Source organism: Moschus berezovskii, chromosome 22 (assembly GCF_049115385.1).
Source record: "Moschus berezovskii isolate FMDL1 chromosome 22, NW_MosBer_1.0, whole genome shotgun sequence".
NCBI lineage: Eukaryota > Metazoa > Chordata > Mammalia > Artiodactyla > Moschidae > Moschus > Moschus berezovskii.
This window is the reverse complement of record NC_142481.1, coordinates 2,279,606-2,340,726: the sequence shown is the minus strand read 5'-3', so window position 1 is coordinate 2,340,726 and position 61,121 is coordinate 2,279,606. Positions and strand designations below refer to the sequence as shown.

Genomic DNA, 61,121 nt, shown 5'->3' with positions numbered 1-61,121 from the left:
CGTGCAGCAACTAAGCCAGGGAGCTGAAAACAACAAAAAAAATGAAGTGTGACTCAACTTTTTTAAGGAGTTTAGTCCATTAATAGAGTAAAGCAAAGGGAATTTCTCTGCGACTTATACTAGGATGGGCCTGGGCTCAGATTGGGCGTCTAGAGGGTGGTTTCCTCAATGCTGCCTCCCCAGTTATCATCCTAGGGCCTTGAGAAGTTGTGCGATGTGCAGGTGGCTCCCTGTGCAACCTGCCCCGGACAGACTTTGCTCTGGTGTTTTCCAGCCACCCTGCTTGCAGGACCTCAGCTCCAGACCAGAGACTGAGCCCCAGGCTCTTGGCAGTGAAAGCGCGGAGTCCTACTCCTGGACCAGCTGGGAGTTCCCCAGACTATGGGCTTTTTGCGGTTCTAGCCATCTAGCCCAGGACTCCCCTGGGGGCCCAGTGGTAAGGAATCAACCTGCTAGTGCAGGAGACGAGGGTTTGATCCCTGGGTGGGGAAGATCCCCTGGAGAAGGGAATGGCAACCCACTCCAATATCCTTGCCTGGAGAATCCCACAGACAGAGGAGCCTGGCGGGCTACAGTCTCTGGAGTTGGACACGAGGAAGCGTAGTACAGCAAACACGGCTAACTAGCACACAACTAGTTAAAAGTTAGGACAGCATTTAGAACTCAAAGACCTCGAAAGCAGTCGTACAGTCATTTTCTTTCTGTTAGCAAGAGTTCATGTGCCCAACACACAGTGACGTGAAGCAAACTGAAATGTCACAGTTTGGTGCAGAGAAAGGTTTACTGCAGGGCCGGCAAGGGGACGAGTGGCTCATGCCCTAAAAAACCCTGAGGTCCCCAAAGGGTTTCGGCAAGACATTGTTAAAAGCTAGGTGGAAGACGATACTTTAAGTCAGAAAAACACCGTGTACTAACACATATCCCCCGATGCTGGGAAGGATTGAGGGCAGGAGGAGAAGGGGGCAGCAGAGGATGAGACGGTTGCATGGCGTCACTGACTCGATGGTCATGAGTTTGAGTGAACTCCGGGAGTTGGTGATGGACAGGGAGGCCTGGCGTGCTGCAGCCCACGGGGTCGCAGAGAGTCGGACACGACTGAGCGACTGAACAACAACGCATATATATGGAATCTAGAAAAGTGGTACAAGTGAGCCTACTTGCAGGGCAGCAGTAGACGCAGGCAAAGAACAGACTCGTGACACAGCAGGAGGAGGGCTGGGAAGAGCTGAGAGCTGCATGAAGACATACGCCCACCGCCGTGAGCACAACAGGACCAGTGGGAGGGCCGCGTGACGCGCCGTGACGGCCCAGAGGGTGGGACGCGGTGGGCGGGGGCGAGGCTCCTGGGGGGACACGTGCATACCTGCGGCTGCTTCATGTGGGTGTGTGGCAGAGACAACACAGCACTGTGAAGCAACTATCCTCCAAGATAAACAGAAGCAAGGTTGGGGGGTGGCCACATGTCTGAGGCCAGTTCACGCACAGTTCTCTGGCTGCGTGACGATAAGGGAAGCGGGGTTCACTTTATCAGTCCTTAGGCTCCACGCGGCCTGGGGCTATGAGCTCAAGGTCATTCAGTTGTTAACATCTTCTGTTTGGCGGGGGAAGGGGGGTTCACATCTGCAAAGCAACTCAGGAAATGTATGTCCAGTACGGCTGTCTGGGTTCTTCAGAGCGGAGCTGCAGCAGAGGCTGTGGGGAAGGCCTGTCCCCTCCCCACACAAGACCCCCGAGGGGTCCTGCCGTCTTACATTTTTTTTGTAAATATGAAATGTAAATGCACATGATTCTATAACATGCATACATGAATAAATAAATGTGGGAGAATAGCCAAGTCTTCCACACAGAATTCCAAATAACTTATATAAACACTCTTCTGTCAAAAGAAGGGTGAACCCCCCCGACTCCTTAAGTGTGTGCCATGCGTAGTGAGCCCCACCCGAAAAGTGAAGGATGGAAAGGTAGGGAAGAGCAGGGTAGATTTACAGCAGAGAAACCCGACAGTTACGTCAGCCAACTAACCAAGATTAACATCAACGCTGATAAATTGTGCTGTATTGATATTTATTCTTGATGTGATGTGATTAAAAATGGCACTTTGCTGCTGCTGCTGCTGTTGTTGCTAAGTTGCTTCAGTCGTGTCCAACTCTGTGCAACCCCATAGACGGCAGCCCACCAGGCTCCTCCGTCCCTGGGATTCTCCAGACAAGAACACTGGAGTGGGTTGCCATTTTTACCCCTCCCCAAATCTCAAAACTGTATTTTAATTATGAAAAACACATCAAGGCAAATATCAATAGAAGGGTATCCTACAAAAACGCCTGTGTGTTCGTGGCTTCAATCATGTCCAACTCTTGTGACCTGTAGCCCGCCAGGTTCCTCTGTCCATGGGATTCTCCAGGAAGATTACTGGAGTGGGTTGCCATGCCCTCCTCCGGGGGACCTTCCCGACCCAGGGACCAAACCCGAATCTCCTGCATTGCAGGCGGACTCTTTACCATCTGAGCCACCAGAGAAACTCTGACAAATACTCAAAAATCATCAAGGTCATCAGAGCCAAGTAAAATCTAAGAACTATCAGAGCCTGCTTGGTTACATTCTGGAACAGTCATCTTATTCTACATAAAGTGACAACCAGGTATGACCTGCATCAGCTTCTCTACCCTATAAAGGGGCTCTGTTGCAAAAGTCAGAGCAGTCGGGACCCTCACCCCCACGCCCAACCCCTGCTCCACTCTTAGAGTCAGACAGAAATAAAGGTCCATCCAAAATCAGACTCTAAAGTGAAAACTGGCTTTAACTTGTTCTCCAAAGCCCAGAGTTTGACACGTCACTGCTGAGAGGATTCACTGTGAATGAGGAGTGGCTGCCCCCAAAATGCTTTCCCTGGGGTCAGCAGGCTGGGAGGTGGGCAACTTAAATCCAGAGAACACCCCCCCTGCACTGACACACTCCCTAAGAGAACCTCAGAGACCCCCACTCTCAAGGAGGGACAACGCCTTGAGGTGAGCCATCTTTGGGGCACATTGTATTACACGGACTCCTTAAAGATACTGTAGAGGGCTTCCCAGGTGGCTCAGTGGTAAAGAACCTGCCTGCCAATGCAGGAGACGCGGGCTTGATTCCTGGGTCGGGAAGGTCCCCTGCAGAAGGGAATGCAACCCACTCCAGTATTCTTGCCTGGAGAATCTCATGGACAGAGGAGTCTGGCATCCTGCAGTCCATGGGGTCGCAAAAGAGTCAGACCCAACCTAGCGACTAAACAACACAACAGCCCAGCCCCAGACATCCTGTCTTAAATGAAATGGGTGTGGCCTGAGGCTCAGGGATTTTAAAAGTTCCTCCAAGTGATTCCAACCTGAAGAGAAATTTGGGAATTACTGGAGTAGGACAATTCACCACTGTGGTAAACGTTTTGCAATATATGTGCATGAAATGAACACATTATATACCTTAAACCTACGCAGGGTTGATGATTCTCTTAATAAAGCTGGGGAAAATAAGAAAGAAATGCTTTGGGTGAGAACCATTCACATGGAGATTCCAGGCATGAAATAGATGGTCTTACTATTAACTGAGATGGGCATTTTTTTTTATTTTAATTTTTTACACAATTTTCAAAGGTCCCACTTCATTTACAGTTATTACAAAACATTGGCTGTAAATTCCCTGTGTTGTGCACAACATCCCTGTAACCCAATAGTTGATATCTCCCCCACCCCTGAGTCACCCCTCTACACCTGCTGCTGGTAACCAGTACCTGACCCGCTACGTGTGTCTGCTTCTCTTCTGTTATATTCACTAGTTTGTTGCCCTTTTAGACTCCAGATATCAGTGGTAAAATACAGTGTTTGTCTTTCTCTGTCTGACCTATTTCACTTTAGCGTGTGTGATGCTTAGTTGCTCAGTCATGTCCGACTCTTTGTGACTCAGTGGAGCCCGCCAGGCTCCTCTCTCCATGGGATTCTCCAGGCAAGAATACTGAAGGGGGTTGCCATGCCCTCCTCCAGGGGATCTTCCCGACCCAGGGATTAAACCCAGGTCTCCCACATTGCAGGTTTCTTTACTGTCTGAGCCACCAGGGAAGCCCAAGAATACCAGAGTGGGTAGCCTATCCCTTCTCCAGTGGAACTTTCCAGGAATTGAACCAGGGTCTCCAGGATTGCAGGCGGATCCTTTTACCAGCTGAGCTACCAGGGAAGCCCTCACTTCAACATAATACCCTCCAATTCTAACCATGTTGCTGCAAATGGCCAATGTTTGCTCTTTTTTATCCCTGAGTAATACTCCATTGTATAAACACAGCACATTTTTATCCATTCCTCTGTTGGTGGAGACGTAGGTTGTTTCCATACCTTGGCTATGGTCACAGAGGTGCAGGTATCTTTCCAAATGAAAGCTTCTGTGTTTACCCAGATATATACCCAAGAGTGGGCTTGTTGGGTCACATGGTAGTTTTATTTTATGTACTTGTTCCTTTTTTCTCTTGCTCATTTTTTAAATTATGAAAGTGCAATAACACATTTATAGGAGACTTGGAGAATATAGAACAAACTTACATACGTTTCCACTACACAATTATTTTTAAGTAGATACATTAATATCTTTGGAGTTTCAGTGTCAAAGGAGTTTTATTTTTAGTTTTTGAGAAACCTCCATAATGCCTTCCACGGCGACTGCACCAATTGACATTCCCATCAACAGTGTACGAGGCCTTCCTTTCTCCACATTCTCATCAACATGTCACATCTGTGTTCTTCCTGATGACGGCTGTTCTGACAGGCGTCAGGTGAGACCTCCCTGTGGTTTTGATTTGCATTTCCTTCATTAGCGATGTTGAAGGGAGCTCACCTTAGAACACCGGAGAAGATTCATTTGATAACAAACAGGTGTATATACTACGGGGCTTCCTAAGTGGTGCGAGGGGTCAGGAACCCGCCTGCCAATGCAGTAAACACAGAAGTCGTGGGTTTGATCCTTGGTTCGGGAGGATTCCCTGGAGGAGGGCACGGCACCGCACTCCAGTATTCGGCCTGGAGAATCCCATGGACAGAGGAGCCTGGAGGGCTAGAGTCCACCGGGTCGCACAGAGAGACACGACTCAGACACAGAGCACGTAAATACTATGAATTCACAGGAGTCCAGACAAGAGGGTGTTATGGAGAAAGCCGATTGAACAAGCAACAGCAGCCTCCTTAGAGTGGTCAGTAAGTGCCAACACACACACACCCGTTGCTCTGGGCCACCCAGGTGAGAGCTGTACTGACCCGTGGGTCATCAGCACAGGTGAACTAAGGCCGACAGAGCATCCGCACCTGACAGGTGGGAAGGGGTGGGGCAAGCAGGTGCAGGAAGCCGCTGCTCCCCGGCTACCCTGGGTGTGCCCACGCGGAGCGTAGCAGCCAATAGACGGCAAGAACGTCACCGCGCGGATCCCCCAAAGGCCCGTCACCACGTGCTTGCCAGTCGGGACCCGTCCTAGAGGTGAGGAGTCCGGGTGGTGGGCTTGCCAGTCGGGACCCGTCCTAGAGGGAGGAGTCCGGGTGGTGGGCTTGCCAGTCGGGTCCCCTCCTAGAGGTGAGGAGTCCGGGTGGTGGGCTTGCCAGTCGGGTCCCCTCCTAGAGGGAGGAGTCCGGGTGGTGGGCGTTTCCTCCTGCCTTCTCCCTGGAATCTTTCTCTTCCTGTTTTTCTCCCTTCCTGGCTGGAACCTGCTCGCTGAGCCCTACTCTCTGCTCCCAGCCTCTCCAGTTAGACTCGTTAGAGCCCAGGGACCAAAGAAACCCTCAGTTAGAAGGAGGTATCCCATTGCTCTGCTTTGATGAAAAAAGTCCACCCACAAAACACATCTGTTTGGGCTATTTTGGTACATCTCTCAGCTCTTCCCAACCTCTAGGTCTGAAGTTGCTGTTTAGCCACTAATTTGTATCTGACTCTTTGCGAACCCCATGGACTGTAGCCTGCCAGCCTCCTCTGTCCATGGGATTCTCCAGACAAGAGTACTGGAGTGGGTTGCGTTTCCTCTTCCAGGGGATCTTCCCGACTCAGGGATCAAACCCAGGTCTCCTGCATTGGCAGGCAGATTCTTTACCACTGCGCCACGTGGGAGGCCCCTTGGTCTAAAGCAGAGGATGAAATTGGGGTGCTCTGACTTGAAGGTCAGGACCAGCTGATGTCTGGGGGTGGTGTTGTGTTAATTCTGCTCCCTCACCGTGGCTGACGGTCATCAAAGAGCTCTCGACACCTTACAGTCCTGAGGGTGCTCTTTGTCATGAAAGGAAACCAAGTTGCTGAGTGAAACGCCTCTGCCTGGGGCACCAAGACTCTGGCTTCAGGCCCTGTAACCCTAACAGCTTCTGCGGGGTCACTCAAGACCCCGTGCAGCACCTGGACTCATCTACGAAGCAAAACGAATGCACAGACGCAGAGAACAGTTTTCTCCAGTTGCTGCCCATGGGCTCAGAGTGGAGGCTAGTCTGTCGCTGCAGAGCAGGGGCTCAGGGCACTCGAGCGTCAGGAGCTGAGGCTCCCGGGCCCTGGAGCTCTGCTGCATGGGCTCAGCTGCCCTCGGCATGGGGGGCTCTTCCGGGATCAAACCTGTGTCCCCAGCATTGGTGGGCAGACTCTTAGCCACTGTACTCCCAGGGAGGTCCTTGGAATACCTTTATATCAAAGGTCTTGACTGTGTTTATGCAACTGGAGGTTATGTTAACAAGCGCAGCCGGAAACAACTCATCTGAAAAACCTGTGACTGATTTTCAGTAAGTGACGGGAACCTATCTGCCAATTCCGTTGAGCCTAGCCTGTTAGCCAGGATCACTCACTGGCAAGTGTTTTCAATCTTCCTCTATGACTTTCCCAAGGGCTCAGCAGGTAGAGGATCTGCCTGCAATGCAGGAGACCCGGGTTTGATCCCTGGGTCGGAAAGATCCCCTGGAGGAGGGCATGGCTACCCACTCCAGTATTCTCGCCTAGAGGAGAGAGGAGACTGGCGGGTACAGTCCTTGGGGTTGCAAAGAGTCAGACACCACTGAGCAACTAACTCTTCACTCTTCTAACAGGTCCCATTGGCTTCGTTTCCCAAAGACCACTTTTCCATTCTACCTGAGCTCTCAGCCTTACATTAAGATGAGCGAAGCCAAAATAGCCGCCTTCTCCAATTACGGACTGCAGTGGTGTTTCGAGCAGCTGGGCAAAGAGGATTTCCAGACGTTTAAGGGCCTCCTGAAGGAGCACGCGTCAGAACCGGCAGCATGCTCCTTCCCGCTGGTCCAGGTGGACAGGGCCGATGCGAAGGCCCTCGCCTCCCTCCTGCATGACCACTGCAGAGCGCCTCTCGCCTGGAAGACATCCATCGACATCTTTGAAAAGATGAGCCTGTCAGCAGTGTCTGAGATGGCAAGGGACGAGATGAGGAGTGAGTGAGACTGGGGCAGACCTCGGGGGAAACGGGGGGTGACCTCAAGTTCCCTGGGGATGGGGAGGTACCGCTGGTGTCTCGGCGGTGGGGGGCGCAGGGGTCCATCTCTACCGCGGGACTATGAGCTAGAACTCGCCCACTGCTCGACCTGCCTCGCTGGAAACCCGAGTCATCTCCAGCCCGTGGAACACTGAAGAAGACGGCTCTGCCTGGTGGGCTGAAGGCAGCAGACGGGACGTGGAGTCACAAGAGCCAAGCCAGGGCTCTGGTGCCCCCGCACGTGTGACTTCTGGCAAATTCTCTACATCTGGGGAACAGCATCTGTCCTGCTGCTATGTGCTGTTGCCAAGGCTCAATAAGAAAGTGAACCTTCACCGTGTGTTTCCTTGTCAATCTTCGGTCCGGAAGGCCCGCCCTTCGGTGTGAGTGGGGACTCACGTCCCCACGACTATCCTGCTGCTGTCAGTTTCCCCTTTAACGGTTGCTAGCATTTGCCTCGTGCACTGAGGCGCTGCTATGTTGGGTGCATATATCTTTACAATTGTTACATCATCTCCTTGGATAGATCCCTCAGTCATTATGTCATGGCCTTCCTTGTCTCTTGCTGTGTGTGTGCTTGGTCGTGTCTGACTCTTTGCAACCCCATGGACTGTAACCTGCCAGGCTCCTCTGTCCATCTTCCTGGAATTTTCCAGACAAGAATACCGGAGTGGGTTGCCATTTCCTCCTCCAGGGGCTCTTCCTGACCCAGGGATCCAACCCAAGTCTCTCATGTCTCCTGCATTGGCAGGTGGATTCTTTACCACTAGCGCCACCTGGGAAGTGCCTTACTTTAAAGTCTGTTCTATCTAATGTGAGTATTGCTACTTCTGCTTCTTTTGACTTCCGCTTGCATGGAATATCTTTTTCCAGCCCTTCACTTTCAGTCTGTGTATGTCCCTAGGTCTGAGGCATTTGGGTTGGTTGGTTTGTTTGTTTTTAAGAACAGTAACAGCTGTAGAATGGGTGTCTCCCTTATTTCTGGCCTTAGATTTAGAGACTAAGGTTCAAGGAACTTCTCTAAGGATTGCCCTCCCTCAGAATATCGGTACTCATATTCTAGCAATGTACTTACATCAAATTCTGTGGTTATCTTAAGGTATTTAGAAGAAAGGTAGTAGAAAAAAAATAATAGCTCTCCTTTATCAGGAGGAATTCTCTCCTTCAACTGTGGACAAAAACTTAGAGTCCCAAGTGTGAGCAGCCAGCTTGGCTCTAAAGACTTACAGGTAGTACACGCCTAGATGTTGCTCATCTGTGTGTCTGTAAAGGGCTTGAATGGAAGCTCTTCCTTCTGAGAATCAAAAAAAATCCCTGGATGGAAAACATATTAGTATTATTCATAAGAAATTGTTGTTGTTCAGTTGCTCAGTCATGTCTGACTTTGTGAACCCATGGACTGCAGCACGCCAGGCCTCCCTGTCCATCACCAACTCCTGGAGCTTACTCAAACTCATGTCCCCTGAGCCAGTGATGCCATCCAACCATCTCATCCTCTGTCGTCCCCTTCTCCTCCTGCCTTCAATCTTCCCCAGCATCAGGGTCTTTTCCAGTGAGTCAGCTCTTTGCATCAGGTGGCCAAAGTATTGGAGCTTCAGCGTCAGTTCTTCTTATGACTATTCAGGGTCAGTTTCCTTTAGGATGGACTGGTTGTATCTCCTTGCAGTCCAAGGGACTCTCAAGACTCTTCTCCAACACCACAGATCAAAAGCATCAATTCTTCAGTGCTCAGCTTTCTTTATAGTCCAGATCTCACATCCATACATGACCACTGGAAGAACCATAGCTCTGACTATAAGGACCTTTGCCAGCGAAGTGCAATCTCTGCTTTTTAATACACCGTCTAGGTCTGTCATCGCTTTCCTTCCACGGAGCAAGCGTCTTCTCATTTCATGGCTGCAGTCACTGTCTGCAGTGATTTTGGAGCCTAGGATAATAAAATCTGTCACTGTAGGAAATGGGGGTCATCAAATCAACCTGAGAGTGGACGTTTACTGATCGGTGCCCAGCCGAGCCCCCGAGCTGACGCTGTCACAGGCCCTGCGTCTCCATTTCCCTCGCTGCAGACAAATCGGGGAATAAACTGTCAGATGCTGAGATGAGTGTGGGTCCCCTTCAGTATTTTGGGCTGGGGACGTTTTCATCCCTGACGAGGGTAGCTGCCATGACGTTATTGAGACACTGTCTCACCTGTTCTTGATTGCAGAGTATCTACTGGCTGAAATATCAGAAGATTCTGCACCAACCAAGACTGACCACGGTCCAAGCATGAAAGAAGTGCCAGGTTAGTTGGGGGTTGCGGGGAGGGAAGAAGTGGCGGAAAAATGGATGTGTGCGAATCATGCTGCTCTGAACATTTATATATAAGGATGTGACCGTGGGAAAAATTTTTTTTGATGTGGACCATTTTTAAAGTCTGTATTGAATTTGTTGCAATATTGTTTCTGCTATATATATATATATAGGCCCTGAGGTACGTGAGATTTTAAGTCCCTGACCAGGGATCGAACCCACAACCCCTGAATTAAAAGGTGAAGTCTTAACCACTGGACCACTGGGAAGTCCTGGTAGTAATCTAATACCTAAGATATTGGTGGGACTTCCCAGGTGCCTCAGTGGTAAAGAATCTACCTGGCAATGCAGGAAACCCAGGTTTGATCCCGGGATCAGGAAGATCCCCTGGAGGAGGAAATGGCAACGAGGACTATAGCCCGCCAGGCGCCTCAGTCCATGGGGATGCTCTAGGCAAGAATACTGGGGCGGGTTGTCATTTCCTCCTCCCGACCCAGGGATCGAAGCCCCATCTCCTGCGTGTTCTGCATTGTAGGCAGAGTCTTCGCCGCAGAGATACGGAAGCAGGCAGCGAAGCCTCTGGCAGCCTATGGCAGGGAGACGAACAAGCATGGAGAGCACCAGGGGTGCGGTGCGGGCAGAGGGCCGGCTAGAGGGACACAGGCCTACGCCCGCCCGCCAGGGAAGCGGCCTTGGGGACAGAAGCCCGCACACGCAGCTTGCCAGGAAGAAACGAAAGCGCCCCAGAGGCAGGCTGGCTGTCTTCGCAGCGACTACGTCTGTGGTCGTTGTTTTGCGTCTTTGTTTCTCGCTAAAACCCTGACTCTCTTCACAAACAGTCCCACTCTTCCCCTCCCTTCCGTCCCATGCAGGCCGCAGGGAGGACCCACAGGACTCGCGGGACTACAGGATCCACGTGATGACGACATTCTCCACCAGGCTGGACACGCCCCAGCGCTTTGAAGAATTTGCCACTGAGTGTCCGGACGCGCACTTGCTATCGGGGGCATTTAACCCAGACCCCCGGGAGGGCTTCCGGCCTCTCACAGTGGTTCTGCACGGACCCCCAGGGGTCGGGAAGTCCACACTGGCCCGGAGGCTCCTGCTGTTCTGGGCGCAAGGTGACCTCTATCAGGGCTTGTTCTCCTACCTCTTCCTTCTCCACGCCAGAGACCTCCAGGAGTCCAGGGAGACCAGCTTCGCGGAGCTCATCTCCAGGGAGTGGCCGGACGCCCCGGTCCCAGTGGAGAAGGTCCTGTCCCAGCCCGAAAGGCTCTTGATCATGGTGGACGGACTCGAGGAGCTGGAGCTCACCTTCGGAGACCAGGACTCCAGCCTCCTGACTGACTGGACGGAGAGGCAGCCCGCGGCAGTCCTGGCGCACAGCCTGCTGAAGAAAGTCCTGCTCCCCGAGTGCACCCTCCTCCTCACCGTCCGGGACGCGGGCGTGCAGAAGCTCCAAGCCCTGCTCCGGTCTCCCCGTTACCTGTGGGTCGGGGGCCTCTCGGTGGAAAACAGGATGCGGTTGCTCTTCGGCGGTGGGAAGCATGGCCGTCCGAAGACACGCGCCTGGCACGCGGGGGCGGACCATCAGGAGGTGCTTGACAAGTGTCAGGTGCCCGCGGTGTGTGCCCTGGTCCGTGAGGCCCTCGAGCTGCAGGGGGAGCCAGAGAAAGGCCTTCCCGTCCCCGGCCACACCCTCACGGGCTTGTACGCTACCTTCGTGTTCCGGCGGCTGGCTCCCAAAGAGGCCGGCCGGAGCTCGCTGAGCGGGGAGGAACGCAGCGCCCTGAAGGGCTTGTGCCGGCTGGCCGCGGACGGCGTGTGGAACGCGAAGTTCGTGTTTGACGGTGACGACCTGGGCGTCCACGGGCTGAAGGGGCCGGAGCTCTCCGCCCTGCAGCAGGCGAGCATCCTTCTCCCCAGTGGCCGCTGCGGAAGAGGCCACGCCTTCTCCCACCTCAGCCTCCAGGAGTTCTTTGCGGCCTTGTTCTACGTCCTGCGAGACCTCGAGGGAGACGAGGAGGGCTACCCGCTGTTCCCCCAGAGCACAAGGAGCCTGACGGAGCTCAGGCACGCCGACCTCAACGTCCGCCTGGTCCAGATGAAGAGGTTCCTGTTTGGCCTCCTGAGCAAGGAGGCGACGCGGGCCCTGGAAACCCTCCTAGGCTGTCCCGTCACCCCCGCGGCTAAGCAGCGACTTCTGCACTGGATCTGCCTGCTGGGTCAGCACCCCGCCGCCGCCGACTCCCAAGACTTGCTCGAGGCCTTCTACTGCCTTTTCGAGATGCAGGATGACGAGTTTCTTCGCTTGGCCTTGAACGGCTTCCAAGAAGTGTGGCTGCAGTTGAACCGGCCGATGGACTTAATGGTGTCTTCTTTCTGCCTCCGGCGTTGCCAGCATTTACGGCAAGTTCGACTGGATGTCAGAGAGACTCCAAAGGATGAGTTTGCTGAGGCATGGCCTGGGGCTCCCCAAAGGTGAGTGCCCCACCTCTGCCGTTCCCGTTCTTGTGTTTCTTTCCAACACAAGAGAGGTATAACTGAGCAAAATCGCACGTATGTGAGGTGTATGACTTGGTGTTTTGACGTACCTGAAATAATCACCATCAAGCTAGTCAGCACACCCATCGCCTCATATAGTTACCATTTTCTTTGTGTGTGAAACACCTAAAGACACGCCCCCTGGGTCTGCATCATTGTGTTAACACATTAGAGCTCCAGAATGCACTCATCCTGATAACTGCAACTTTGTACCCTTCGGCCAACATCTCCCAGTTCCCCACCCCGAGGCCCAGGCAACCACCGCTCCACGCTCGGCTCCCGTGAATTTGACGGCTTTAGAATCTAAGTGAGGCCAGGCACGTCTCTCCAGGACTAGCTTATTTCACTTGGCACAATGTCCTCTAGCTCACCTCTGTTGTGGCCAGCGGCAGCGCTTCCTTCTTTTTCAAGGCTGAATAATATTCCACGGTGTGTGTGTACACCACAGTTTCTCTTTTTATGCCTTTATTTTTAGTTGGAGGATAATTGCTTCAGAGTGTTGTGGTGTTCTCTGCCACAATCCACATGAGTCAGCCACAGGTATACATGTGTCCTCCCCACCTTGAAACTCCCTCCCCCCCACCCCACCCCTCTAGGTCAGCACAGAGCACCGAGCTGAGCCCACGTCACACGGCAAGTTGCCACCAGCTGTCTGTTTCACTTATGGTAGTGTCCGTGTGTCAAGGCTGCTCTCAATTGACCCGTCTCTCCTTCCCCCGCTGCGTCCACAAGTCTGTTCTCTAGGCCTCTGTCTCTTCCTGCCCTGCAGATAGATGCATCAGCTCCATCTTTGTAGACTCCATATGTATGTGTTCACATGCGCTGTTTGGTTTTCTCTCTCTGACCGCCTTCACTCTGCATAATAGGCTGTAGGCTCATCTACGCCATTAGAGCTGACTCAGTTTCACTCCTTTTATGGCTGAGTAATACTCCACTGAGTATGTATGCACCACGGCTTCTTTACCCACTCCTCCATCGGTGGACATCTAGGTTGCTTCCACGTCCTGGCTGTTGTAAGCAGCGCTGCAGGGAACACTGGGGTACACACACAACATTTTCTTTATCTACTGATGGACACTTAGCTTGTTTCCGTATCTTGACTGTTATGAATAATGTACAAATACCCTCTGGGATCCTGATTCCAATTCTCTTGGACACATCCCCAAAAGTGGGATTTCTGGATCATGTGGTAGAGGATGAGATGGTTTGATGGCATCACTGATTCAGTGGACATGAACTTGGGCAAACTCTGGGAAATAGTGCAGGACAGGGAAGGCTGGCGTGCTCCAGTCCATGGAGTCACAAAGAGTCGGACATGACTTGGTGACTGAACAGCAACAAATGGTAGTTCTATTTTTAATTTGAGGGGGGACTTCCATTCCCCCCCCCAAAAAAGTACCGTTTTCCATAGTGGCTACACTTTGACGTTCAAAAGGGAGCTAGAATTCAAGCACAAATATTACTTGAGAGCTGGCAGTATGCCCCGTGGGTACAGAAGTGTTCTGGAGGCAGTTTGGTTATGATAGCACTCCTCCAGACCATGAGATCAGATCCACTCAGAGCCTCTGAGACCCTCCCCATCCTAACAGCCTGACTTCTCTCCTTGGGCATGGATGGGCAGTTGCTCATGTCAGAATCCATCCTGTGTGAATAAATGTTTGTTTCCTTCTCCGCAACAGGCTGAAGATCAAGACCCTTGATGAGCACTGGGAAGACCTCTGCTCCGTGCTCAGCACGCACCCAAACCTACGACAGCTCGACCTGAGCGGCAGCGTCCTGAGCGAGGAGGCCATGAAGACCCTGTGCATTAGGCTGCGGCAGCCAGCCTGTAAAATACAGACTCTAATGTGAGGCTTCCCAGGCCCCGTACACCCCTCTTTGTATGGCTGTGTCATGGCTCCCCTCTCCTACCTACTGATCTATGAAATGTATTTGCAGGGAATAAGGGCTGTGGAAGGTGTAGGAACCAAGTTCCCAAAAGTACAGGGAGGGGAATGACTAAGGATCTTGTGAAGGGATTACTAAGGTGGGTTCATTTACTCAGGATTTTGAAGGATGAACAGGAGTTGGTTAGTGGTGGGGGTAGTGAGGAAAGTTCGTTTCAGTACTGTATTCATTGATACCATAAATTTACATTGTCTGATGAATCATGTGTCAGTACCTTCATCAATGCTATGATACAAAACACTTTAGATGTCATATGTATAACCTACATATGTGTCTATACATACATGTATCACTGGACATCAAAAATGAAAATACAGTGTAAAAAATCATGAATGTATTTATACATATAATGATTCACACACTGATAATGAAAAAGCATCAATAAGGTTGCTTTATGGATTCCTGGGTAGGAAAGATCCCCTGGAGGAGGAAATGGCAACCCACTCCAGTATTCCTACCTGGAGAATCCCACGGACAGAGGAGCCTAGCTGGCTACAGTCCACAGGGTCCCAAAAGAGTCAGACACAACTTTGTAACTAAGCCACAACAACACGGTAGCCCTGCCTGGACATTGATGAATGAATCATTACAAAATTTTTATGGCATCCATATTACGGTCATAATCGTAATACAATATTGGAAACATTGCTATATTTAAAAAAAGACACTTACCTTTAGTGATTGACTGACAGGCTGTTTCTCTGGTTATAAGAGAGAAAAACATTCTGTACAGTAATGTAATTCTTTGAAAGCAAAGTTCTAAAGTAGTAAGAAAACAAACACATCATTGATTCTATACTGAATACCACTCACCCTATTCCTGTGTAGGGGGCGGTCCACGTCAATACCAGTTTTGCGTATGATGTTCTACACGTGTGTTTTTATATTTATTGAAAAAACCCACATGCATGAGAACTCCTGTAGTTTAAACCCATGTTGAAGAGCAACTGTAAATGCAAATAATGAAAGATGAGAGTCGAAATGGGAAAAGCGTGAGAAGGAAAGATGAGGATACAGCGAAGCGTTGCCCGGACGTCTTAACGCGTGTTCCCTTTTCTCTCTGCAGATTTAAAGGCGCCCGGGGTAGCCCTGGTCTCCGTCAGCTCTGGATGACTCTGCTCATCAGCCGGAACATCGCGCACCTGGACCTGACAGGCTCCCGCCTGAGCGAGGAGGACGTCCTGGTGGCGCGCGAGGCGCTGAAGCACCCGCACTGTGCCCTGGAGTCTCTGAGGCGAGTCGCGGGCTGGGATGCGCTCTGCTTCTGGGGTTTCGGGGCTTTGCTGTGTTTACTTTGTATTTTGAAATAAGCTTTCGCAGAAAGCTGCTGAGGTCTTACAAAGGTTTGGGAGTCTGGGGATGGTTGGCGGGGATGAGTGTGCAACCGTGTGTGTATAGTAAACACCGCCACAATGGACACCGAAAAACCGTGAAAGGGTACATTTTGTGTCTTGTGTACTTCACAATAAAAAGTAATTTCCGGGGACTTCCCTGGTGGTGCAGCAGCTAAGACTCTGTGCTCGCAATGCAGGGTGCCCAGCTTCGATCCCTGGCCAGGGAACTAGATCCTGCGTGCCGCCACTAAAAACCCAGTGTGCAGCGCACGGAACTCTGCTCAGGCTTCTGTGGTAGCCTGGAGAGCAGGGGGGTTCAGGGCAGAGTCGGACTGACCGAGCCACACAGACACACACACACCATTTGGTGACACAGGCGTGTGCAGTGAGTGTAGTCTTTCCCCACTCCGGGGCATCTCAATTACTGCCGGTTTGTGATCTCCTGGGCATGTGTCTTGCCAGTTAGATTCACTGGGACTAAACACCAGGACTATTTGGTGCTCTGCGTGTATTTTGAGAGAGATAAACATGAGGTCTGTTCAGCTTTACTGACTGATGTACCTCAATCCTGTATTATAAACATCAAAATTGCTGAAAGACTACATTTTAATGATTCCTACCAAAAAGAAAAAAAGACACGGTGTAATGTGATAGAGATGTCAGCTAATGCTGCCCTGGCAGTCACGCCGCAATCTATCAATGTATCAAGTCAGCACACGGACACCCTGAACTTAGACAACATTATAGGTCAGATAAATGCACAAACGTCAGTTGGTGACCATTGCTATGAAAGAAGTAATGCCGGGACCACAGGACCAGGCACAGGAGGGCGGGCAGGCAGGGTCGGGAAGGCGGTGAGACCGACTGACTCAGAGGAGGTGGCATCCCGGAGGGTGAACGGAAAACTGAACCACGAAAAGATCTGCGGCTGCGAATAGGCACAGCAAATGCTGGGACCCTCGGGCCAGAGCAGAGAACGCCCAGGAACCAGCCAAAGGGACAGGGTAGCTGATGGGGCAAGCTGGGCTGCTTCTGGGGAGAGGTGAGGACGTGCTCCATGTTGCCTGTCTCTGCAGGTTGGATCGCTGCGGATTAACCCCAGCCTCTTGTCAGGCAATCTCCCAAGTGCTTGCTACGTCTGTCAGCCTGAAATCCCTCAGCCTCACGGGAAATAAGGTGGCGGACCAGGGTGTGAAGTCTCTCTGTGATGCCTTGAAGGTCACACCCTGCACCCTGCAGAAGCTGATGTGAGCAGTGCTTCTGTTCACCAGGCCTATCTTCCTTTGTGATCGTCCGAGTTATGGGGTGGGAAGGGAGGGGAACTGGCTGATGCATGAGCTGAGGGCTAGAACAGCGAGGGAGGGCCTCCTGCGGGAACCCTTTGTGGAAGTTTGTTTATTTCTGTTTGGTGGCTAAGTCCTGTCTGACTCTTTTGCGACCCCATAGATGGTAGCTGCCAGGCTCCTCTGTCCATGGGATTCTCCAGGCAAGGATACTGGAGGGGGTTGCCGTGCCCTCCTCCAGGGGATCCTCCCGATCCAGGGATGGAACCCTCGTCTCCGGTGTCTCCTGCACCGGCAGGCAGGTTCTTCACCGGCTGAGCCGTCGTCTCCTTTCTGGCCTCTCTCCTTGCAGCCTGGGGAGCTGCGGACTCACAGCCGCCACCTGCCGAGACCTGGCCTCCGCTCTCATTGAGAACCAGAGCTTGACACACCTGTCCCTGTCGGACGACAAACTGGGGAGCGAAGGGATGAGCCTGCTGTGTCGGGCCATGAAGCTCCCCAGCTGCGGTCTGCAGAAGCTGGCGTGAGTCCACCCCGCGGCCCCCAGAGCATCCGTAGCTCTATTACAGTGAGCGCAGAGCGGTGGGGAAACAGTCAGGACGCGGGGACCTCAGAAGTATCGCGTCCTGCCCACTCCTGACAGCTCCCACCCTGGAAAATCCCACCTCTGCCTCTGTGTTTCCTTCAAGCCGGAAGTCCTTTCATCCAAATACAGCCGCGTCTCTTTACTCCCGGCAGTCCTGTTCTGTAAAGTTGCTGTGAGTACGGGATAGGTGAACACAGGATAAGTGACTCTCCTGGGAGAGACTCCCACTGCTCCTGGGAGAATACAGGCTTAGGTTCCTGCGCGCCTCTGGCCACAGCGTTTTCTTAAAATTTCTTTTATTGAAGTATGGTCAATTTAGCATGTTGTGTTAATTTCTGCTAATTGCACAAGTGACTCAATTCTTTTTCAAGACGCTTTTCCTTTACGGCTGGGCACAGAATATTGAATATACCTCCCGTGCTATGCAGTAGGACCCTGTTGCTTACCCATCCTGTATGTAGTAGCTCACGTCTGCTTCCAATCCTTCCTCCCCCAACACCCCTGCCCCTCGGCCACCACCAGTCTGTGAGTCTGTTTCTGTTTCAGAGAAAAGTCCATCTGTGCCGTATTTTCTCCAACCAATCAACACCTAAGCTTGTTTTCTGCGTTTCTGTTTATAGACACCTTATGTAATACATATTATTGAATCATTAACATTGAACTCGGGCTTCCCTGGGGGCTCAGTGGTAAAGAATATGCCTGCCAATGCAGGAGATTCCTCCCTGGGTGGGGAAGACACCCTGGAGGAGGAAATGGCAACCCACTCCAGTCTTCTTGCCTGGAGAATCCCATGGACAGAGGAGCCTGGCGGGCTACAGTCCACGGGGTCACAAAAGAGTCAGACACGACTGAGCGACTCAACAACAAACGTGGAGCTCACAGCCAGCAGCGCTGTACCTCATGCCTGCAGGAAGCTATGGAACACACACACTTTCTCCAAGGCACCTTCCAGCCTCCGCGCCCTCAGCGCTGTCCCTGGGGGCCATCCGAAAGGCCACGGTCACACTGAGGAGCACACCTGACCTTCCTCTGCTCCGTGTGTGCCCCGCAGACTAAACGCGTGCAGCCTGGATGTGGCTGGCTGTGGCTTTCTCGCCTTTGCACTCATGGGCAACAGGCATCTGACCCACCTGAGCCTCAGCATGAACCCCTTGGAAGATCCCGGGATGAACCTTCTGTGCGAGGTCATGATGGAGCCGTCCTGTCCCCTCCGGGATCTGGAGTAAGTTTCCCCGCTTGTCGGAGATCAGGTCTACCATCTGGGGCCTGAGGTTCTAGACAGTCGAAAGAGGGCACCGCGAGTTAGTTCTGGGGTCCGTCTCGCGCTCCCTTCCCCCGCCTCCAGCTCTCCTCGCTCTCCACCCCTCACTCTTCCCGCCTCTCACAGTTTGGTGAGCTGCCGCCTCACCGCCGCGTGCTGCAAGAGTCTGTCCAACGTGATCACGAGGAGTCGGCACCTGAGAAGCCTGGATCTGGCTGCCAATGCCCTGGGTGACGAGGGGATTGCAGCGCTGTGTGAGGGACTAAAGCAGAAGAACGCGCTGAGGAGACTCGGGTACGGTCCCGGGACCACCTCCCAGAGGGCTGGGCGCAGGGGAAGGGGAGCGCAGACGTGATGTCGCTCCCACAAAGAGCAGGTTCTGTCCACCATCCCATTGAATGAGCGCCCAGCCTCGGCAGAGGGGCAGACCGAGGCATCCAGGCCGACTGGGCACCTGTATATGGATGAATGAAATAGCAAATGCCGCAGAACATGGTCCGGAGGTGGTAAGAACTAAGTGGATAAACGTTTGCTGGACACAGTGCCAAATGGTGGAGGTGTGCAGACCCTGGCATTGCCGGTCTAGTGAGAAGGATGGATCTCAAACTCTCGAAAGCATCAGAATCCCCCCCAGAGGCTTGTTAGAATGCTGTGCTAGAACACACTGTGAACTACTATGCAGCCCTGAAAAGGGAAGAACTAAAGTCATTTGCAGCAACATGAATGGGCCTAGAGAGATCACCGTGAGTGAAGTAAGTTGGGCAGAGAAGGACAAACGTCATATGATATCACTTAAGTGTGGGGTCTTAAGAAATGATACAAACAAACTCACTTATGAAACAGAAACAGACTCACAGATGTAGAAAGCAAACAACGGTTATCAAAGGGGAAAGGGGCGGTGGGAGAGGGATAAATTAGGAGGTTGGGATTCACATACACAAAATACTATGTACGAAAATAACCAACGAGGGCCTACTGTAGGCCACAGGGAACTCAACACCCTGTAATAACCTGTGTGGAAAAGAATCTGGAAACCAGTGCATTTAGGTATGGCATCACTGAGTCAGTTTGCTGCACACCTGAAACTGGTACAACATTACAAACCAACTGTCCTCCCACAAAAGTGTTTGAGAGGAAGGCCGCCCGCTGGCGGCCGCTGGTTTGCCCTCTGTGTCCGTGACTCCTTCCTTCGTGACCTCTGTGTCCGTGACTCCCGCTGGCGGCCGCTGGTTTGCCCTCTGTGTCCGTGACTCCTTCCTTCGTGACCTCTGTGTCCGTGACTCCCGCTGGCGGCCGCTGGTTTGCCCTCTGTGTCCGTGACTTCTTCCTTCGTGACCTCTGTGTCCGTGACTCCCGCTGGCGGCCGCTGGTTTGCCCTCTGTGTCCGTGACTCCTTCCTGCTCGCTTCATTCATTCAGTCTTTAGATTCCATATTTAAGTAAAAGCAGAGCGTTCGTCTTCTCTGTCTTCCTCCCACACACAATACCCTCCAGGTCCAGCCATGTTGCTGCAAATGGCAAGATTTTGTTCTTTCTATGGCTGAATAGTATTCCACTGTACTTTTAAATTGGCAGTAGGGCAATTCCCTAGGGGTCCAGTGATTCAGACTCTGTGCTTCCAATGCAGGGGGCATGGGCTCCATCTCTGGTTGGGGAACTAAGATCCTGCATGCCATGTGGCACAGCCAAATAATAATAACAACTAACAAGAAGAGATATCTCTTTAAAATAAAAAAATTTTAAATGTTGTACAGGCAAGAATACCGGAGTGGGTTTCCATTCCCTTCTCCAGGGGATCTTTGCAACCCAGGGATCGAACCGGGGTCTCCTGCATTAGCAGGCAGGTTCTTTACCATCCAAGCGCACCAGGGGAGCACAAATAATGATAATAAATAGACAGCTATCTAAAATAAATAAGACCGTAGTGGAAGTCAAATTCAGGTTGGAGGGAGGCTCCCAGTTGGCGGGGTCTTTCTTGGCTGTGCTGACCCTGCAGGTTGGAGGCGTGTGGACTGACCTCCGAAGGCTGCAAGGCTCTCTCCGCCGCCCTCACCTGTAGCCGGCACCTGGCCAGCCTGAACCTGATGCACAACAACCTCGGTCTCGGAGGAGTGACGACGCTGTGCTCCGCCTTCATGCACCCCACATCTAACCTACAGACCATCGGGTGAGCCCCCAGAGGTGGCCTCTGAAACGCAAACATACAAACGAAATGTTTGTATTCTCCAAAAAACCAAAAGGAGAGTTACTGCAGGGTCCAGCCAAACCACTTGTGGTCTTGGTTGTAGTTTGGTCGCTAAGTCGTGTCTGACTCTATTGTGACCCCCTGGACTGTAGCCCGCCAGGCTCCTCTGTCCATGGGGATTCTCCGGGCAAGAACACTGGACTGGGTTGTTATTTCCTTCTCCAGGGGATCTTCCAGACCCAGGGACGGAACTCGGGTCTCCTATGTTACAGGCAGATTCTTTACCATCTGAGCCACCTTGGAAGCCCTAAAAGATACAGAATTTGATTTTTTAAAAAGGGTGGGGGGGGCTGAGTTTTATTCTAGGGGGAAGGCGCTGTCTGTTCGCAACAGTGAAAGGAGAGGTTTCAGACCCTTGGGCGGGGTGTCCCGGAGTGCTGAGGAAGAGGGAGGCGTCAGAAGCACATTCCCAGAGTAAGGAGGCCCCTTTCTGGCCCCCTCCGCAGGCTGTGGAAAGAGCAATACCCGGCCCGAGTAAGAAGCCTGCTGGAGCAGGTGCAGAGACTGAAGCCCCATGTGGTCATCAGTGACGCCTGGTACTCGGAGGAGGAGGAGGACCGGTGTTGGTGGAGAACCTGAAGCCAGGAGAAACCCCCACCCACCCCGCTCTGACCCTTCAGGAGACGGATGACGATCCCTGATCCCCACAAAGCCTCACTGGCGGTGGCTCCTGAGCATCCACCTCAGCTCGGCTGTCGGTGTCTGCCTCTGACAAAGGCGTGTGCCCTTCACGTCCTGGGACCTCAGTTATCGATGAAGCGTCTGTCCTACCTGAATACACGGGGAGGACTGAATAAACACTGAGCATTTGGAAGAAGCATCCAGTGCCTTCCTGATCGATGGGGGTGTGAAAACAGAGCAGACGAGGGAGGCCTTGGGTCTTTAAAAAAGTCACAACTCTGTTGATTTAAAAAAAAATTTTTTTAAGTGCATATCTGAATTTGAAAGGAGGATGTGACTATCACTGAACATCAGAGGTATAAAGACAGTGTCGAGTTTATCGCTTAGTGTAGTAAAGAACTGGTCTGCCAGAGTCTCCTCCTCAAAGCACCCACGAGGTAGGTAATATTTTTCCTGTTTTACAGAGAAGGAAACAAAGGCCGATGGATATTGACATTGGCCTGGTGTCGCAAAGTTATTTAGTCATCCTGAGAAAACTCTAATTTGAAAAAAAAAAAAACCTGCACCCCAGTATTCATAGGAGCACTATTTACAATAACCAAAGACATGGAAACAACCTAAGTGCCCATCGATAGATGAATGGATAAAGAAGACATACAATGGAATATTACTCGGCCATAAAAAGAGTGAAATCTTGCCATTTGCAGCAACATGCGTGGACCCAGAGAGGATCACACTGAGTCAGAAAGAGAAAGGCAAACGCGATGTGGTCATCACTCCCACGTGGAATCTGAAATACAACGCACAGTTATGTACACGTTTACTTCTATATTTGCACCAGGGAAAGGCAGGACAAGCGGTCAGGACCCACTTCTGGAGGGGCCCATCCCTCCTGTTCAGTCGCTCAGTTGTGTCTGACTCTTTGCCACCCCGTGGACTGTAGCTCACCAGGCCCCTCTGTCCATGGGCGTCTCCAGGCAAGAATATGGAGGGGGCTGCCATTTCCTCCGCCAGGGGATCTTCCAAGGCAGGTGTATTCTTTACCACTGAGCCACCAGGGAAGCCCAGGAGGGTGACCCTTGGCAAATCCAGGGGCATCGCCCTGACCAACCAAGTCCGTCTGGCTGTTGAGGGAGTGTGGACCTGGGGTGGGAGCATCCGTAGGGCGTCCTCGATGACTGTGGGCTCTTCCCTTGTCATTTTCTCCAGGTGGAGAAAGTTGGGTGTGTGTGCTTGTGTGGTGTGAAGCCATGTCAGCTGGTCCTCTAGGCCACAAGTCCCCGAATGCCTACCTGGGGTCTCTGTGTAGAACCTCCCCGTTCACTGGGGGACAAGTTGGCCGGTGGATGAGTCCAGGTTTAGTTAGTCCCGCGGCCCCAGGAGCAGGGCCCAGCCCACCTCCCTGCGCTCCCCCTGGAGCCCATGAGGTGGCGGCAGAGCGTCGCCTTTCCCTTTACGGGCGCGGGAGCAGGAAGGATGCAGGGGTCCCTGGGGCTGGGACCTGAGCCCCACGGCCGGTGTCTCCCCAGCACCGCTGGCCTCCGGGCGGGATAACCCTTTGGGGGCGGGAGCCCCCCTGTGCATGGCAGGACATCAGCAGCCTCCCTGGCCTGTCCCCCACTGGATGCCAGGTGTCACCCCAGCTGAGAACTGCCGCTCCGCTGGAGACAGAAAACCCTCTCCTGGCCGCACGTCCACGCCCCACGGGACGAAAGTGCCCTCCACGCAGGCCCGCGTCCTCCCGACATGTTAGGGGGTGGCCACTGCCTGCTCCCCGCGGAGGACGAGGGCTGTTTCCTAGACCCAAAAGTGCGGCTGCGTGAGTCACAGCCGCCAGGGCTTGGGAGCGGGAGGAGACTGGATAAATAAAGTAAGTGCGTGCCCTGCTGGCTCATTGCATGCGTGCGCAGTCGTGTCTGACTGTGTGACCCCATGGACTGTAGCCCACCAGGCTCCTCTGTCCATGGGATTCTCCAGGCAAGAATCTGGGAGTGGGGTGCCATGCCATGTTCCAGGGGATCTTCCTCACCCAGGGACTGAACCCGCATCTCCTGCGTTGGCAGGTGGATTCTTGACCATCGAGCCACCTGGGAAGGCTCTCGAGTTCACTGAATGCCACTCTGTGACGAGACGTGAACTGAGGACTGGAGAAGGCGGGCGCTGCCGGCTGGCAGAGCAGCGTGCCTGGCTCCTAAGTCCCGCACTAGGCTCCTCCCAGAACAGGAATCCGTGGTCAGTGACCGGAGACCAGGCACTTAGAGACACCCCAGGCGTCCCTTCAAACAGTTGTGACAGGCAAGTTTTTCTTTGCACAGAGGAGGCAGCGGAGGGTCAGAGGGATCACTTACCCGGGGTTACACATCCTCTCTCTGTGGCCCAGAACCTGGCCCGGGTGTCAGGTTCTGCCTCTGCCCGCGGAGGTGGGACAGGATGACTCAACCCAACGCTTACTCCTCCCCAGGGGACAGGGCACACCCCCGCCCCCAGCAGGCAGCACTACCCCCCTCCGTCCCTGCCTCCGGAAGCGCCCAAGGTCAGCTCCGGCCGACGGAGAAGGGACTTGCGGGCACCGGGCCACGTCTCCTCAGCCTTTGTTTCCCCGGCCTCGCTGGACAAACAGCGGCTTTCCCCCTCCCTCCTGTACAGGGGTCTGCAACCTCAGAAGCAACGGACCCGGGTCCACCGTTTCCAAGCGAGGCCACGGCCACTTGAGAACAAGGTGTTCTAATGAAGCCTCCTGGGCGGCAGGTCCCTGCCCACGGGTGGCCGGCCGTGACCTTGGCTTCCGAACCGGAGGCCCCAAGGGGGTGTGGCCTGGGGCCTGCTCAGGGACAGCAGAGGCCAGGGGAGACTCAGGCCTGAGAGGACATACCCCCGCTTCCTCCATCAGCTCCCCAGGCTGGTTGGTCAGCTCCGCGCTCCGCGGAGGTCAGAGGAACCCTTTGGCCAGGCTGGAAACACCTTCTGGAGGGACCCTACCTCCCCAAGACCCCACCCACTGCAGCCTCCCAAGACCCCATGGTCCCCAGGCCTCCAGCGGAGGATCCGGGATGCTATCTGGCACCGCCCCCACCCCGGCCGACCTGGGGGTCTGGCACGTGGCCCAGCAGCAGCAGAAAGCCACTGCCCACCCTTGTCTTCCCCCAGGCCTGGCAGGCGCCTGGGGACGGGGCGGGGCGGGGCGGTGGGTAGGCAGGTACCCGCCCACCCACCAGAGTCCAGCTTCTTCTAGAGGCAGCAGTTCTGTCTCTAGAAAGTCGAGAGAGGCACTCCTCTACGGTGACTTGTGACGCCGTGGCTGTCCCCCGCTCTCTCAGGGAGGACGGGACACAGCTACAAGGTGCAGGACAAGTCTTCCAAGACGCTGGACGCAGGGGGGGCCACCGGGGTTGGTGGAGACAGGAGCCTGAGGTCCTTGGCAGCGCCGGGAAGAGCTGCCCGCCACCTCGAGGCGAGGCACGGCCTGTGCGCCGCGCCGCGCCCCGCCTCCCGGCTGCCGGAGTCCTTTTTAAAGCAGCGGTGGGCGGGCCTCGCTCGGAACACCCGCCCCAGGTCCGCACCGGCCTGCAGCCCGGATTGAGGATGCCGCTCACGCGGGAGCCCAGATTCCGCTGCCGGAGCCGGCCGGTCACTCTCCCAGGACAGCCTCCAGGGCGCACCCGGGCACGCGCGCGACCTGGGCCGGCGTCGACCTCTCTCCTCCGGCCTGGCCCGTGCCCCCGACACACCCACCCAGCAGCAGCTGCCCGGGTGCGGGGCCCTCCGTTTCCCCGGACTCAAGAACCACGCACAGGAGGGACGATCGGATAGTGCGATTTATTGCCCCCGCACCCTCCTCCCGCCGCGCCCAAGCCTGGGATGAGCCGGGACCCGCTGTCCGCGGGGTCGACCGGGACGCGGGCGCTCGGCTCCGCACGCCCCCGCGAACCCAGACCCGGCGGGGTGGGGGAGGGTAGGGAAAGGAGAAAGGCTGGGACCGCGAAGGGAAAGAAAATAACAGGGGGGCGGGAGCAGGAGACGGTGTGATTAAAAGAAACTTCTAAAAGGGAAAAGGACCTTCTCTTCCTTCCCGCTGGGGCCCCTCCGAGGGGAAAGGGCGCACGGCTCGCCGTTCTCGCAGCAGCCCGGTCGGCGGGGGAAAGGAGAGAGGGCGAATGGTCTTCCGCTCACGGGTTTCGTCGCGTCTTGGTCTCTCTAGTTCCCACCCAACGTCTCGATTCGGGCTCGGCCGAGAACCGACGGGGCCAGGCCAGGCCGAGCGGCGGGCGCGGGGAGGGGCCGGGGGGCCGCCCCGCGCGCCCCGCCCCCCCCGGGGCGCCCCTGTCCTTTTCGCCCCAGCCTCTGGGACCCGCGCCGTCGTCCCGCCCAGCCCGAGGGGCCCCGCCCCCCCGGGCCACCGCCCCTACCGGCCCTCCCCGCCGCGGCACTCGCTGCACCGCCCCCCCGCCGCCTCCTCGTCGTCCTCGTCGTCGTCGTCCCCGCCCGCCCGGTAGTAGTTCTGTCCGCAGTGGCTGCAGACCGAGGGCGCGCCCACGGCGTGCACCTTCTTGTGCCGGCGCAGCGCCGCGCCCTGCACGAAGCCCTCGCCGCACTCCACGCAGATGTGCGCCGGCTCCTCGCCCCCCGCCGCCCCCAGCCCGTCCCCGTGCTGGGCGCGCTGGTGGGCCAGCAACCCGGCCCCGTGCCCGAAGCCCTTCCCGCACTCCACGCACACGTACGGCTTGGGGGCCGGGGCGCGCCGCGAGCGGGGTCCCGGCGCCCTGGCCCCCGCGCCCGCCATGGCAGCGGCCGCCGCCGCCCCCTCGCCCGGCGCGCCCACCACGATGATGCCCTCGCCGTCGCCCACCGGGATGGCAATCTCGCCGTCTGCGGCCGCCGCCTCCTCGGGCGCCTTGGCCCGGCGCACGCTGGCCGCCAGCACCTTGGCCGCCACGCCGGGCCCCGACAGCTCGGGGTGCAGCCGCAGGTGGCGCGCCAGGCTCTTGGGCTGGCTGAAGCCGCGGCCACAGCGCGGGCACACGAAGGGCTTGAGGCCGCTGTGCGAGCGCCGGTGCTTGGCCAGGCTCTTGCTCTGCGTGAAGCTGCGGCCGCAGTCGGGGCAGGCGTAGGGCTTCTCGCCCGTGTGAATGCGCTGGTGCTGCATGAGGTTGGAGCTCCAGCTGAAGCGCTTGCCGCACTCGGAGCAGGCGTAGGGCTTCTCGCCCGTGTGGATGCGCCGGTGCTGCACCAGGTGCGAGCTCTGCGAGAAGGTTTTGCCGCAGTCGGCGCAGGCGTTGGGCCGCTCGCCCGTGTGCGTGCGCTGGTGCCGCGTCAGCTTGGACCAGTGGCTGAAGCTCTTGCCGCACTCGTTGCAGATGTAGGGCGCGGGCGGCCGCGGCCGGGGCGGGGGGCCGGCGGGGGGCGCCGATGGGGGCGGGGAGAGCTTGGTCGGGGGCCAGCTGGGGACGTCGTCGTCATCCATGATGAGGATGTCCACTGCAAGGAAAGGGGGAGAGGGCGTCAGAGAGCCCGCGGAGGGCGGCTGGGGCTGCTCCCCTGCCGCGCTGCGAGGCCTCGGGAACCGGCTCCCCTGCACCAGGCCGGGGGCGGCACCTCCCTCGAAAAGCCGAGAACCTGGCCTGCCGGTGCCGGGCCTGCCCCGGGCAGACGTGCTCGCTCAGTCCCCATCCCCACACATCCCCACCTCCCAGTTTCCTGCGTTCTGGCTAACACTCCGTAACCATCCCCTAGGGCTTCTCCTTCCTTCACAGCCGTTTCCCCCACACCCAGAACAATGCCCGGGACTTGGTGGGGATTCCAGAAATGTCTGCTAAAGGAATCAACAGAATCCAACGGGGCTGAGGGTGGAGGACTAGGGAACACCCTAGTACAGAATGACCCCTGAGGCAGGAGACCCTCGCACCAGGCGGCTCGCATTTCGGCTCGGGGACGGGGGCTCGCAGCGATCCGAAGGATTACAGGCCGGGAAAGGACAGTGTCACATTTGGGTTCTGGGAAGACGACCCTGGCTGCGGGGGTCGGACTGGTTAATGAGATCACAGCAGGACAGCCCTGACTACCCCACCCCAACTAACTGGGGGTGCAACCCCACACCCCGCAGCCTCTATCACAGACATCCTCAGCCTGGGCCCTGGTTCTGTGGACCCTGTGGGCCAAGTGGAGACAAGAAAGGAGCGCGGGGCCTCGGTCCCGGCCCCTGCGAACCGAGGACATCTACCTTGGACACCTACGTGGGTCGACTGCCCGACAAAGCCTCTAATACATTTGCACCACCCCTGGCCCGGGCGGCCTCCCAGGAGAGATGAGCGGCTCCACGAGATCTGGGTGCACCCTCGGCGACATCTGCCTTCCCTTTGCAGCTCGGGCCTGAGCTACAGAAGGGAGACGGATTTAGGGGGATCCAGCTCAGACACCTGCCCCGGCCGAGCTCGGGCCCAGCCCCAGCCCCGCCCACAACCCTCCGACTCCACCCCGGGCGTAGCCTCGCCCCAGGCGCGGCCCCGCCCACCAGGCTCCAGCTCCACCCCTGGGCACAGCCCCGCCCACACCCGGAACCAGCCTCGCCCAGCACGGCCCCGCCCACCAACTTCAGGCTCCACCCCTGGACACAGCTCCGCCCACACCCAGACCCAGCCTCGCCCCCGGGAATAGCCCCGCCCGCCAGCCTCCGGCCCCGCCCCCAGGTGCACCGCGAAGGCGTCGCTCAAAGGGGAACCCCACCGTAACCTACCTAGCTCTGTTTTCCCGCCCCCTCCCACAGGGCCGGCGGTCGGACCGTGCTCCAGCACCCGGCTGGGGACAAAGTGCCCCAACACTGTCCCCGAGATAACGTCCTCGTGCACTCGGTAAAGCATCCGTGCGTTAAGTCCCGCGCGGTGGGCGCTGGGGACTCGAGCCTTCGCAGCGAGGACACCGAGGGGCCAGCCAGATGAGCCGCCTCCCGCGGGGACACGGCCTGGGGGCGAAGAAGCACCAGGGGCCCGCAGTCCGGATCCCAGGTGGCCGCCCTGAGCTCCGGCAGCGCTGGGGGACCATGCCCCACGCGCCACCCCCGGTGACTGAGCACCGACGCTTTGAGAACCAGGGCCCCACGCGAGGAGTACCGGAGCAGGGCCTGTGCTGGGACAGGACATCACTGCGGTAGGAAGCCTGGGCGGGGTGGGAGGCGCTTCCGAAGAGATGGCCTGGGGCCCACTCCACTCTGACGTCAACATAAATCGGGAACTCCGGGGCGGCCACCGTTAGGACTCCACTGCCTCGCGGGCCACAGTCCCACCCTGATCGGGGCCCTGAGATCCAGCAAGCCACTCAGCGCGGCCAAGGGAGAAAAGGAGCAGAAACAGTCATAAGCACACGACGTCCCGAGGCGTGGGGAAGGGAGGGGGTGGGAAGCAGGCTTGCTGTTGGCGGGAAACCGAAGTACACGCTCTGCTTTCCAGGTTTAACAACAGACACGTGACTCGGCGATGCCGCGCATTTGCCATCGCGAGGACCCAGACATAGCACAGCCCACATGAACCCGTGAGACCCCTGGGACTCAACCGGGAGCCCTGGATGCGGGTGGGGGGCGAGGGGCGGAGCGCCGTTCCGGAAGCAGGAGAGAGAGCTCGGGGGCGGCGGGTAGTGGGGCCGCAGGGCTGCGCTGAGAGGGGGGCTGAGCCGGGGACGGAGCTGCACCGCCTTCAACGCAGGCACTACTTTTCGAGCAGGTGTTAAACGGCCCCGTGGAGGAGTGTCCACTCACTCCGGGAGGTGGACCTGCCCCTCAACCAGCGGACCCCTGGTCCCCTGCAGTGGGTGCAGGGCCCCCGCGCTCTCAAACACCCCCGAGTCCGAGTCTGCATCCCGTCCAGGTCAGGAAGTAGGTCAGCGGCTGCCCCTGATCCGCCCTCTCCACTGGAGCCCCTCCGTGCCCGGCCCCACTGCACCCCACCCCCCAAGCCCAGAGAGCTGTGCAGGAGCCGCCCCCTCGCGTTCCTGCATGCCTGTCACCCAAGTGTATGTCCCCAGACATGAGTTCGATCAATTTACTTGTGACTTCAGCTAGGTCTTTTAGGTCCTGTGTAATACACAGCTTCCCGGTCTTTTGCTGTTCCTGACAATCTTCCTTTGGTGGAGCCCTGCGGCCCGCTGGACCCTTGCGGGCTGCCAGCTCCTCCTCGTGGGCTGCAGCTGGGGGCCAGCCCTGCCGGCCCTGTGGTTGGTCATCCTGAAGGTGCAATCCCATCCTCTCACTAAAGGCATAGATTATTTTCTCTCGTATGATGGCATACCGTTTCTGACATCAAGGGCCACCGACAGGCAGAATTTGGAGGGACGCATGGCGCGGCCTTGCTGTGGTTCCCTTGCACGCAGCGGGCACGGAGGGGCCCCGCCCCCATCGTGACAGGGCATTTGTCCTGCACTGATTGTGGTCAGCTCTGCATTGTTTAGTAGGTGGAGTAGATTTAGAGATGCTCCCTCGCTGGCTGGTTGGGACTCAGTGGTCAATTTCACGGGTTACCGCAGGATGAACCTCATTTTCCCTCATCTGCCCAGTCTTCCACTGTCCTCCAGTGTGACCAAGTAAGCTTCCCTTTCCTCACTGCACTCTGAGTCCATGGATTTACACACATCTGGTGGGCTGCAGCCCCGCCCGCCACCCTGCCAGCTGTGGCGCGTGGGAGCCTTGGGGGCGCTCCGAGTCCTCTGGATGGGACCCAGGGGTGCCTTTGACAGCACCTCTGCCACCCCAGGCTCACCCATACTTCCTTCCCCAGACCTGCAGTTGGTCATTTCTACAAGAGCACTCTGGTTTCTCTGAGCAGAAAACAATTTCAAGCTCCAAATCTGGAAGTGATCACTGCTTTTTTTAAAAAAAGGTAGAATTCCTATAAGTTCTGACACTTTCCATATAGATCCAGGCCAGTGGGCTTCTCTGCGGTCTTCCCTAGACACCCGCATCTCCGGTCCTCACAGGCGAGGAGAGGACCTGAAGCGCCATCTCTGCCAGGCTGCCGCCACAGCGCCAGCATCGAGATGGCGGTGCACACACTGGTGCGGCCAAGCACGATCCTCAGGACTCGGGTGCCCAGCTCACAGCCAGCCTGGCCCCACTCCCTGCTCGTGGATCCCTGGCCCGCAGGTCCCCAGGAAGGGCCCACACAGAGGTGGTCTGCTCGGCTCTGCAGGCAAGGAGTTCACCTGCCACCTTCAAACATGCAGGTCGGTTTTCCCGCGGGCATACAATGTGACTCGCGGCCTCCCTTTCCTTCCCGACAATCAGAAACTGGACCCCTCCACTTTGCCCTGGCAGAAGGCACCGCTGACTGGCTGAGCACGATGCCGTCTCCTCTGCCCGGGGGCCGTTCACTCTTTCCCCAGGTACCCGGGGGGATCTACTTCTTCAAGCCCAGCAACTTGAGTCAAAGACCATCCATCCGAGTGGATGGTCTCAGATTTTCGATTTGCTTCTTCGACACCCAACTTTTCCATTTCAGGAATGTTTTCTAGACGCATAGGTTTCACTGTTCTCTTCCTTATACAGGACTTTGTCTTCTTGGGGCTTTCTTTAACTAACTTCAGTACCTTTCTTTTTTTCTAAACCCTGCTGTAATCTTTATTTCTTTTTGATTTTACAATGTTCCTCCTTTTCACCTTCAGGCTTTCTCAGGGAACAATGCACTACTTTTACTCAAGCTACTCCATCTTCGTCTTGAAACGGCTTTGTCTGTGTCTCTGGCTCTCTGCTGAGCTCTGCCCCTGGGCCGCGGTCCTGGTCTTGTTCTTCCAAGCCCCTCCTGTCTGGGAGTGCGCCTCGGACGCCTCCCCATCTGAGGACAGCCTCCTCAGTCCCTGTTTCTCATTCCAGTAGCTCCTGCGGGGTGGGGTCAGCAGGACGGAGCTTCAGTTCCCTGTCTGCTCATCTCCGGATGTCAGCTTCCCTCAACTCGCAGGCGGCTACATTCTGGGCAGTGTTTCCAGCTCCTTGGGGGTCCTCTGCCACATGTGTGACCTGCTCTCCCAGGGACCCCCGCTCTGCCACCACCCCCAATTTGGCCAGTACCTTCCCCTCCCCACTGCGGTCACCACTGGGGGTCCCATTGGACCCTGAAGCCCCTCGGTGCAGGCCCTGCCCTGCCTAGGGCCTCTCTGGCGGGAGCTTTCCCTGGACACAGTCAGGAGGCTGCGGGCCCAGGCGGCCTGTGCACCCCGCTGCTGCTCTGCATGGAACACCTGCTGTAGCTGCTGCCCGCAGTGACCCCGAGGGCAGCCTGGCGGCCAGCTTCCCGCCCCCTAACACCACGTGGGCCTGTCAGCTCATCCCCATCCCACTGTGCTCAGGGTTCTGCTGGGGCACGTGGGTCTTGTGCAGTGAGGTTGCTGTCTTTATGCACAGGGTCTGCTGCCGCCCCAGCTCAGGTGGGGCATTTTAGGGGACTCTGCGGAGTGATGCTAGTAGCACTGAGACAGGAAAGGGGCCTGACCACGTGAGACCAGGATCCTGGCCCTGGTGGGTCGTCTCCAACCCATCAGCTGAAGACCCCCGCCTCAGTCATGCCATCTCTTCACCTATGATCCGTGTTCGGAGGGCCTATCTCTCAGCGCCCACATGGAAGACCTGACTGGCTCTCACACCGCACCCCTGCCGGCTCCCCACCAGGGTCTGCAGGCCTTGGGCCGGGGTCAGCGCGCCCGTGAGGCAGTCAGCACAGACCTGGCTACGGCCTGCAGACAGTCCAGCCCAGCCCCAGACCCTGGTGGCCCTGCTGTCCCATGCCCTGGACTCACAGCCCTGCCCCTGGGGCCCCTTGGCCCTCCCCACCGCACCAGACAGCACCAGGGGTCTCAGGGCAGGCGTCCCGCACTGCCCCTCACAGGAGGGGCCCACGGGGGTGCCCACAGGGCAAGGGGAAGCAGAGTAGCCAGGAAGCTCACAGGTCCCTTGGCTTAGGAGCAGGGGGTCACGGGGTGGGGGCCCGAGCAGACCGCTGGGCAGAGCACAGGTGAGAGCCCACCTGCCCTTCAGGGTCTGCCCAGGAGAATGCGTGAATGGACAGCGTGGACAGTCAGAACTCCAGGTTCCAAGGTAAACCGCCTTCCGGAGGTGGCTGGGAGCAGAGGAAAGTCAGGGGCAATGCTGAGTCCGTCAGCCAAGATGAGCGTTTGCTGCTTGGATAGAATTTATGGGTGAACCACTGCGACACCTGGGGATGTTCTTTGAAATCCTCCAGCAAAGGGGCACAGGCAGTGTAGGACCACCCAGCGTGGCTCACTGCTGGGGCCAGGCAGTGGGTCACGTGGCCACCACACTGTCGGGCTGGAAGTTTCCAGAAGGAAACTGACAATAAGGTTAATCTTACTTTAAAGCAGTAAAAGACAGGGAGGTGGGGAAGGAGGGGCCGGGGCCCTCCCTGTAGGGCAGGGTCTTTGCCGCCCAGGCCAGGAGCCGTGAGCCCATTGGGCCCTCTGGCCCCTCACAATGAGAGGTCGCGGACCCGGGCCAGGACGCACGAAGACGCATCGACAGCAGCACAGAGCACTTCACACTTTATTTCGCAGGCACTCTGCACGGAAGCCCAGGAAGCCTGGGGAAACGGGACCACAGCACCCACCGAGGGCGGGGGCTGGGGGAGGCTGTGACCAGGTCTCAGCACACAAAGCCTCATCCCCGGGGGCTCACAGAAGAGCTTTACTCAAGCCAAGTTAACGCTTTATTAAATAAGGCAGGCTGCCCATGTCTTAAATGAAGATGAAAACCCGGGAGGACCCAGGCCCACCCGGACACCCTGCGGCTGCCGTGCCCATGGTCACAGTCGTGCCTGGCCCTACATCCTCCTGGCCCCCAGGCCCTCCCCGGGCTGAGGAGCCCCCACCCGGGAGACCCCAGCACGCCCAGGAGGCGGGGTGGGGCCCCGAGCCGCTAGGGGGCAGGCAGGGATCGGGGTCGGCCAGGAGAAGCCCAGGGCCCCTCACCTGGGTTCTCGTGACTGGCCATCTGCTGGTCCTCGGAGTCCAGCGGCCCCGGAGACCAGGCCTCTTCCCGCAGCTCCATGTCTGGGCCCTGTCAGAGGGGAGACAAGAAGAGGGTTCACAGGACGCCAGAGCGCATGCAGGGGCCCGAGCTGCACCCACCGCCCCCCAGAGAGACGGTCATAAGACAGATGCAGGAGGCACTCAGCCCGAGCTGGGGACCCCAGCCGCCTTCCCAGGACAGCCGCCCTGAGTGAAGGGGCGGGGGCGTGGGGGCCATGGGGCTCCCAGGAAGCTGGTGGCCCTGGGATGTGCGACCCCGAGTCCCCCGGGCCCACAACAGCCCCAGACAGAGCAGGTGCTGCTGATGGTGGGTGACAGCAGCGCGGAGGCTCCAGGGCCAGAAAGCAGCCCACCGAACGCTCACACATGGACCTCCACCCCAGATCCCACAGGACAGACGGCCGGAGTCAAGTTGGTACCACTCCACAGCCTGGGCACAGGACAGTGGGGCATGACAACAGGGGCCCGCTGTGAGAACAGCCTGGCGGGCCGACCGCAGGGGCTCAGCCCACGTGGCCCCAGAATCCCGCTCCGAGGCCGCCTTCACAGCAGTGCCATGCAGACGCAGCGAGGGGAGCAGAGCGCGGGCCATGGAAGGTCGGGCTGAGGCCGGGCTGGGGATGGGGAGAGTGCCCATGTGTGGGCACGGGGCTTCTGAGTGATGAAACGTTCTGGGACAAGACAGCGGCGGAGGCTGCCCAAGTCCGTGAGTAACACCCAGTGGACTGTCCCTTTCATGAGGGTGGCTCACATCCCAGTGAATCCCTAAACAGACTGAGATGTGTGCACAAGCCCTGACTCAAGCACCGTCCCCGTCAGAAACGAGTTGAAGAGAAATAGGAGTGGCCAGGGCAAGAGGGGCCGCTCGGCGAGCCTTCCAACCCACACCTGTCTGCCAGGCGGCCACACGTAGGGCCGAACAACTGCGTCCAAGTCAAGCAAGCAGGGCCTTGCCGGTCGGTGTCCACCTCCAGCCGCTTCCTGCTCTGAGAAGGTGGGGGCCCTCCGTCCTCCCCAGGGCGTCCACAGCCTCCAGGGGAGGGGATGCAAGACAGGGAGGTGCTGGGCAGCTTGTTCCGAGGCCAGAGGTCCCCACACCCCCAGACGGGGCAGCTCAGACAGGGCAGTGAGGGAGACACCACCTGACTCCCACGGCGGGCGGCGAGCGGGGCGGGCCTCGAGCTGCAGGACCCCTGCCTACACCCAGCTCCTGGGGCAAGGAGCTCACTCTGAACCCACGACTCCCAGTGAGGAGGAGGCAAGTGCCCCGCGACAGAGGGTCCCACACTAGGACGGAGCGACGCCCCAGAGGGCGGGGGACCTGCCAACATGACCTTCCTTCGTCCCCCCACTGTGGCCCAGGGTTCCCAGGTTACCTCCCAGCACACAGGCCCGGGCTGGTGCCCCACCCCGTCACTAGGTTTTCCCGAGCTGGTGCTTAACAGAATCCATATGCTCTCCTGCTGATCGCCTTAGTCAGTCCAGCTGGAAGTCCCAGGAGGGCAGGGGAAGGCCCCTCGGTGGACAGCCTGGAGCAGAGCAGGGGCGGGGGCGCACACACAACGACCCTCCTGGGAGCTGTCCTCCAACGATGGGCGCTTTTCACTATTCTAAGTGGGATCGAGGTGTAATACAAACCCTCAGCAAGGGCGACCAGCGGCAGGTCACAGAGTCTGCGACCCGGAGGCCAGGGCACAGGGGCCGCCACGATTCGGGAAACGCCTGGAGGAGCCCGAGGGGGAGCCAGCAGCGGAGGGGGCGGGGCGGGGGCGGGGGCGGGGCGAGGCCGGCCCGCCCGGAACTCGGAACCTGGCAGGAAGCCCCGACTGAGCTCCACAAATGGCAGCTTCTCTGGCTGACTTCTAGGGGGCCACGGGCTCTCCCACCTGGCACAGGGCACCCCCGGGACCATGGACAGTCCGCTTTGCATTCTGGTTTTGGCCTTGAGCAGAGGGCAGTGACCCCACCCCCCGGGGAAGGGAGACTTAAAACCAGCCACGGGGTGAACACCCTAGCATCCACCTGCTGGGCCTCTCGTGGGGACTGCGAGGTGCCGCTCTGGCTCGGGGGCCGGGCCCTGGGCCCCCACCGCAGACTCGCACAGCAGGGACCCCAGGAACCAGGGCGGGGTGGAGCCGGAGCACACCCTGGGAGACCCCCTGGATCCCTGTGAAGGGCCAAGGGCGTGCACTGGAGGGTCACCCCCAGCCACTCGTGCGCTCCTCCACTGAGGCCGCTTGGGCTCCTGTGTTGCCCCGGGGGCTTGGGGCTCTACCCCGGGACCTGGAAGGAGGGGGAAGCCGGCTCCCTGGGGGCGGTGGGGCGATTACCCGTCCCAGCCCGACTGCGGAACCTGATGATTCTGGAGACTGAAGGTGGTGGGTCCTGCCCTCCCGGCCCCCTGGATGCTCCATGGCCGGGCACACCTGTCACGGCCGGCTGCCCCGCTCTGACCCCCACCCACTCCACAGAGACGAAGGCCCACCCCCGCCTGGCCCCGCAGCGATCCAATTAGCCTGGGAGCCGGCAGGGCCCGCGAGACAAATTATTATTATTATTGTTATTAGACCCAACCACCTGCCCTGGATGCCTGCCCACCAATTACCCGCCGGCTCTTTCTTCCGCTGCCAATCTCCCCGCCTTCTCCGGCCGGCCCTACTCCAGCGCCCGCCCAGGGCTCTCGCTGCCAGAGACAGCCTCCCCGTCGGTCCCCTCGCTTCTCCCCCACGCCTCTCTGTTCCTGGACTGCCGTCAGGCCTTAGCTGGGACCCCCGGCTCCTCCCCGGCCGTTCTTCCCCAGCCTCCGCCCCAGCCTTGAGGCCACCGAAGCCCAGGGGCTACCTCTCGGCCTCCACCCTGGGAGGGCCCTGCACCCACCCTCATCGCCCTCTCCCAACTCCCATCCCCGGGGCCTGCACCCCGCAAGCCCTCTCCAAATCTGCTCCCCACACCACGGACCGGTTCATCTTTTCCAGCCACTAGGTTCAAACAAATCAATCAGTTGACTGAAAAGGGGCAGAGGATGGGAAGAGACACTTCTCCAAAACGACACTCAAGGAGCTGGCGAGCGCGCGGAGACATAGATGCTCGGTGTGGCATCAAGACCACAGACAGACCCCAGTGCAGGCGCGCCGGGCGGACACGACGACCACAGAGAGCACGCGGGTGCATGCGGAGAAGCGGGGCCTTCCAGCCACGAACCCAAGAGGAGTGAGAACACGTCTGCACGAGTTTACACACGCATTTGCGGAAGCAGAAGTCACAAGAGCCAGGCGTGGAGACAGCCCAAACGGCCGTCACTGGTGATGGACACGCGCGGCCCATGGCAGCTGGAGAAGGAGCGGGACGAGGAAGCGCTGGTCTCGGAGGGGAGAGGCCACAGTGACTCCGCTCGCCCGAGAAGTCAGGACAGGCAGACCCAGACAGGACGTGGGCCTGTGGTCCCTGGGACACATCCCTGTGCGCGTGGTCACCGTGAGCTGTAAGAGGGTGACCTGTCCGTGCAGCAACCACCTCACAGGGGAGCTGCTATTTTATTAAGGGTAGCTCGGTCCTGCAGCTGCCCTGCCTGAACTACCCCCACACATGGCCCCTGCACTAGGTCCAAACTCCAGACCCGGGGGCCGTCTGCCAGATCAGCCCTGCAGACACACTTCCTCCTGGGAGCCCTGCCCCGCGTCACACCTGCCGGGCACCTTCTGGCCTTCCAGCGGTCTGTTCTCCAGTGCCCGGCCACCACCAGACTTCCTAGAGCTTCCCACACATCTGTGAACAGTCCTGCCCTTAAAAGGTGGTGGATAAGTGAAGATTCCTTAAAACAACAAAATACTCTTCAGGACAGAAAAACACAGCTGCACACGTGGGCCATCGCTGGTTGTCACCCCTCGACTGGGCAATGAGCCAGACTCCGCTCCCTCTGGGGGCGCTGGGCTCTCCTGGCCTGCGTCTGCAGGGCGCTTCCTTCCTCCTCGCCACCGCCCCCCCACCCCCTCCCTAGAGACCAGCCGCCAGAGCCCAGGGAACACAGCACCTCCCCCAGGAAGCCTTCCCAGACAGACTCCTCCCTTCCCTCAGCTCCACTGTCCCCTCTCCCCAAACAAGACCAGACAACACACCAAGGTCTGGGCACAGGGTGCAGTGTGGGTACCTCCTGATCCCCACGGCCACCGAGGGGATGGGAGGCTGCCCTCGCTGGGCTGGTGGGCGGGCAGCCAGGGTGGAGTCGGCCTTACCCCCAACCATGCTACCTGACCCCGCGCCTCGTCTTCATGGGCTTGGCGTCCAGATCACGAGAGGAACGGCCACGCTCCAGAAGGAGTCGGCCGCCCAGGGAACGTGGACAGGCCTCTGGAGCCCAGTTCAGACCCATCCGGGGCTGACCGAACCTCCCGGTGCCTTGGGACACACCCGCGGCCCAGCCTCCAAGGCCCGTCCTCCCCTCCCCCTAAAACACCAGCACCGGCTCCCTTTACTCCCGATTACAGCGGAGCCCATGTCCCTGGGAGGCTCTCCCAGACTTCCTCCACCCTGCGTGTCCGCACACACCCCAGCAGACGGCGAGCTCCTCCAGCCCAGGGAGTCAGGACGTCCTGGCCGGCCTGACCCAGAGCCACCAGGCTGGGCCACGTGTGGGTCCCCAGCATCACTCATAATGAGGCAGTCCGCACAGGACCCCCCGTTTGGCAAAGAGAGGCCAGTGTTCTGTGGGCCCAACCATCAGGCAGGCAGAGCAGGGAGACCCCCTGCCAAGGTGGACCCCAGGAGCAGGCAGCTTAGCCGGGGGGAAGCGCAGTGGTGAGAGGTGCCCTCTCTGCCCCCAGGACAGGGCTGCCAGCCCTTTTGGAGAGACAAGCGACCCCAACTGGGGCAAGGAGGCCTCCTAACACACAGACCAAGAGACACCTGAAACCAGGCGCCAGCTCTGAGGCCCCGAGTCAGTCATCGGCCCCACCCCATGGGGGGTCCCCAAACCAACGGATACCCCAGAGACCTCCAGAACAGCCTCCGTCTCTCCAGACCCCAAGCCTGGCCAAAAGAAGCCAGCGGAGGCTGCAGCTCTGGTAAAGGCCAGCCATGGACTCCTGCCAACCCTGCTCCGGTGCTGGGGGCTCAGCCCAGCCCCCAAGTGGGGTGACCACCCCCACCCTGGGGCCTCTGGGGTATGGGCCAGGCCCCTGGCTGCAGTCTGCCTCCACTAGGAGGCCAGGGCCACAGCGGTGTGCCCAGAAGGGACCACCCGAGACCCAGGGCAGCCGGGCAGAGGCTAGAGGGAAAGATCAAGACTGCTACCGCCAGCCTGGGACTCAGCACCCCCTCGGGTCCCCAGGTCCTCGTGGCCAGCTCCTCTGTCCCGTGAGACTCGAGACATCTCCCCCGGGCTCCTCCAGCTCCCGGCTAGCCTGGCAACCCCCAGCTCCTGCCTGGAGCGTCCGAGCCTCTCCAGGACTACACTGTCCTGCCCCACCCGCAGCAGAGCACCACACCAGGACCACTGTGTCCCAGGCCCAGCACCGGGTGGGGCTGGCAGCGGCCTCGATGGACAAGGCTCACCGAGGGATGGTGGACTGTGCTCTGGGTCATAGGGGCCTGAGGAGGAACTGAGCCTGGGAAAGGGGAAGCGGCAGGTCCAAGGTCACGGGGCTGGACGAGACGGAGCCCGGGAATGCCCGGCCCACTGGAGGCCTCTGCACCAGCTTCACACCTACTTCTGAGAGCTGTGTGCTGGCTCCAAAAGGAGAGCATCGGGAGCCTTCCTAGCAAGGTCAATGCCGTTAGTACAGCCCCTCTTTTTCACTAGTAGAAACTGAGAAATTCCTTGTGCTGTGAGGTCATAAAGGTGATGAACGTGGAGCTGGGACCTGAACCTGGTCCGTCTGACCCCAGAGCCCGGGGCTAACCCACAGCAGGGATGCCAGCGCCCGGGGCCATCCCGGGCCAAATCCTTCCAGTTCTCTGACTCCGCCTGCGGGGTTAGACTCTGAGACCTCCATGACGGAGGGGCTAAGATGAGAGACAACACAAGAAGGAATCGGATCTGAATGTTCTGGGGCTCAGACCCGAGGGCCTGCCTGCAGAGGCGGGGGGGGGGGGGTGAATGCCAGCTGTGTTGAGCCAAAGAGGCTTATGTTCTTAGGGAAGAGATAAGCCATAGTAACCGGGCTTCCCCAGCAGCAAGGGCAGACCCAACCCCCCGCTGGATCCTAACCCTAGATCCCTAAGGCAGGGCCAGGCAACAGGAACCACGCGGAGCACACAGACCAAGTCAGTCCCTTCCTACAATGCCCTTCTGGATTGGGGCTGGGGTGCCGGCTGGAGTGCCCTCCCTGGTCCCCTGGGTGAGGAGGCGCATAGACCCGTTCCAGGTCTTCCTTGCACACAGCGAGCCTGCTTCATCTCCCTGTCCTCGTGCCAACCAATGGGCCCGCAAGAGCCTCTGTCCACACTCGCCGTGGCTCACTTTTCCGTCTGATCACGCCATCCCCGGCTGGCCTGTGCCCCAGGGGAACCCGTTTCCATAAACTGGGGTGCACGCCTTTGTGGCCGGGACGCAAGCTGGGGCTCAGGGGCGCGGTGCGGCGCCCGGGAGGCCTCGGGGTGGCCTTCGGGCCCGGCCGCTGGCCTCGCCCTGCCCCGCGGGCCACGCGGTGCCTGACCTTGGCCTAACACTTCCCCTCCAGCGCACGCGCTTCCTGCCCGCGGCCCGCGCCCGGGCGAATGAATGAGCCTCCCGCCGGCCGGAATGCCCGTAATTACCGGCCGGATCAAAGGCCGCACGCAGCGCGCCCGGGGCGGCAACGGGATCTGGCTCCTTTGAAAAGGGGGGAAAGGGGAGCGGACAGGCCGGGGGCCGCCGTTTCCGGCCAGGCCGGCTAGGCCCGCGCGCGCCGCCTCCCCCACCGGGGCCTCAACTTCCCCCGGGAGTCGCCACCACTTCCGGCCACGAGCGGCCTGGAAGGCTGGGGTGGGGGTCGGGGAGACACGGCGGCCCCCCCGGCGAGCCCGCGCCGCGCGCCCCCGCGTCGGGCGCGCCCCCGGGCGCGGCGCGCGCTCCGGCCCGGCGCGCGTCAGCGGCCGCGCGCTCACTCACGCCCCCGCCCCCGCGGCGCGCACGCGCACTCGCCCGCCCAGTCGCGCTCGCCGCCCGCCTCCCCGCCCGCCCCCCCGGCCGCAGCCCGGCGCCCTGAGGCGCGCGCCCACCCGGCCCCGGGCGCACGGCCCCCGGCCCCGCGCCCTCCCCTCACCTCCTCGGTCCCGGGGCCGCCGCGCCGCACTCCTCCTCCTCTCTCCTCCCTCGCGGATGGTGGCAGCGGCGGCAGCGGCGACTCAGACCCTGGGGTCAGGGGGACGGGCGCCCAGGCCGGAAGTGACCTTCCCGGCCGCTTCCGCCCGCGCCGCTCCCCCCTCCCCTCCCCACCCCCCTGCCAGCCTCCACCCCGTCCTCGCCGCTCTAGGAAGGCGAGTCCGGCGACCCCCCCCAGCTGCCGCGGGCCCCCCCGGCTCTATGGTGCGGAGCTGGCGCCCCAGGGTGGCACTTCCGGACGCGTCTAGGACACGGGTCCTCCGGCCACGCTCTATGGCGCTGCGCGCCGAGGGGCTTCGGGCCCCGCCCCCTTCCAGGCCGGGAGGCGCGGGCTCGGCCCGTTAGGAGGAGACTTCCGGGTGCCCGGGGAGGTGCCCCCCGCCCCCGCGCCGGGGCTCTCGCGCCTGCGCGGTCGGGCGGTAGGCGTCGAGGCGGGTGGCGGCCAGGGCCGCTCAGCTACCCCGGGTCCTCCGGTCGTCTCTATCGTTGTAACCCCTTCCGTGCCGGCGGCGGCCGGAGCCCGCGCGCCCGGAGGGCTCTCTCGTTTGCCACCCTGGTCCCTTCTGTACTGGACCGATCGCTTCAGGCGCCGCCCGGCGCCCGCTTGAGCCGGTGTCCTCCCTTCTAGAGCGACAATAACACATTGTGCGCCTGCCTCCAGGGGCTTTAGGTACATTAAGTAGTTTGTGGATAATCCAGTCCCGTTTTGCAGATAACGAGAAACAGAGAGGTCAAGGCACCTGGCCAAAGCCACACACTGAGGATGCGGGTCCTGGGCTCGAACTCGTGGAATCTGGCTCCCAATTCCTGCATTGAGACGTGCCTGTGCAAACTGCCTCCTGTCACTGAAGGTTGATCATAACGTCCAGGGATTCACCTCCTCTCTGGAGAGGAGGGCGCTTTGTGAGCTTACCTGCTTCTGTTAGTAAATACATGCTTTTTAAATTACTGGTTACACCACAGTGTACTCACTCGCGGGCTAAGTCCCTCTGATCCCTTTCTGGGTCTGCAGTTGGTTGGCTGTCACCTAAGCGACAGATGACTTATTGATGTTATTTATAATTATTTTCCTACCAGGTGGCGATAGTGGTAAAGAATCCACCTGCCAATGAAGGAAGTATAACAGAGGAAGGTTTGATCCCTGGGTCAGAAAGATGCCTGGAGAAGGAAATGGCAACCCACTGGTCTTGCCTGGGAAATCCCATGGACAGAGGAGCCTGGTGGGGAGGAGGAATGGGGAGTTCGTGTTTAATGGGGACAGAGTTTATTCGCAAGATGAAAGCAGCGCTGGAGATGGACGGTGGTGATGGTTATATAACAATGTGAATGTACTTAGTGACATTGAACTGTGCACTTTCAAATGGTTTAGATGGTAAGTTTTATGTTATGTGTACAATAATTGGAAATTTAAAGAGAAACAAACTTGTGATTTACTGTTGTAATATATGGTGTTATGGTCTGCATGTGTCCCCACAAAATCCCTATGTTGAAACATAGTCCCTGAGGTGATGCTCTGAGCTTCCTAGAGGAGGACATGGTGCCCCACTCCAGTATTCTTGCCTGGATAATCCCACGGACAGAGGGGCCTGGCAGGCTACAGTCCATGGGGTCGCAAAGAGTTGGGCACAACATAGCAATGACCACAGTGGCTTATGATACTGGGCATATTTTGTATGATTTTTACTGTCTGTAAATGTTTTTTGGCTGGGTGTCTGTTCAGATCCTTTTCCATTTTTTATGGAGTTGTTTTAGAGGTCTTGCTGTATTTTGAGTCCAAATCCTTTATCAGGTACAAGTTTTATAAATATTTTCCTCTCGGTTTGTGGCTTGTCTTTTGATTTCTGAATAAGGTGTTTCAGAGTAGAAATCTTTAACCCTATAAAGTCCACAATACTACCTTTTTCTTTTGTGGACTGGCTTTTTGTGTTGTGTGTTAAAGCTCAAAGTCCATGATCTAAAGACCAAACCCAAGATCATGTAGAGTTTCTATGTTTTTGTCTATTATTTTGATAGTTTCATATTTTAAATGTCTGTTAATAAATTTGAATTAATTTGGGGTCAAAAAAAGAGACTCCCGAGTTTCCAATGCATGGGGGGCCAGTTTGATCCCTGGTCGGGGAACTAAGATCCCACATGCCATGCAGTGCGACCAAAAAAATATGTAAATAAATAAACAAAATTTAAACAGGAGGCCCAGAGACCTCCCTGGCCCCTTACACCGTGTGAGGACACAGCAAGAAACCAGCCGTGTGCTGCCCTAACCAGAACATGACCTTGCCAGTACCATACTCTTGGACTTCCAGATGCCACTTGTTCAGCTGCTGAGTCGTGTCCCACTCTTTGCGACCCCATAGACTGCAGCACACCAGGCCTCCCTGTCCATCACCAACTCCCGGAGTTTACCCAAACCCATATCCTTTGAGTCGGTGATGCCATCTAACCGTCTCATACTCTGTCGTCCCCTTCTCCTCCTGACCTCAATCTTTCCCAGCATCAGGGTCTCTTCCAGTGTGTCATCTCTTTGCATCAGGTGACCAAAATACTGGAGCTTCAGCATCAGTCCTTCCCGAGGGGACACTGCGGGTGCTCATATAATGTCTGTCCACCCTCTGCATCACTGATGTCCCCAGATTTCCACACCTCTTCCGTGCGTCCCGGGCGCTGAGGGCCACAGGGGACGGGGGGTACCGTTCACTCCCGACAGTCCTGTCCCCTCTGCTCCAGTCTCGCCTCATTTCAGGCTTAGAAGAAGCTTTCAGACACACCCAGATATGCCTGTCTGTCACCCTGATATGTCTGTCTAACACCCTGACATGATTGTCTGTCACCCTGACATGACTGTCAACCTGCTATGACTGTGTCTATCACCCTGACATGACTGTGTCTGTCACCCTGCCATGACTGTCTGTCACCCTGACATGACTGTGTCTATCACACTGATCTATGTCTGTCACCCTGACATGACTGTGTCTGTCACCCTGACATGACTGTCAACCTGATATGACTGCATCTATCACCCTGATATGGCTGTGTCTGTCAACCTGATATGAGTGTGTCTATCACCCTGACATGACTGTCAACCTGATATGACTGCATCTATCACCCTGATATGGCTGTGTCTGTCAACCTGATATGAGTGTGTCTATCACCCTGACGTGACTGTCACCCTGACATGACTGTCAACCTGATATGACTGCATCTATCACCCTGACATGGCTGCATCTATCACCCTGATATGGCTGTGTCTATCACCTTGGTATGACTGTATCTAACACCCTGACATGACTGTCTGTCAACCTGATATGACTGTGTCTATCACCCTGACATGACTGTGTCTGTCACACTGATCTGACTTGTCTGTCACCCTGATACAGCTCTAACACCCTGACATGACTGTGTCTGTCACCCTGACATGGCTGTGTCTGTCACCCTGACATGACTGTGTCTGTCACCTTGATACAACTGTATCTAACACCCTGACATGACTGTGTCACCCTGATATGGCTGTGTCTGTCACCCTGACATGACTGTGTCTGTCACCCTGACATGACTGTGTCTATCACACTGATCTGACTGTGTCTGTCACCCTGATACGACTGTGTCTAACACCCTGACATGACTGTAAACCTGATCTGTGTCTATCACCCTGACATGGCTGTGTCTGTCACCTTGATACGGCTGTATCTGACACCCTGACCTGACTGTGTCTGTCACCCTGACCTGACTGTGTCTGTCACCCTGATACGGCTGTATCTGACACCCTGACATGACTGTGTCTAACACCCTGACCTGACTGTGTCTGTCACCCTGATACAACTGTATCTGACACCCTGACCTGACTGTGTCTGTCACCCTGATACAGCTGTATCTGACACCCTGACATGAGTGTCTGAGGCCCTCCAGGGGCTCCCCATCACTCTCAGGAGGAAGCCACAGCTGACTGAGCTCCGAGACCTGTCTGTGTGGCTCTGGCCCACGGGTGTAGACTCTCGGAGCCTCCCGCCCCAGAGGGACACCAGACCCCGGCCGCGGAAAGCCGCTGGAGACCCCAGCTGCACCGCCGCCTCCCCGCCGTCGGGGCTTTGCTTTCGCTGCGCCTCCACCTCCATTGCCCTCGCTCACCCTGCCTCAGTGATTCCTACTCGTCCTTCCTGACTCAAGCAGGTTGGGTGCCTCCCCTGTCCTCCACCTCCCTGTACCACCGCCATTATAATGACCACACCTTTTTATCCAGAACCCACAGCGAGCAAGGACAGGGCAGAGATTCGATCCCACATCTGTCAGGCTCTTTAACTCTGGTCACTGCTTGGGGTTTCCTCAAAAGCCCCTTGCAGCCCTAATGCTTTGAAGCTCTATGATCGAGGCGTGTAGCTGCTCCATGCAGAGTTCAAAGATTCCAATCCCCAGAAATCTGATCACAAACTAGGAGGACTTTAGCAGTTAGGGCTCAGCTTGCATGAAACAGAAACACAGTTCGAATAGGTTTAAAGCCAAACACAAAAAGGGGGGAGGGCAATAAAATTCTGTTGGCTTATATAACATCCAAAAAATTCCATACATAGAGACACCTTCAGGTGTGATTTGATCAGGAGCTCAAAGAATGTCACCAAGTACTGGTCTCTTGCCCCATATCTTTGGGCTCTGCTAGCCTCCATTTTGTTTCACTCTAGGCATTCACCTGGTGGCAAGATAGCCTCCAGCAGTTTCCAAACTATGCTTACCTCTCTAAAAGTTAGGTGGGAAAGTTGGTGAGTGCCTTTCTCTCACTTGTCCTGGCAAACGGCCCAGTTCTATTTGGTTAAATCTGATTGGGTGGCCTGAACCAATCACAGTGGCCTGGGAGCTATGGAGCCAGCTTCCCCAAAACCTGGTAGAAGAGCAGTCCGGAAGAGGTGACCCATTCGGCTCCCCAGGAAAACTGGGTGCAGTTACCGGAGACAAGGAAATGGATCCTGGGAGAATAGTGAAGGTTTCTAGAAAGGGTCCAGGCTGGTGACAGGTGGGCATGCTGGGTACTTCACGGGTGTTTCCTCACCTTGTCTTCATCACTGTGCAAGGAGTTAACAACATCAGCTGAAGTGTGTCCATGGGGACATCGCTGGGCTCTTCACTTACCTGATCTCGACTAGTCCTCACAGTAATCCCATGAAACAAGTCCCATGCTCCCCTGGTGGCCCAGATGGTAAAGAATCTGCCTGCCAACACAGGAGACCTGGGATTAATCCCTGGGTTGGGAAGATCCCCTGGAGAAGGGATAGGCTACCCACTCCAGTATTCTTCGGCTTCCCTGGTGGCTCAGATGATAAAGAATCCGCCTGCAATGCAGGAGACCTGGGTTTGATCCCTGGGTCAGGAAGATCCCCTGGAGAAGGGAACGCCAACCCACTCCAGTATTCTTGCCTGGAGAATTCCATGGACAGAGGAGGCTGGCAAGTTATAGTCCCTGGGGTCACAAAGAGTCAGACACAACTGAGAACTGAGCACACACAGATGTAGAAGATAGAGGAAGATACGGATACACACACACATAAATGTATCACTCTTGTTCTAGTACATTCAGACTGCTATCAAAGAACATCGCAGACTGGGTGACTTCTCCACAATGGAAATTCATTGTTCACAGCTCTGGAAGCTAGATGTCCAAGGTCAAGGCTGCAGCACGGTTGCCTTCTGGTGAGGGCCCCCGCTACCACCACCTTCCTGGTTCACAGCCAGCACCTTCTCCATGTGGCCTCAGAAGGTATAAGGGTCTAGCAAGCTCTCTGGGGTCCCTTTTATAAAAGTGCTAATTCTGGTACCTGAGGGCACCTCCTTCATGACCTAATCACCTCTCAGAGACCGCCCCACACACACACACCAAGGCATCCGGCCACGTTAGGATTTCAACAGGAATGCTGGGGAGACGTGAATATCCAGACCATAGCAACTCCCTTTCTAAAGGAAACATGGGTTCTCAAAAAAAAGAATGAAATGTGTGTCTCATTAAGAGGCTTTTCTAACTCTATGTGTTAAAGAGGAAGAATCCCCAAGTGAAACTGAATTGGTTATTCACCGCCCTTCCTAACACTCTTGACACCCAATGAGGAAAAGATGGACCAGAGAAATAAATAAGACACAGCAAAACCCCCAAAGACCTCCTTAACTATAAATCCAACCAGCTTTTAATACATTTCATTACAAAATAAAGTAGGATCCTTATTACTGAAGAAGCAAAGTACATTAAGATCCTCTAGATTTCAGTTCATTTCCAGCAAGACCTGGTTTGCCAATTACAAAACATCAGGAGAAAGTTAACGAGAGGTGGGGGCACGGGCAGGCGTGGTTGGTGTAAACAAACTATAAAGCCCATTAAACATTCCTCTTAGGCTGGCGGGTTGTTCCCAGAGCTATAAAAAGTTCAGCGTAATTCCGAATGGTCGTGAGGTTTAAAAGGGAACGCTCTCTTGTTGCCAGAGGAGTTCGTTTAAAAATAAACGTTTATTTATGTCTGGCAGTTTTTCCCAACATTATCACAGGACAGAAGATAAATTTGGGGCTGCTGCCTCTGCATCTGATCCCACTACTGTCTCCCTGACTCCCCAGAGGGACCGCTGGACAGGGAGGGGCTGCCTTTGTGAAGGTGAGGGACCCTGGACTCAGACTTGTTCTGGTTCCACCGCTCAGTCGAGTCCGACTCCTTTGCCACTCCACAGACTGTAGCCCACCAGGCTCCTCTGCCCATGGGATTCTCCAGGCAAGAATACTGGAGTGGGTCACCATTTCCTTCTGTAGGGGATCTTCTGGACCTAGGGATCCAACCTGCACCTCCTGTGCCGGCAGGCGGGTTCTTTATCACTGAGCCACCAGGGATGCCAGGTTACCCAGGTTCGATTCCTAGGCAGGGAACTAAGATCTCCCAGGTGGTCATTCTCAGCACCTCTCTCCAGGCTGCACTGTGTGTGTGTGTGCGTGTGTCGGGGACTCTGGAATGACGATGAACAGCACAGGAGGGCCTCAGCATCCCAGAATAAGTGGTTCTGGGGAACAGCCGCTTCCCACAGGGACCCGTATCTCGTATTTACAAGAATGTGATTTCTGGGTTTGGCTGGGATTCTCTCTTGACCAATGAAACTAAAAACTATTATTATTTTCTTAAAAAGTAGTCCATCCTGTGGACTCAGGGGAGCGGGGGGATACTGAGATAGCAGCACTGAGGTACGTACACGACTGTGTGTCAAATAGGTAGTCAGCAGGAAGATGCTCTGTAGCACAGAGCTTGTGCTCTGATGACCTAGAAGGGTGGGGGCGAGGCTCAAGAGGGAGGGGACGTATGTATACATAGAGCTGATTGACTTCGCTGTTAGCAGAAACTAACACAACACTGTAAAGCAACTGCTCCAGTTAGAAACCACAAAAAGTAGTCGGTCCTCCTTGAATGTGAATTCCATACCTTCGAACTCTCCTACTAAGTAAATGGGTTTATGCCCAACAGTTACTCAAAAACAGGACTTGCAAGAAACCAACTCTGACGACACCTGTCCTGGTCTGTGCGCGGGCTGGAAAAGAATTTCCAGACATGAGGCAGAATGAGAGAAGGATAAAATTTATTAGAACGGGCGACGCTGTTAGAACAGCGGGCTGGCTCAAGGGAGAGCTAATCTCTCTCATGAGTTAGTAGTCAATGTTTATAGACTGGAAGGGTGGCATTAGGTGATTGGTTAGGATGCTACAGGGTGGGCATTTTACCTAACATGGGATCAGGAAGATTGGAAGAAAAGCCATGACAAACATAGACAATGTATTAAAGAGCAGAGACATCGCTTTGCCAACAAAGGTCCGTCTAGTCAAAGCTATGGTTTTTCCAGTAGTCATGTAAAGATGTGAGAGTTGGACACTAAAGAAGGCTGAGCCCCAAAGAATTGATGTTTTTAAACTGTGGTGCTAGAGAAGACTGTTCAGAGGCCCTTGGACAGCAAGAAAATCAGTCAATCCTAAAGGAAATCAACCCTGAATATTCATTGGAAGGACTGATGTTGAAGTTGAAGCTCCACTACTTTGGCCACCTGATACAAAGACCCGACTCACTGGAAAAGACCCTGATGCTGGGAAAGATTGAGGGCAGAAGAAGAAGGGGATGACAGAGGATGAGATGGTTGGATGGTATCACCGACTCAATGGACACGAGTTTGATCAAACTCTAGGAGATAGTGGAGGACAGAGGAGCCTGGCAAGCTGCAGTCCATGGGGTCGCAAAGAGTTAGAGATGACTCAGCAACTGAACAACGACCTGGGGTCAGGGAATTGGCCTGTTTAGATCTGCAGACTCGCGGCAACAGTTGCTATGGGACTTGGTCAGTTCCGGGGATTTTAGTCCTGTGACCTTGGTACAGGGCTCCACAACACCCTGATCTTGGACTTCCAGCCTCCAGAATGGTGAAAAATTAAACCTCTGTTTGTCTCCCTCCTGCTGTAGGCCCTGCTCACTGTCCCTACACCCTCAGAAGGAGGGATGGGGGGGGCACGTATTCCAGCCAGAGAAGAACCTGCACCCCACCCCCTACTGCACTTCCTAAAGCCTGAGTCGAGCGCCGCCCCTGCCTCTCTCCCGCTGTGTCACTGAGGCCAAGCCCACTCACTTCATAGGGCCTCACTTCTCCCGACTGTAAAATGGGCTCATGCTTTGATCTGCTCTGCCTTCTCCCCTGGGTGAGTGTGCCGGTGAAATAAGATAATGGGGGCAGCGTGATCCCATCATTAAGCAATTCATTCCTAATTTCCTTATTCATCCTGAGTGTTTCCTAAGGGGAAGATGACTCACTCTCAAATTCAGCCCCCACTCCCTGTCCCGGAGCCCTCTAAGTGGGGTGCAGACTGCCCCGTTCATCCCAGGACTTGTCCCCTCCCTTGTTCAGGGGCTCATCTGTCACCTGTTTATCCAGGAACGTTACCTGAGCCTCCTGGGCGCTCAGGGCAGGGCTGGAGACCCAGGGGAGAGCTCAACGCCCTCGCCGCCCTGCTGGATCTCCTTACTTTAAAGACCAGACAGAAAAAAAGCGTTAATTATTATTTTGAGTAATAATTATATTGCTGCTACAAAGCAGCCAGGGAGCTTTGGGGTACAGCTAGGTTTGCTGCCAAAGGAATTCTCGCCCTCAGGCCTCGGAAGTAGGGTAAGAATTTCTTTCCTCCCCTGCTTATTTACTCCTTTCAAGAGCAGGCCCCAAGCGAGGAGCTGGCAACCACTGCATCTGTGGTTCCTCACCAGAGGGTGGGCGGGGCAGCCGCACACCCACAGAGATGGAGTGAGAAGGGACACTGTGGAGGCTCAGATGAGGCCCTTCGTCCAGGTTTATTGCAGTGGGCATGGTCTGTGAGGGCTTCTTGGAGGAGGTGACATTTGACTTGCTCACTGATCAGTAGGTACGATAGCACCAGGTGAAGAAATGGAGGGAAGACATCCAGAGAGTCCTTTTATTCTATTTCTCACCCATAACGACAGTACACTTGAGCGCTGGAGAACCCGCCACCGTGTGTGGGTACTGCATAACTCATCAAGGCGCTGTTATGTGTATAGCTACTTAATTTGTGGGCCCAGTGAACAGTGAAAATGCAAAGCCTCACGTTAAAAAAAAAATTAATTTGAAGATGGGTCTAGCACCTACCAAAGTCAACTTCAAATGCAGATTTTCACAATATTTTCTTATCTCAAAGGGCATCTGAAATATACTTGAAGTGATATTCTTTAATATCACTGGTGTTTTTTTTTTAACATTAAAATACCTCAATTTATACCCCCCCCCCAAAAAAAAGAGAATTTGAAGATGGGACTTTCCCTGTGGTCCAGTGGTTAAGAATCCACCTTGCAATGCAGGGGACACAGGTTTGATCCCTGGTTGGCAACTAAGATGCCACATGCCATGGAGAACTAAGCCCTGCACGGCAACTACAGAACGGTACGTTCTAGAGCCCGTGTGCAACAGCTAGAGAATCTGAGCACCTCACCCAAAGGCCCTGCATGCCACACCTGAGACCCGAAGCAGCCAAGTAACAATAACAATATATATGCACATATACAAAGAATTTGAAGGTGGCCTGTATGCTCAGTCCCTCGGTCCTGACAGACTCTTTACCACCCCGTGGACTGTAGCCCTCCAGGCTCCTCTGTCCATGGGATTCTCCAGGCAAGAATATTGGAGTGGGTTGCCATTTCCTCCTCCAGGGGGTCTTCCCAACCTGAGGATCAAACCCGTGTCTTTTGTGGCTCCTGCATTGCAAGTGGATTCTTTACCACTAGCACCACCTGGGAATACATCTGGCTTGTGGGATCTTAGTTCCCTCATCGGGGATCGAAATCATGCCCCTGAAGTGGAAGCGTGGAGTCTTAACCACTGGACCTCCAGGGAAGTCTTTTAGATTGATATCCTAAGACCATAGAAAACTGGGGCGAAAGCAAGTTTCTTTGCTAGGGGGGAGGGGCGAAACATTCTCCTCTGTCCAGCTCAAGGTCTTAAATGCCTCTTAAAAAAATCCAAGTGGAGACGTCGAGTGGGCAATCGGAAGTGAGTGGGAACAAAGGTCAGCAGGAAAGACTCCGCTGTGGCTGGAACTCACTGGGCAAGAGGGGAGCGGTGGGCCAAGGTCCGTGAGGCAACAGTGAGGAGGGTGGTTTTCACCCGCTCTCGGACAGGAGGTTCTGAATCAGCCACTGACCACTTGTGAAACGAGGGGGAAAGTGTCCGTCTGGTGAACGCTGGTTCCGCGCCAGCCACTGTCTCACCCCGTCTGCGCAGCCCCGGGCGAGGACTGAGTCCGGTTTCCGCGCGGTTCCCGGGCCGGCCTCGGTCTTGTGCCCATCTGTGCATCTCCCTCCCGGGTCTGAGATGGGGAGGCTGCCGCCCGGTCCCCGGAGGCCAGTCGAGACCTTGCAGACAGACCCCTCCCCGACGCAAAGGCGGGGAGGCAAACGGAGTCTAGGACCCGCGAGCCAGGCTCACACGGCAGAGCAGGGCGCCCTGGCTGGCCCCCGGACTGCGCCCTCCGGAGGCCGCGGCCTCGCGGCCAACTCGGACCCCGCTGCGTCCGCAAGGGGCGGGGAGGGAGGGGGACGCGCGGCCCGTTGTCAAGGAGACGCAGCGCGTAGCTCTGATTGGCGCAGAGCTCCGACTCGAGCCCCTCCTCCCCGCCAGCCGACTTCTGGGCTGCGCGGGCCAGGTTTCCGGACGAGCCGCTCCGGTTTCCACGGCAACGCCACCCTGGCTCCTCCTCCCTCGGCCCGTCCGCTCGGCCCTTCGGCGCGCCTGCGCCTGCCCGGGGTCGGGTCGGGGGGAGCCCGCGCGCCGGCCCTGGCGAAGACCCGTGTGTGTTGTGGGAAATGTAGTCCAAAACCTGGCGGCGCCTCGGTGCATCTTGGGAAATGTAGTTCTGGCGCCGGCTGCACCTTCCCGGAACGGCGTAAGGTGGGGGTGGGTCGCCCAGGCGAGGGCCAATGAGAGGCCGCCTTTGCCGCGATGCTCCCTGGGAGATGTTGTTCTGGGTGCGGGCGGCGGGGTAGTTGTGGTGGGGAGGCGGCCGCGGGGCGTCTGGGAGGGTTGGGGGTCGGGGGATAGGCGCCTTTGGCGCAAAGCCTGCCGGGGCATGGAGTCCTGGTGAGCGCTGTGCGCATGCGCGAGGTGCCGAGGGGGCTTGGGGGTCTCGCCCGGGAGAGTGAGGTGAGCGAGGGGGGAAAGGAGGGAGGCGTCGGAGGGGCCCGGCGGGATGAGCCTCGGGGAGGGAGCCGGCGGGGGGCCCGGGGAGGGAGGAACGGCGGAGGCGGGGGAGGGGATGAAAAGGGGGCCGGGGGCTGGGAGCGCGAACGGGGGTGGGGGCGTCGGGAAGGGGGAGGGGTGCGGGCCCGAGGGCGGAGGACGGCGGCGGGGCAGGGAGGGGCGGGGAGGGGCGGAGGGGGAGGGGAGGGAGTAAGGAGGGAGGGGGGTGCGGGTCGCGGGGGCGGGGCGAGTTGGAGACGGGGCGGGGGGAGGGGAGGGACTGGCGGGGCGGGGGCTGGGCCCTGCCTGGGAGTCTGGGGGCGCCGGCGGGGACGGACCGGGTCGGAGAGGTTTGCGGAAAGGGGCTCCGGGGAAGGGGCGGGCGGGGCGCGGGCGGGCCTTCGGCGCGCGGGTCTCTGCAAGCTGGGCGGCACTTCGGCGGAGCTGCGCCTTTCCCGGGCCAGGGTCAGCTGCCCTCCTCCTTTCTCTCCTGCTTGGGGGCAGGTGCCCCCCACCCTCCCCTCGACAGCCTGACTGGTGGGCGCGCCGCGCTGCTCTCCTGGTCGTCCGCGGCGGCCCTGCCGCCCGCCTTCTGTTTCCCCCTTCAGCCCCTGCTCCCGCGGGTGCTTGGATGCAGCGCCGCCGCTTTTGTTGGAAGCGGTGTCCCGGCACCGCACAGAGTGACGGGAGTGGGCAGGGCGGGCGCTGGTGGAAGGCTGGCTGGGCGCCTCCGCGGGCGCCCCGCAGCATCTTTGTTTTCCGTATGTCTTGACTTCCTGAGACTCCTAGGTTGGTCCGACTTGTCCCATTTTGCAGCCCCCGGGAGAGACGATTCAGAGCGTAAAAGGTGGCGGGTGAGCCTTGTCCTAGGACGACTCGCTGGGAAGGTGGCCCTTTGCTCTGAGTAAATATTAGTCTAGTGGACCGGTGGCTCCCCAGCAGGGCCCACTGTGTCCCTGCCCCCGCCGCCGGGGAGTCGTGGAAGTTTCCGGGACACATTTTTGGTTGTCACAGTTGCGGAGACACTGCTGGCATCTGGGTGAAAGGCGCTGCAAAACATTGGCCAGGTTAAAAGTGGTAGCCAGGCAGGCAAGCTCCATCCAGAGCCTTCTCATTTATTTTTTCCGTCTTTTTTTTAACTTGTATTTTTTAATAATTTTTTAAATTGAAGCATAATTGTTTTATAATATTGTGTTGATTTCTGCAGTACATCAACATAAATCAGCCATAGGTATGCATGTGTCCCCTGCCTCTGGAATCTCTCTTCCCCTTTTTTGCATTTTTTTTAAACTTAACTTATGGAAGTTTAGTTGATTCCCAGTGTTCATTTCTGCTGTCCAGCAAAGTGTTTCAGTTACACACTGCCGCATTCTTGCTTCTTACTCTTTTCCATGATGGTTCATCGCAGGGTGGATGATGAACCATATCATGATGGACTGGGATCCTGTGCTGTGCAGTCGAACCTTGTTTATCTGTCCCGTGTATAACAGTTTGTGTCTGCTAATCCCAAACTACCACTCTGTCCCTCTGCTCCTCCCCGTTGCAGCCACACTTTAAAGCCAGTGCGAGTTCAGTCCCTTCCACTTGCTAGCTGGCTGATCAAACCAGCTTAGGTCTGAGATGGTCCTCCCTACACAGCAGATGCGCACAGCTGTGCACCAGTAAAACTTCTATTTAAAAACAGGCTGTCAGCCAGTGGTCTCAAAGGTTTTAAGCTCAGGACCCCTTTATACCTTAAACAATTTTTGAAGACGCTTCCCAAAGCACTTTTGATTACAGATTACATCCCTGTGTCATCTCAGAAAGTAAGGCTGAGAAAATCTCATAATACAAGTGCGTTTAGAAATAGCAGTAGTTGACTTTTCCACATGTTAGCATAAATAGCACTTTTTTCTCTTAATTTTTTTTATCTTGATTTTTTATTGGAGTGCAGTTGATTTAGGGCTTCCCTGGGGGCTCAGCTGGTAAAGAATCTGCCTGCAATGAGGGAGACCTGGGTTTGATCCCTGTGTTGGGAAGATTCCCTGAAGAAGGGAATGGCTGCCCACTCCAGTATTCTGACCTGGAGAATTCCATGGATTGTATAGTCCGTGTGGTCGCAGAGAGTCAGACACGACTGAACTACCCACTTTCATAGTTGATTTAAGGGGCTTCCCAGGTGGCATTAGTGGTAAAGAACCCATCTGCCAATGCAGGAGACCTAAGAGATGTGGGTCAGTCCCTGGGTTGGGATGATACCCTGGAGGAGGAACTAGCAACCCACTCCAGTCTTCTTGCTGGAGAATTCTGTGGACAGAAGAACCTGGTGGGCTACAGTCCATGGGGTCCCAAAGAGACACGACTGAAGCAACTTAACATGCACCCACGGATCGCTGATTTACAATAGTGTGTTTCTGCTGTAGAGCATGGTGAATTAGTTACGCATGCACATATTCACTCTTTTATAGATTCGAATCGTATGTAGGTCTTTCCGAGTATCCAGTAGGGTTCCCCGTGCTGTTCACTGGCTACGTGTCAGTTCTCTGTTCTGTGTGTGGGAATGTGTATGTGTTAATCCCAATCTCCCAGTTTTTCCCACGCCCCATAATGGTTTTTAAATGAATAACCGTGTTTTCCAAATGAAAAGTTGGAAACATGGCATCACTTGTCTTTGCACATCTCAGCGTGACCCGAACAGCTGGGTTCCCACAGCCGCCTCTGCTCTCCACCAAGGCCCTAGGAAGGCCCACCGCATGCTTGGGAGAGAAGGCAGGGAAAGGGGCTGGTAACTTCTCTGGGTCAGGAAGCGTGTTCTCATCTCGAGATACCCTCAAAGGAACTCCAGGGTCCCCAGACCGTTTGAGGACTGTGGTTCCAGGTGGGGTTTATTTGGGGGCTGCATCCCTCTTTGTTGGGGTGGGGCCATTCAGGGTCCTGCAGGGTACCCCGCAGTGTCCCCAGCCTCTGCTGGCTAGATGCCAACCATACCGCTCCCCTGCACTCCCATCTGACCATCAGAAGTGTCTCCAGACCATCCAGATCGCCGCTGCCCTGGAGCCCTGCTCTGTCTTCCGTCCTCCGGACTGAGGCCACTGCCCGTCTGTGTCCCGCCTTGGGGAAGGAGAAGAGGAAGTGGGCGGCACGGGCTACCTGGGTGGCAACACTGGACGGAGCTGCCATTTCCTGCTCCAGGGGCTCCTCCCGACCCAGGGCTCGAACCTGGGTCTCCTGTGTCTCCTGCCTGAGAAGACAGTCCAGCGACTCCACTGGGAGGGTAGAGGGTCTTAGAGTCAGTACCCATCGGCTTCAAAGCTCCCAGACTGTGACAGAGGGCTCCTGTGAGTGTCGAGGCCTGACCACCACAGACCAGGGGGCTTCAACCGCAGACACTTGCTCCTTGTGGCTGGGGAAGCGGGGGTCTGGCCTGGATCAGTGCAGGTGGACGGGGGTCTGGCTAGGGCCTCCCCCTGCCGCCCCCAGCCCCAAGAACCCTACCCTCTCTTCCCACTGTGTCCCCCCACACCGGGGCGGGAGCTGCCATGTCCTGGGAAGACAGCCACACCCTGGGCCCCATTGTGACGGCCTCACTTCACTTCCACGTCCTCCTCAGAGCCCCAGCCCTGTGTTCAGTCACGTTGGGGCCCGAGCGTCCATATGAGCCCCAGGGGTGGAGGGGGACACGGCTGTATGCACCCTGGTTTGTGAGGGAGAGGCGGGACAGGGAGTGCTTGGGAGCCTGCAGCGCCCGCCTCCGGGGTGCAACATCGGGATGCGACCACCAGCATTAGAGGTGCTGATGACAAGGTCGGGGTGCCCGGGCACCAGCGGCCTCCGTGCGCACAGCCTCGCTGGGTCCTCGCGGACGCAGGAGGCGGGGAGAGTGGGGACAGGGACCCACACGCAGCGGGCGACCCTTCATCTTGCAGGGGGAGGAACTGAGGCATGGGGTGGGGCGGCCAGCCCTCCCGAGTGGGGGCCCCCAGAGCGTGCCCTGACCCGGCCTCTCTCCACAGGTGCCGTGACCCCGCTGCCGGCCCCATGGAGGCGCTGGGCCCGGCCCCCGTGAAGCAGGAGCGAGGCACCGCTGAGGGCCTGACCACCGATTCGCCATGGCACCGCTTCCGCCACTTCCACCTGGGTGACGCCCCGGGGCCCCGCGAGGCGCTGGGGCTGCTGCGCGCGCTTTGCCGGGCCTGGCTGCGGCCCGAGGTGCGCACCAAGGAGCAGATGCTGGAGCTGTTGGTGCTCGAGCAGTTCCTGAGTGCGCTGCCCGCCGAGGTGCAGGCCTGGGTGTGCAGCCGCCGGCCGCAGAGCGGCGAGGAGGCGGTGGCGCTGCTGGAGGAGCTGTGGGTGAGCCCAGAGTCCGCCCTCCCCCTGCCCCCAGGGCCCCCTCCTCCCCTCCCCCACACTCAACACTGCCCCCATCCCTCCTCCCCCTCCCCTCGGGGTCCCTCCTCTTCTCTTCCCGACTCCCACCCCCTACCCCCTTCCCTCCTCCCCCTCCCCTCCCTCGTCCCCTTTCCCCCTCTCCCCATGCTCGCTCCCTGCCCCCAGGTCCCCATGGAGACACCCCCAACAGGCCTGATGGACCCTGAGGTCCAGGGTGTGGTGGCGGCGCGGGGAGGGTCAGGCCTGCCATGGCGGTAAGGGACGGTGCACAGGCAACCTTGAGCAAACTTCAGGGGATGGTTAAGGACAGAGGAGCCTACCGGGCTGCAGACCAAGGGGTCGCAGAGAGTCAGATGCGACTAACACCGCCCTGGACCCACCCTTCTGACAACTGATGCAAGTTCAGGGTCCCTGGACCACCCCAAGGGCTTACCCTGCCCTGCCCGTGGCTGTGGTTGGTCCCGGCCGAAGGACACCGGTTAACTGCTAAGGAGGGGCGGTGGGGAGAGGCCAGGAGGGTCCTCCAGGACCCAGGGGGCAGCGCCAGCCCCAGGCAACAGCATGTGGCGGGGCACACACGGAGGTGCGCCAGCAGGAGTGCTCCCGAGCTTCCCACCTGGAGGTGTGGCCGGGCTTCAGGCCTGGACGGCGGCGTAGATGCGGGCAACCATGGCCCAAAGCCTCCGCCATGAGTTGAACACCCAGCGTGGCCCCAGGCCCCGGTCTGGCAGGACCAGCTGGCCCAGCAGGTGGGGGCAGAGGGCAGGCCTGTCTCTGGGGCAGGCTGGGTCTGCTGTGCCCCGCGGCCTCGGGGCTGTAGTGTACTCCCGCGCACTTGTGAGTTGGCCTTGGCCAGTTCTGCCAGAGACTCCCTGGCAAAGCTGTCCGTGGGATTCTCCAGCATGAATACTACAGTGGGTTGCCATTGTCTACTCCCGAGGATCTTCCCAACCAGCGATCGAACCCACATATCCTGTGTCTTTTGCATTGGCGGGCAGATTCTTGACCACTGAGCCACCTGGGCAGACAGTTTAGTGACTCCACCGGGAGGTCCACGACACCTTTCCAGGAGAAATGACTTCACACAGACTCCTCAAGGAGCCGTGACAAGAGCGTAAAGGAGCCAGAAGTTGTGGGCCTGAAGCTATCTCTCAACCATGGACCTCTGACCAGGCCATGCTGCTCAGAGCCATCCATGGGACATCTGGGAAAAGCTTCTTAATTTGGTCCTGAGTTGAAAGTAGCTTCTGTGTTTTCCTTCTGCATTTTGTCTTGGAGCTGGCCCAGGGCTTCAAAGCTAAAGGCAGGGTTAAAGCAGCTCCATCAGTGGTCTGTCAGCTAACAAACCGCCCAAAGCGCAGTGACTCAGAGCAGTAAATGGTCACGGTCTCCGCCGGCCCCGTGGGTTGGGAGTGAGGGGTGGGCATGCCTGGGCCCCTCAGGAGGCTGCCGGGGGCTGGAGGACCCGCTTCGGAGGTCTCAGGCTTTGCCATGTGGGCCTCTCCATGGGCCAGTCCATGGATGACCCCAGCCCGGTGGCCACTGCCCCCAGAGCCCGTGGCAGGACCAGGAGGGCAGGCGGTGGGGCTCCGGCTTCTCAGCTGGCCACGTGGGGTCTCTGGTTCCAGGCACCAGCGACGAGGGCGCCTCAGGATGCGACCGGAGGCTCCGGGGTCAGCGTGGGACACGTGGGACAGGAAGCCGGTGGGGAGATGCCCTCAGGTGAGCAGCCCCTCCTTCCGCACCACGCTCCCCGCCTGGGGGACATGTTCCCCCCTTGTCCGTCACTCACGCGTTCAGTGGACCGACCCCCACGCGCTGGACCCCACCCCAGAGGGCCCAGCACACAGGGAAGGGGGTCAGACAGGACAGGAGCGCTGGCAGTGCTGACATCCCGCAGCTGCCTCGAGACCCTGGCGTCACCAGCCTTTCCCTGCAGCAGAAGCCCCGGCACCAAAGGGACTAACCCACCTGGGATGGGCGCCTGCGGAGCCAGGGTTGCGTCCCGGCAGCCTGACCCCGGCTCCGCACCCTGGTTCTCACCAGGCACCTCCTTAACAGCCTCTGTCCATACCCCCACAGCCTATCTTTCCCCACCCACCAGCCCATCCATCTGTCCCCCAGCCCGCCCCCCATCCACCCATGAACTAGTCTCTCCACTCCCCCATCCACGAACCATCCTCTCCCCCCATCCGTGAACCCGTCTGCCCACCCCACCCCCATCCGTGAACCAGTCTTTCCACTGCCCCACCCATCAACCGGCCTGTCCACGCCCCATCCATGAACCAATCTGTCCACTCCACATCCATCAACCAGTCCATCCACCCACCCAGCTTGCGCACCCCCAGTGCCCACTGGTCCCCCCGCCCATCCATCCTGGCCGGGCCCATGAGCCACCCTGCCCCCGTCCCTGCACCTGTTGGTCCACCTCCCCATCCATGCAGCACCCCGTCCCGGGCAGCCGTGAGCCAGTCCCTGGCCGCCCTGATTCTGCACCTTTGCCTGTAGGAGATGCGGCCCCCGGCGCTGAGGAACCGGCGACGGCGGACGCCCAGGCCGCGCGCCCCTACAAGCAGGAGCCGGGCAGCCCCCCGCCGGCGCCGCCAGCCCCGCCAGCGCCCGGCCTGCCCGCCTTCCTGGCGGCCCCGGGCACCGCGTCCTGCCCCGAGTGCGGCAAGGCCCCGCTGAAGCCCGCGCACCTGCTGCGCCACCGGCAGAGCCACTCAGTGGAGAAGCCGCACGCCTGCCCCGAGTGCGGCAAGGCCTTCCGGCGCAAGGAGCACCTGCGGCGCCACCGCGGCACGCACCCCGGCGGCCCGGGCCCGGCCCTGCGGCCGCTGCCCGCACGCGAGAGGCCGCACGCCTGCTGCGAGTGCGGCAAGAGCTTCTACTGGCGCGAGCACCTGGTGCGCCACCGGAAGACGCACTCGGGCGCGCGGCCCTTCGCCTGCTGGCAGTGCGGCAAGGGCTTCGGGCGCCGCGAGCACGTGCTCCGCCACCAGCGCACCCACGGGCGCGCGGCCCCGGGCCCCGACGGCGCCGCGCCCTTCCCCCCCTGGCCCCTGGGGTAGCGCCGGCCGCGCGCCCCGCGCCTCTGCCCCGGCTCCGCCCCGCGATGCCCGAGGCCCGTCGCGTGATGCCCCGAACCTCACTCCCCCGGTCGGCCCCCGCCCTGGTCCTCGCAGCCCTCCCCATCCCCACGCTCCCGGGCCGGAGCCCAGACGAGGACCTGCGCAGGGCCGGGCCCCGGGCTGGAGGAGCCTGCAGGGAGGGGACTGGGTCTTGTCCCGCCCGGGGGGACGGCCCGGGTTCCTGCGGGGGGGATCTGAGCTCTGGGTCCTCGCGCTGCGGCCGGCCTGTCAGGCAGGCCGGAGGTGGACAGACGCTTGCTCCCTGACGCGCGCCGGAGACCGCCTCTGACCAGCGACTGGACAGTGTTGTTAATAAAGCCGCTAACGAGTTGTGCAGACCCTGGCGCCCGCGTTCTATCCGAGCTGCCGTCTGGGGAGGGGCGTGGTGGGCCCCACCGGGGACCCTCCCAGCTGGCAGGGCCTTGGGAGTCGGCGTAGCCCAGGGCCCGGTTCCTTGCCCTTGAGTCTAGAGACTCGGTGAGCCCTTGAGAGGTGACAGGGTGAGTTGCCCTGGTCTCCTGCTTATCCAGTGCCCGAGCCTGGCCGGGCTTCTGATGGCGGAATCCCCTCGATCACCGCCCTCGACTTCCCGCCGCCAGCCACTGGACCAGCAAGACCCAGGCCACGGGCCCTGCTATCTGGCTGCGAGGGCATCTGGGAAAGCGACTAGCTGGACCCCCCCAGGCGTTTACAGCCAGAGCCGGGCCCCACCTTCCAACATGGTTAACAGCTGGTGGAGGTGGGGGCGCCAGGTGGTCTCCAGGGTGCCTTGGGCAAGCACTCAGGCCTCAGCGTCCACCTTGTGGGATAAGGCTGATATCGCTGCTTCTGGAAGGGGCCGGCCCTGGAGTTGAAGGCAGAGGCCTGCCCTTCCGGCTGGCAGAGCAGTGACCCTCGCGGGCATCTCTGGCAGGGCCCCCTTCCATGCCTGGGGTTCGTGTGGCCACGCCTGGCAGAGAAAGTGGGCTTGGAGAGGCCACGTTCTGCAGCCAGACCCAGCGAGGGGGCCAGAGGAG

At 57.9% G+C, this 61,121-nt stretch overlaps 3 protein-coding genes across 7 annotated transcripts; 2 read left to right on the top strand and 1 right to left on the bottom strand.

Annotated features, from left to right (window-relative positions):
- Window positions 1-7,125: 7,125 nt before the first annotated feature.
- On the top strand, window positions 7,126-21,526 carry NLRP5 (NLR family pyrin domain containing 5). Its single transcript, XM_088830312.1, is given in 11 exon segments — window positions 7,126-7,414; window positions 9,663-9,751; window positions 10,641-12,229; window positions 13,972-14,139; window positions 15,306-15,473; window positions 16,650-16,820; window positions 17,209-17,379; window positions 18,494-18,664; window positions 18,830-18,997; window positions 20,699-20,869; window positions 21,394-21,526. Coding segments are annotated over 11 exon segments (3,288 nt in total).
- A 3,839-nt stretch (window positions 21,527-25,365) lies between these two features.
- On the bottom strand, window positions 25,366-41,008 carry ZNF787 (zinc finger protein 787). 3 transcript variants are annotated; one of them, XM_088830438.1, is made up of 5 exons: window positions 34,472-34,775; window positions 33,524-33,611; window positions 27,485-27,576; window positions 27,289-27,355; window positions 25,366-27,043 (listed from the first exon to the last, which is right to left on the bottom strand). In XM_088830438.1, exons 2-5 carry the CDS (start codon window positions 33,600-33,602, stop codon window positions 25,971-25,973), a joined length of 1,311 nt encoding a protein of 436 aa, XP_088686564.1. In that variant the 5' UTR covers window positions 33,603-33,611; window positions 34,472-34,775; the 3' UTR covers window positions 25,366-25,970. The 3 variants fall into 3 exon arrangements, with proteins under 3 accessions (XP_088686564.1, XP_055266672.1, XP_088686563.1); XM_055410697.2 differs by lacking the exons at window positions 27,289-27,355; window positions 27,485-27,576; window positions 34,472-34,775 and adding an exon at window positions 40,825-41,008; XM_088830437.1 differs by lacking the exons at window positions 27,289-27,355; window positions 27,485-27,576 and having other exon boundaries at window positions 34,472-34,769.
- An 11,425-nt stretch (window positions 41,009-52,433) lies between these two features.
- Window positions 52,434-60,443, top strand: ZNF444 (zinc finger protein 444). 3 transcript variants are annotated; one of them, XM_055410664.2, is made up of 4 exons: window positions 52,434-52,570; window positions 56,599-56,935; window positions 58,603-58,696; window positions 59,483-60,443. In XM_055410664.2, the coding sequence occupies exons 2-4, from the start codon at window positions 56,624-56,626 to the stop codon at window positions 60,043-60,045; spliced, it is 969 nt and encodes a 322-aa protein (XP_055266639.1). In that variant the 5' UTR covers window positions 52,434-52,570; window positions 56,599-56,623; the 3' UTR covers window positions 60,046-60,443. The 3 variants fall into 3 exon arrangements, with proteins under 3 accessions (XP_055266639.1, XP_055266641.1, XP_055266640.1); XM_055410666.2 differs by lacking the exon at window positions 52,434-52,570 and adding an exon at window positions 52,894-52,956; XM_055410665.2 differs by lacking the exon at window positions 52,434-52,570 and adding an exon at window positions 53,085-55,463.
- The last annotated feature ends 678 nt before the right edge of the window (window positions 60,444-61,121 follow it).

Coding starts and splice junctions, on each gene's coding strand:
- ZNF787 (XM_088830438.1), bottom strand. CDS start 33,602: ATGGAGCTGCGGGAAGAGGCCTGGTCTCCGGGGCCGCTGGACTCCGAG. Junction 27,577..33,523: donor GGCCAGTCACGAGAACCCAG/GTGAGGGGCCCT, acceptor CGACCCCCGCAG/CCAGGGTCGTCTTCCCAGAA. Junction 27,044..27,288: donor AGGAGAAGCCCTAGGGGATG/GTTACGGAGTGT, acceptor CTTTCCTTGCAG/TGGACATCCTCATCATGGAT.
- ZNF444 (XM_055410664.2), top strand. CDS start 56,624: ATGGAGGCGCTGGGCCCGGCCCCCGTGAAGCAGGAGCGAGGCACCGCT. Junction 56,936..58,602: donor CGCTGCTGGAGGAGCTGTGG/GTGAGCCCAGAG, acceptor CTCTGGTTCCAG/GCACCAGCGACGAGGGCGCC. Junction 58,697..59,482: donor CGGTGGGGAGATGCCCTCAG/GTGAGCAGCCCC, acceptor CTTTGCCTGTAG/GAGATGCGGCCCCCGGCGCT.